At 36.3% G+C, this 72,089-nt stretch overlaps 1 non-coding gene across 1 annotated transcript; it reads right to left on the bottom strand.

The window, feature by feature from the left end:
* Positions 1–34,833: 34,833 nt before the first annotated feature.
* Positions 34,834–34,940, bottom strand: LOC129692927 (U6 spliceosomal RNA). Its single transcript, XR_008722789.1, has one exon. It is a non-coding gene; the product is annotated as a U6 spliceosomal RNA (small nuclear RNA).
* Positions 34,941–72,089: the final 37,149 nt, after the last annotated feature.

Raw genomic sequence — 72,089 nt, 5'->3', positions numbered from 1 at the left:
AAAGCTTTAACCTAGCAATTTGTATTTCCTAAGGCTGTAAACAAAAATTTCCAAACATATAAACCTAACACCTAGAATAGAAAACTTGACTTTTATAAAATTTAATAGTCATTTGAAGCTGGGATAAATCCTGTGCTAGAAGTTGCCCTTGGGTTTTGCTGGACCAGTGAGCACTAATGAATTTCGACCCCTCAGGCAATCTACATCCCAGTGTATCTTTGGTGTTTCCTAGTTACAAAAAAAGGCTATCTTACTTATAACTTTGGCCCACACCGATCATAATTATATCAAAAGAAATTGACATTAATCACAAAATTTTAAATATGCCTAGTATAAACTTTCAATATAGAATGTTAAAATTTATAAATCATTTGAACCCTTTAAAATATGTCCAGCACTTAGAATAACTCACCTGTTTACTAATTTAGTTTAAAAACTGCGGAATTTATGTTTACATAGCTCCGTGAAGATAGCCCGTATAAATAAATTTCATATTTAAATATACATTATTTGGGAAAACATATCTTCACAATACTCAATCTTTTATCATTATTTCCCTTTTGGTTTGTTCATCTTTAGGATCACATATAATTATACTTTTTTTTTTTCTCTTTCATCCAAATCTTCCCCTTTAACATCAGATCCTCTTTTCAGTTTAATTCATGGACTTTTTTTATGAATTGTTATTGTATATATAATACTAAATAGAATACTAAATATAACCTGTTGAGTCCACATAATGTTACTTATACGTACTGAAACTTTTATTTTAACGTTTAATAAAGTTGTCCTATTTTTAGATAATACTATACGTTTAGGTCAAGTTTTATTAATTTCCATATCAAATTAGATGTGTCACAGGAGAAAGATCCACATGGTTTTACAGAGGACGGAGGATTCAACATCAACTGAAGGTGGCACCGTCTTTCAGGCTGGGGTCCAGGACTGAGTTTAAAGGATAAAACAGAAATGTCAGATGAACATCAAGACATTCTCCTCCTAATCATACCCAACAGGGTTGAAGCTTCTCTTGCCGCTGTGATTTTCTTTCTATGATGGGCTGCATTCCACTGTGAAAGAAAATTAGTCCTTTCTCTTCTAGATTGACTTTTGTCAGGTGGCACATCATAGAGATAAACATGTTAGATAGATAGATTCTACATTTATTTTTTTCTTTTGGTGATGGCATCTCACTGTATAGCTGTGGCTGGAGGAACTTACTCTGGGGATCAGCTGTTCTCAAAAATGACATTTGTCCCTGACTCTGCTTTTTGAGTTCTGAAGTTAACATTTTGTACCATCAAAATCAGCAGAAAGGGGAGGGAGGGTGGGATCGGGAGGGGAGGAGGGAGGGGCTTATGGGGGGATACAAAATGAATAAAGTGTAATTAATAAAAAATTAAAAAAATCAGCCTTGATTCTAAAATTTTGTTCTTTACTTTAAAGACATTTTTCAAAAAATCTGAAATCATATAACCTGTGATAACATTCAGAATATTTGCTTATAATTTTATATTCATTCTTACTTTTTTAGTTAGCCCTATGTCTGTATACACACACACACACACACACACACAGACATATATATATATACACACACACACACACATATATATATATATATATATAGAGAGAGAGAGAGAGAGTGTGTACATGGTTTGTATGTGCTTCACATGTTCTGATTAGTTATTTTGTTATGTTCATACAAAAATGTATGCACTATGTACTTAAAATAGACATTATTCTCAACTGAAGCAGAAAATTCTATTAAGGTACAACTGTCTTAATTACAACTCTGTATAAATTTAATCTTAGTCTTTTCAGGGTGTCATAGCAAAACAGACTGGATGGATCCAAAAAACAAAAGCGTATTTCAGGGCATTCCAGAAGCTATGAGTCTAACATCATGGTGCTGTATTTTTAACCCTCATTTCTCAGAGGTCAGTAAATGCTACAAAGAAAATAAAAGTTAAACAGGCACCATAAAACATTACTATTTTAAGCTATTCATTATATGATGGCACAATTCATTATATTGACCTCTTTAAATATATCCTACAAGTAGGAAGGTGCCATTGACACTTTCCAAGATATATGAAGTAAATGAGGTGTTATGAAGGGCCTTATGCCCTAATTCTAATATCCTTTCCTCTTAAGAATGTATGTATTTCAGGGAACTGGAAAAGGCTCATAACTTGCCAGGATAAAAACCAAACCCATTTTAGAAGCAAACTGGGTTGCTGCTCATGCCAGGAAAACACCATTTCATACTATTGCCTTTCAGCTATTTGATACTTAGAAAAGAGAAAACAGTGTTAATATAAGTAGAAATAAATGTACCATAAATAAGGAAATTCTCATTGGAGATCTAAAAATCTGCATAATTCAGGGTACTGAAATATGAGTGATTAATATATGAACTTAATTATTAAGATTACAAAAGAGTAAGCAAGGTCTAAAAGTTAGAATAAATATTCTACTAGGGTTTAAAAATATGAGTTATTTCAATAAAAGGAACTGCGAAAAATAACATTTCAAAAAATTCATCGAAATCTAAGCCCTATGTTTACCGAAACAAATAAAGATGATCTTGTATATATTAACATTAGTTCTAACATTCATTCAAGAGTACATACTTGACATGACATGGAAGAAGCAACTGATATTCAATATTTTCAGGATTTTCTCAACATTTACTGAGATTTTTTTAATATTCATGATATTGCATTTTAAGGTAATTTCTATTCTTTTGTATATCACATACATAAATATATCAGGGAACTGAGTGTTACATAGTCTGTTTATAAGGGAAGACTCCATAGAGTTAATGACATCTCAAATTCAAGGGTAGTAAAGAGTTTTGACATCAAGTTTATCAAAGAATAGTCTGGCAATAAATAATTTTTTGTTCTTTTGTTGCTACTTTATATTGAACTTCAAAGTCAATTGTAAAAGTATATTTTATTCTGCAGATGTAATTGCCGTCTTGGAGGCTTACTGGTTAATAACCTCACCCTTTCTTGTTTTTCTGAACTCTTGCTGGCTTTCTCAGTCAGCAGTTTTGGTTTAAAGTACATCTTCAAGTTGACTGATTAAAAATGGCTCCTCTCAGCTTCTGACTGAATTTCTCTGTTTGGCTTTTTAATAACTCTAGCAATCTATTTTAATTTTCTGGCTCCTTCTCATTCCCTGGCTTGTTCTGTCTTCACCTATGTCTATCTTGCTCTCTGTGCAACCTATCTATGGAAAACTGTCCCAGTATTTGGCTCTGTTGGTTTCCTTGTGGAGCTCCTGTCCCTGCCATGTCTTTCTATCCTCCCTTCTTCTATAAGATTCCCTGCACTCTGTGGTTGTTGAATCAACTAAGGACTTGCATGGAGAGGACCTAGACCCCTGCTTAGAAATAGCCCATGGGCAGCTCAGTCTCTATGTAGGTTCCCCATTAAGGGAATAGGGCAGTCACATTAACTCAGCTGCCTGCTCTTTGATTCCCTCCTCTGGCAAGTGGCCTTATTTGGTCACAGAGAAAGAAGATGCAGCCAGTCTTGAAGGAAGCAGATAGGCAGGGGTCAGATAGTAGGGGAGAAGGACCTCCCTCTCAGTGGACTAGAGGAGGGACATGGGGGGACAGAGGGAGAGAGGGTTGGACCAAGAGAAGATGGGGGATTGGGCTACAGCCAAGATAAAGTGTAAATAATAATAATAATAATAATTTAATTAAAAATAAACAAGAAAAGAAAACTGTCCCAGAAAACACTGCTTCCAAATTCCAGGAACTAAACTGCCACCAATTGAACTGCCAAGAACTCAACTCCACCTTCCTGCCTTGACTCCAAAGTCATTAACTCTAAAGTACCTAACTCTTAACTTCTGTCCCTCCCTGCACTTTTTTTTAACTTTTTTTAAAATTTTTTATTAATTACACTTTATTCATTTTGTATCCCCCATAAGCCCCTCCCTCCTCCCCTCCTGATCCCACCCTCCCTCCTATTTCTGCATGCATGCCCCTCCCCAAGTCCACTGATAGGGGAGGTTCTCTTCTCCTTTCTGATCTTAGTCTATCAGTTTTCATCAAGAGGGACTACCTCTGACATAATGTGATTGGCCTGCTCTTTGATCACCTCCCCCTGAGGGGGGAGCAACATTACCAGGCCACAGAAGAGGACAATGCAGCCTGCACTCTGTTAAAAAATTTGCTGGCAAATGGTGGGATCTAGACAAGATCATTCTGAGTGAAGTATCCCAGAAGAAGAAAGACAAACTTGGTATATTCTCACTTATATAGACCTACAGGATATGATAAACATAATGAAATCTACACATGTAAAGAAGATAATCAAGTAAGTGGACATGGGTGAAGATGATCAATCCACATTTAGAAAGACAAATGGGATGTGCATTGAATGTATGACAGGAGTCTACCGCAAAAGGCATCTGAAAGACTCTACCTAGCAGTGTTTCAAAGCAGACACTAAGACTCATAAGCAAACCATGGCAGAGTGCAGGGAATCATATGAAAGAAGGGGAGTTAGTATGATATGGAAAGGATAGGAGCTCTACAAGTACCAAATATATCCGGACACAGGGCCTTTTCTGAGACTGACACTCAACCAAGGACCATCTATGATATAACCTAGAACTTCTGCTCGGATGTGGCCTGTGGTAGCTCAGTAACCAAGTAGTTTTCCAAAGTAAAGGGAACAAGGACTATTTCTAACAGGATCTCAAGGGCAGGCTCTTTGTCCTCCCCCCTCCCAGGGGAGGAGCAGTCCTGTTAGGCCACAGAGGAGAACTTTGCAGCCAGCCTTGAAGATACCTGATAAAACAGGGTCTAATGAAAGGAGAGGAGGTCCTCCCCTATCAGTGGACTTGGAAAGGGGCAGGGAGGAGACCAAGGAGGGAGTTGGGGAGGGGGAGAGAATGAGGGAGCGGGATACAGCTGGGACACAGAGTTAACAAATTGTAACTAAAAATAAAAATAAAAATAAAAATAAAAATAAAATAAAAAATGTCTTTCTCCCTGTGCTCTTCTCCTGAGCGTTGGTTATATAATATTCTGTTAAATATTTCTCTGATTCATCACTTTATCTGTCCTTCAATTACATATCATTGTTTAGGATTAAAGGTGAGTGCTAAGAGTGTGTCTATATTCCAGCCATAGGCATTAAAGGTGTGCATTCCATCCAGAAGAATTAAAAGTGCATGATGTGTCTGCATCCAGGTGGATCAAACAGACCTAGACCTTTGGCTGTGATCCTTTGCCAGAACAGCTATGTTCCTGGAGCCTAGGTTACCTCATTGAGAATATATTCCCATTCTCATATTTTCTTCTGAATTACTACTATGAAATATACCTCAGTTTCCAGGTATTGAGTAACCAATAACACTTTTGAACTGATGTATTGTCCTCGACGTCTTCAGTTCTTTCAAAGATTTTCTGTAATTTCATGTTTTAAAAGCTGAATGATATCCCTTTGTGTATATATTTAATTTTCATTATCTAATCAACAGTTAATTGACATGTAGGTTGTTATGCTCTGGCTACTGTGAATATAGTAGGAATGAATATAAATGATCATAAATCTCTAAGGTAAGTTATCTAGTCTTTTGGATATAAACCAAAGTGTACTATTGCTGGATCACTTGGTATATCTATGTCTAATATGTTGAGGTGGACTCATGGAACTTTTAAAATGGCTGCTCCAGTTTTTGCTCCCAACAGCAAAGAAGAACAAAGGTCCTTGTGAGACACACATCTAGGCATTTTCTGACATTTTGTTGTTCTGTTCTTTTTAATTTCAGCCTTTATTATTGAAATAAAATAAAATGGCAGAGCAGTTTTAATTTGTTTTTATTTTTTTTCCTGGTGTCTAAAGATGTTGAATATTTTTAAAATGTTAAGTAAGTGTGAATTTTTTCTTTATTAATTACACTTTATTCCCTTTGTATCCCCCCCCCTGTAGTTCCCTCCCTCCTCCTGTCCCAATCCCTCCCTTCCTCCACCCTCTGCATGCATGCCCCTCCCCAAGTCCACTGATAGGGGAGGTCTTCTTTTCCTTCCTTCTGATTTTAGTCAATTAGGTCTCATCAGGAGTGGCTGCATTGTCTTCTTCTGTGGCCTGGTAATGCTGCTTTCCCCTCATTGGGAGGTAATAAAAGAGCAGGCCAATAAGTTCATGTCAGAGACAGTCCCTGTTCCTATTACAATGGAACCCACTTGGACACTGAACTGCCATGGGCTACATCTGTGCAGGGGTCTTAGGTTATCTCCATGCATAGTCCTTGGTTGGAGTATCAGTTTCAGGAAAGACCACTGTGCACAGATTTTGTGGTTCTGTTACTCTCTTTATGGAGTTCCTGTCCTCTCCAGATCTCACTGCTTCCCACTTCTTTCTTAAGATTCCCTGCTGAAACAGCCCAGATGCCCCTCAACTGAAGAATGGATGCAGAAACTGTAGTACATCTATACAATGGAGTATTACTCAGCAATGAAAAATAAGGAAATCATGAAATTTGCAGGTAAATGGTGGGACCTGGAAAGGATCATTCTGAGTGAGTTGTTCCAGAAGCAAAAAGACATACATGGTATATACTCACTAATATATACATACAACATAGAATAAACCCACTAAAATCTGTACATCTAAACAAAGTAAACAAAAGAGAGGACCCTAACTAAAATGTTCAATCCCCATCCTGAAAGGCCAAGAAGATGGACATCAGAAGAAGAAGAAAACAGGAAACAACCTAGGAACCTGCTACAGAGGGCCTCTGAAAGCCAGAAGAAAACAGGAAACAACCTCAGAACCTGCCACAGAGGGCATCTGAAAGCCTCTGCAATGCAGACTGTCAAAGCAGATGCTGAGCCTGATGGCCAACTGATGGGCAGAGTGAATGGAATTTTATGTTAGAAGTGGGAAATAGTAAGAGCTGGAGAGGGCAGGAACTCCACAAGGAGAGCAAAAGAACAAGAAAATTTGAACACAGGGAACCTCCCAGAAACTCACACTCCAACCAAGGACTATCCATGGAGATAATCTAGAACCCTGACAATGCATCCACTTCTGATGAGAACTGATAGACTAAGATCAGAAAGAAGGAGAGGAGGACCTCCCCTATCAGTGGACTTGAGGAGGGGCATGCATGCTGAAACGGGGGGAGGGTGGAACCTAGAGGGGAGGAGGGAGGGTCTTATGGGGGAATACAAAATGAATAAAGTGTAATTAATAATAATAAAAAAAAGAAAAAAAAAGATTCCCTGCACTCTGTCCAAAGGTTGCCCATAAGTCTCAGCATCTGCATTTATAGTCTGCAGGGCAGAGCCATTCTGAGGTCCTCTGTGTCAGGCTCCTGACTTGTTCCCTCTTTTCTCCTTCTTCTGATGTTCAGCCTCTTTGCCTTTCTGGATAGGAATTGAGCATTTTAGCAAGAGTCCCCCCTCTTCATTAGTTTCTTTAGGTGTACAGATTTTAGTAGATTATCCTATATTATATGTCTATATGAGTGAGTATATACTGTGTGTCTTTCTGCTTCTGGGATAGCTCACTCACGATGTATTTTTCAGATTCCACCATTTACCTGAAAATTTCATGGTTTTCTTGTTTTTTATTGCTGAGTAATATTCCATTGTGTAGAGGTACCACAATTTCTGTATCCATTCCTCCACTGAGGGGCATCTGGGCTGTTTCCAGCTTCTGGCTATTACAAATAAGGCTGCTACAAACATGGTTGAACAAATGTCCTTATTATGTACTTGAGCCTCTTTTGGGTATATACCTAGGAGTGGTATAGCTGGATCATGAGGAAGTAACTGTGATTTTTATTTTTAATTTTTAATAATATTATTTCATTATTTTCTCCATTTGCTCTTTCAAATTCAGAGCCAATATTCTTAATTGTTTTTATGTATATTTCTAAATATAACCTGCTTAGTCTGTATGTTAGTTGGATATACGTTTTCAGGGCTGACCATTTTGTGTTGGATATGTTCTTATCACGGGCAAACTGGTTCTTCCACTATCAGCACTGCCTAGTTTCTTGTAGTTGTTGGTATAGAGTTGTAGCCTTCTAGGCTTTCCCATGTAGCTTAACATGTCTACTAGTGTCATCTCTGTTCACCTAATACTTAAACACTCATGTTTGTAAGGTGTCATGGGTATAGGTTCTGACATTAAAAGGAGATACAATTTAATAGAAAATTCCCTAATAGTCTGGTTCTTACAGTATTTATTTCCCATTTTATGAACTTTCTCTAAGCCTTAGGTATGGGATTGTTGTTGTTGTAATGTGGAAATACTTGACAATTTCAAGAATTCATATCTATCACTAAACATATGATAAAATTTTTGCTAGAAAATCCTATTTCAGCTTGTAGCTTCAGAACCTTTTGTCTGTTTCTTTCTGTGTCTTTATTTCTGTCTGTCTGTCTGGCTCTCTCCCCCTCCCCTTCTCTTTCTCTTTCTCTCACACACATACATACATATACATATGCATAGTGGCTGTAAACATAATGTAAATCAGTTCTTGAGAATATTTTGCATCTTTCTTAAATGAGCAAACTGAATACTATTTTTTGCTTCTTCAGAGACATTTCCTAACAGAAATGACACCAGTTACTGAATTCTTTACACAGATAATATTAACACACAAAAAAATGATTGTCTTTGTATAAGCTGCTTTAAGAGTCATTAGGGTTTGCCATAGAAATGATGGATGGAACTCTGAGGTTAGGATACCAATTTGCTAGACTCTGAAGACTCTCCTAATAAGTCAGACCTGGGCTAGGATTTCATCGTGGGAACTGAGAAAAGATGAGCAGGAAAAACAGTAATTTAACACACATCTGACTAATTTTGTTTATGACTCAGCTATATGTATCTCTGCTGCACATGTTCTTTTCTCATTAATTTTTATTCTCATGGTATAAAAGCAAGATAAATTTTTAAATCAATATGATTGCTCGCTATTTTTTATTTACTTCTGTATATGCTTCTATAGCCAAATATTTTTTTAAATATAAAAATTAGTAGAAATAGAAAAATTTTAAAAATGTTGCATTAAATAGTCGATTGGTTTGCACATAGTCTATTTCCTCAAGTCTATCAATCAGAAAATCATTAATTTTTCTATATTCAGATATTTAACAAATAAAACTAAACATTAACAATTAAAAATTGACATTCTTTCAATGGTATGTTTAATTTTTAAAAATATATTATAGTATATACTTAAGTAAAATGAAATATGTTACTTTTATAGGTTTCAATGTGCTTGTAGTGAGTTAAAGATTTTACAATTCATGAAGAAGCCCTGAGTTAAAAAAAAATCTCAGAAGCACAAAACTAACTCAGAGTTATTACAATTGACAAAGAAATTTGTATTATCTTATAGAACATTATCTTTTTACAGGGATTCTGCTTCTTAAGAGTTTTTTTTTATTGTTACTCTAGTGGATTCTGCATCTCAGCTCTCTAGAGGCAGGCACATAATGATCAGTGTTGAAGGTCATCTGGGACATCAGAGTACATATTGAGCCTAGTCCGGGCTACATGAGACACTGCCTCAAAAATGAGTCTACTCTTGAGAATACCCTACTGATATTCTTGTACAGAAATGTTCTTTAATACTTATTAAATTTCTTAATCTGATGTATTATAATGTACTGAGAAACCACATACAGTATGATATAGTCAGTGTTGTAAGAAACGATAGAGGGTAGTATTCCCTTAAATCATAATTACTGTGAGAAACATAATGTTACACTATTGTGAAATCTAATCTTTTAGAAATTTAAATTCCATGAGATTAATGTCAGATGTAGAATTGATTTTTTGTACTTTCACAATGCTTTGTTCAATTTTAAAAGAAAATACAGGGTTAAACTATCACAGTGCTTCAAACGGTAACCCATGCAGTTTACATAACTAATTCAATATAACATGAACTGACTTTCATTATATTGATATTCCTTTTTATTATAAATAATAAAGCAGAAATTTTATACCCTTTTATTACTATTGACATTAAAGCTTAATAAAGACACAATAAGTCATACACCTAAACAGATATTCATGTTTTTAAAACAGTATTGCATAGTTATTGTAATGGACAGCCTGTTTTAACTGGCTTTTGCATCCCACTTCATTTATTTTTCATAATACAAATATATGAACAAAACTGATATTCACATGCAGTTTTTAAAACACAAGCCATAGGATATAAGATAGATTTAACACAAATTCTCCTATGACATTTTTATCAAAATAGAATTGTTATTTATTGAATAATAAAATTGAATATAGTTACAAACTGCTGAAAGATCTTTATTATTCTTGGCTCAAAATACAGGTGACACATTTGCATACAAGAAAAAAATTCTAAGGAAGAGGCTAAAGAGATCGCTTAGCAGTTAAAAGTACTTGCTAGTTCTTCCCAAAGAACCAAGGTCAATCCTAACAACCAAATACAGTGGCAGACAAACACTGATAACTCAAAGGGAGCAAATGACAATTTCTAGTCTTTACACATGTGTGAAGTTCTTATTAATGCAAATATATACCAAAAATAGAATTTATCTTTAAAAACTAAATGAAAAAGAAATTTAAAATGTTTGTCAAGGCACATATCTAAACATAGTAAGGGCAATATACAACAAGCTTATAGCCAATATCAAAATAAATGGAGAGAAAATTAAAGCAATCCCACTGAAATCAGAGACAAGGCAAGGCTGCCAACTCTCTCCATATCTCTTCAACATAGTTCTGGCAGTGCTTGCTAGAGCAATAAGACAGTTGAAGGAGATCAACGGGATACAAATTGGAAAGGAAGAAGTCAAAGTATCACTATTTGCTGATGATATGATAGTATACATGAGTGACCCCAAAAGTCTACCAGGGAACTCCTACAGTTGATAAACACCTTCAGCAAAGTGACCGGATACAAAATTAACTCAAAAAAATTAGTAGCCCTCCTGTATAGAAAAGACAAAAGGGCTGAGAAAGAAATTAAGGAAACAACACCCTTTACAATAGCCACAAATGACATAAAGTACCTTGGAGCAACCCTAACAAGCAAGTCAAAGACTTGTATGAAAAAATTTCAAGTCTCTGAAGAAAGAATTAGAAGAAGATATGAGAAGATGGAAAGATCTCCCATGCTCATGGCTTGGCAGGATTAACATAGTAAAAATGGCCATCTTACCAAAAGCAATCTACAGATTCAATGCAATTCCAATCAAATTACCAACACAATTCTTTACAGACCTGGAAAGAAAAATTCTCAACTTCATATGGAATAACAAGAAACCCAGAATTGCTAAAACAATCCTCTACAATAAAAGATCTTCTGGAGGTATCTCCATCCCCGATCTTAAGTTGTACTATAGAGCAATAGTTTTAAAAACTGCATGGTACTGGCATAGAAACAGAATGGTGGATCAATGGAACTGAACAGAAGACTCAGAAATATACCCACAAACTTATAGACACCTGATCTTTGACAAAGATGCCAAAACCATACAATTGGAAAAATATAGCATCTTCAATAAGTGGTGCTGGTCTAACTGGATGTCTACATGTAGAAAAATGCAAATAGATCCATACTTATCACCCTGCACAAAACTAAAGTCCAAGTGGATCAAAGACCTCAACATAAAACCAGACACATTAAATCGGTTAGAAGAAAAGGTGGGGTAAACAGATGTTTTGAAAGTGCAAAAAATTAATAATTTAGAAGTATTAAAAATAATAAATTTAAATATTTTGGAATTAATTGATTTTTTCCTATAGCAATTGTTTTAAGTTTGATATATCTAATCCTGATATAGCCTAAAATTTAAATTTCTGATTTTTAATAAGGAATACTGCATGGAAAAGAATAGATATGCACGTATGTAAGATATTTCACATATTTGCATATATATGACTGTACTTTTTATATAACAGAATAAAGTAAAACTTGTGACAGAGAAAGCTATTCTTCACTTATTAAAGACTTTGAAAATATTAGGGGAAACTTCATTAAGTAAAATAAGAGCATCTATCTCTTTTCTCTAATGTTGTCTTCTTATACTTCAGTAGTCTTGACCTGCAAAGGGGAATACTGGTTGAGAGGAACAAAGGGTGGGACTGTTAGGGCACAAGGGAGGGGCCACAGCCAGGGTACAAAGTGAATAAATTATAATAAATAATAAATATGTTAATTAATTAATCCATAAAACCATATGGAAACAGACAGAAGAAGGAAAGAAAAAGCAGAGGACGATAGAAGAAAGGATGGAAGGAAAAAGCAAGGGAGGAAAGAAGAAAGGAAAAAAGCAAACAAGAAAGGTAGAAAAGAAGGAAAGAAAGGAAGGGAGAAAAAGAAGTTGGGAGGGAAGGCAGGCATTCCCTGCAAATAATCAAAGTATAAAATTACCTTTAAATGCATTCAAACTATTTCAAAGCAGACACTAAGACTCATAACCAAACCTTGGCAGAGTGGAGGGAATCATATGAAAGAAGGGGAGTTAGTATGATATGGAAAGGATAGGAGCTCTACAAGTACCAAATATATCTGGGCACAGGGTCTTTTCTGAGACTGACATTCAACCAAGGACCATCTATGCATATAACATAGAACTTCTGCTCGGATGTGGCCCGTGGTAGCTCAGTAACCAAGTAGTTTTCCAAAGTAAGGGGAACAAGGACTATTTCTAACAGGATCTCAAAGGCAGGCTCTTTGACCTCCCCCCCCCCGCCCCAGGGGAGGAGCAGTCCTGTTAGGCCACAGAGGAGGACTTTGCAGCTAGCCTTGAAGATACCTGATAAAACAGGGTCAAATGAAAGGGGAGGAGGTCCTCCCCTTTCAGTGGACTTGGTAAGGGGCAGGGAGGAGACAAGGGAGGGAGTTGGGGAGGGGGAGGGAATGAGGGAGCGGGATACAGCTGGGACACAGTTAACAAATTGTAACTAAAAAGAAAAATAAAAATTAAAAAAAAATTATGATTATCATTAGCTGATTCAGTATGAATCAAACGATTACATTGATTATACTAAAATTTTGCTTTGAATCTGATTAGTATCATAGATTCATTTTTTACTTTGCTTTGTTGATTACAGTAGACACTTTTGTTTTAGTCAAAATTTACATAGGGTATTGAAGAAGCTGCTGAGACTCATAGCCAAACTTTGGGCAGAGTATAGGGGATCTTATCAAAGAAAGGGGAGATGAAAGACCTGGAGGGGACAGGAGCTCCACAAATATAGCAACAGAACCAAAAATCTGGGCAGGAGGGTCTTTTCTGAGACTGATACTCTAACCAAGGTCCATGCATGGAGATGACCTAGAATGCCTGCACATAGTAGCCCATAGCAGCTCAGTGTCCAAGTGGGTTCCCTAGTAAAGGGAACAGGGTCTGTCTCTGACATGAACTCAGCATCTAGCACTTTCATCACCTCTCGCTGAGGGGGGAGAAGTCTTACCAGACCACAGAGGAAGACAATGCAGCCAGTCCTGATGACAGATGATAGGCTAGAGTCATATGGAAGGGGAGCAGGACCCCTCCTATCAGTGGACTTGGGGAGGGGTATGGAAGGAAAAGAAGTAGGGTGGGGTTGGCAGGGGAAGAGTGAGGGGGCTACAGCTGGTATAAAAATGAATAAATAGTAATTATAAAAAATAAATTTATTAGAAATCATACATAATATTTCTAAATGGATAGCTTTTAAAGCTTACCAAAGTTCATAGTTCATTTTTGATTGTGCTTAGAAGCAAATATAATACTTGAAATTATTAACTTGAATAATGTTTTTTACCACAAGAAATTCTCAAAATATTCTTGGAGATATTCTTTAAAAGGCTGATTAAGTAAAAATAAGGTGTTATATATTCAATGTGTAATAATACATGTATCAAAAAATCATTTTTAATTAAATTTTTTTAATATTAGTTGCAGTTTATTTACTTTGTATTCCAGCCGTAGCCCCCTCCCTCATTTGTTCCCAATCCCACCTCCCCTTCCTCATCTCCTCCTTGCCCCTTTCCAAGTCCACTGATAGGGGAGGTCCTCCTCCCCTTTCATCTGACCCTAGCTTATCAGGTATCTTCAGGACAGGCCTCAATGTCCTCCTCTGTGGCCTAGCAAGGCTGCTTCTCCCTTGGTTGGCGGGGGAGGTCAAAGAGCCCGCCATTGAGTTCATGTCAAAAATAGTCCCTGTTCCCCTTACTAGGGAACCCACTTGGATACTGAGCTACCATGGTCTACATCTGAGCAGAGGTATATCATAGTAAACCAAATTTATTTATGTACTTATTATATACTAAAATTTAACATAAAATAATTATATAAAATTAAAATTAAGTCTCCTATATTTATATGTTTACCCCATTTCAAGGGATGAAAAACCTGTTGAGACTAAAAATACCTTTATTTTATTGACTGTGCCATGACTTTTTGTGTCCATGTAACCATGGAATCTGTGATGCCTACCTAAGTCCTCAGTTTGAATGCTTCTCTCATACTTTCATTGTATGATTGCCTCAAGGAAACTAAACCCTTGTCAGGTCATTTGAAAACCTTCAGGGATGGTCTGAATTGAAGCAATCAAAACCCAGTCTGTATAGAATTTGTAGAGTAAGTCACAACACAGAATGAAACACTGAAGCTTAAACTCCATAGGAGCTACTCAGACAGAATTAAGAATCATGACTGAAACTGAAATTTGTGGTCAGAGAAGACAGTTAAATTGGTTATCCTAACAAACCAAACTTTTCGTTAATAGGGTTTATATTTGTTACCAGCACAATATGTTTAATTAATTAATTGGGAATTTCATATAATGTTCTCCAATCATATTTGCTGCTGATTTCTATCAAGTCCACAATCCCACCTCTCTATGCCCTCCTGCAAACAAACACATAAACAAAACAAAGCAAACCCCCAAACAAGCAAAAACACCAAGTCCAATGGGTAACACTACCCATACACTCATTAGAGCATGGTTAAACTCCCAACATCAGTCTGCTGAATGAAAACTGAGTCTTTCCCCACCTCAGCCTCAGCAGAAGCCATCAGTTGTGAAAAGCCTTTAAAGCACAGGATTTTGTTCAATATTTTTTCTGAACAGCATACACTGGAACCCAAAACTGATTCATGATTTGGCTTGAATAACAAGGCATTATCTAATTAACTGCGTTGAATGTTCGTTATTTGGCTCACCTTTTTTTTTCTCTTTCATCTTCTTGTCAGAAATGCAAGAACGTTTTTGTTTAAATTTTGTTAGTTTTATGAGTTTCCTGCAATGTGTTTTGATCAAATTCATCCTCTCCCCTACTAGTCCCAGATAGACCTCCCACTGTGTTACCACCAGCTTTCTATCTTTTCTCCTGGCTATTAGTGCCAACTCTTTTGCCTCACTATTCTTGAATGTGTAGTCTATTATTGGAGCATGGTCAAATTAAACAGTGTCCAAATCTGTGAGAAAACTGTGTCTTCCTCTTGCAATAGGTAACAATTTCCAATAGTTTCATGGCTAAGGATAGGATTATGTGGTATGTTTGTTCCCTATATGTATGTACATTCTGCTTTCTCTTATATCCTAAACCTTATTCAGGTCTAGGTCTTTCTCCAATCATCATGTACTGCAAACAGGAGAATGCCAAATTAGTAGTGCTCTGTAGGTATGAGAATAAATCTTTAGGAATTGGCTTAATATGTCATATAGTAGATTCTTTCCTAGGGCTCATGAATTATCTAGCCCTATGTTCTTGGCCTTCTAATGGTGTAAGGTATGATAAAATTCTTTAAATCAAATAAAAAAATAGTTCCAAGATGTTTATGCCACTATTTGATTAGTGGGCCTGTCTTTTATGGCCAGTACTTATTATATTTCAAGAGTACATACATGGGTAATATTGATGATTACTCTTCTCGTCTAGTAGCATTCATCACACATGCTAACACAGAAAAATCTTATCAAGAGAGATGAGCCTATCAGCTCCATAACAACTTGATTTTGCCAATTTCTAGGACGGATATATGTGGTGTTTTCATCAAGAAGGTCTGGATTGTATCAAATAGCATGGGTAAAAGCCTGTACTCTGATGTTCTGTAGGAACTCGATGACCAATGACTCCAAAAGAAGTCACAAATTCCTGGCAACTGCCTTTTTCTTTGTTATCCTCTGATGTCAAAGAGGAACATTGTTCCTTTGTTTCAGAAGAAGTTCATTTCAGAAGGGTACAATGTTTCCAAATGTCTTTTTTAAAAAATATTTATCCTTCCTAGTATCTCCTCTGCCTTTTCCCTCTGCTCTTCCAACCAAATTTTGCCCTTTCTATTACTTTATTAAATTTTATGCACTTTTTTATATTACTCAAAATCAGTTTTTATTAAGTTAGATTTTTTTTATAATTACCTGATATAATAGCCTCTCTGTAATAATTAACTTCCTGATATTCACAGATGATTTTTTCAAGTGTTTCTTATTGAGTAGGATCTAGCAACACTATGAATGGTATAATTCTCTGCATGGCTGCTTGAACCTTAGAAGGACATATTCTACACAAATATGGAGACTTTTCGCTAGCCTGGCTCTTTTATTTCCATTTCTATATTTTAGTGCTATTAACTTTAAGACTCTACCAATTTAAAATATTTAATGAAAAGATGACTTTTCAACTCTGATGCTATGTTGCCTTCATGTATGACAGATAAACATTATGTAACCCCAAACTAAACAAATAATAATATTAAGAATTAAAGAGGGCAAATTCATAGTAAAATTGATATAGTCCTTTAACTTTTTTTTAATGGTATACGTATTTAGTATCTTACATATTTTTTTTAATTTCAGAAGTTAAAATATTCTAACCTGTTAAGTTCCTATTTGCCTCTTGCATTTAATAGTACTTTAGAGTTTTTAATTTAATTTTATTTAGACATTTATTAATCACAATTGTTCACTTTGTGTCCCCTCTGCAGCTCACTCCCTGGTCTCCTCCCAGTCCCTCACACCATCCCTCTTCTCCCTCTATGTCCTTTCTATAGTCCCCTGATACAGGAGGACCTCCTCTCCTTCTATCTGACCCTAGCTTATCAGGTTTCAACAAAGCTGGCTGCATCATCTTCCTCTGTGGCCTGGCAAGGCTCCACCACCACAGGGGGAGGTAATCAGAGGGCCTGCCACTGAGTGAATGTCAGGAACAGCCCCTCTTCCCCTTTCTGGGGAATCCACTTGGTAACTGAGCAGTTAGTGGGCTTCCTGTGAACATGGGGTCTAGATCATCTCCATGCATGGTCCTTAGCTGGATTATCAGTCTCTGCAGACCCCTGTGGGACCAGGTATTTTGGCTCTCTTGGTTTTCTTGTGGAGTTCCCGTCCCCTCTAGGTCTTTCTATCTTCCTCTTCTTCTATAAGGATTCTGGGACTCTGTCCAAAGTTTGGTTATGAGTCTCAGTATCTACTTTAATACCATGGTGGGTACAGTATTTCAGAGGTACTCTGTGGAAGGCTCTTGTCCTGTTCCTTGCCTTCTCCTACTTCTGATATTTATCCTGTTTGCCCTTCTGAATGAGGATTAAGCATCTTTTTTAGGGCCCTCCCTGTTGTTTATCTTCTTTTTTAAATTTTTTTATATTAATTACAGTTTATTTACTTTGTGTCCCAGCTGTAGCCCCTCCATTCCCTCCCAATTCCACCCTCCCTCCCTAGTCTCCTTCTAGCCCCTCTCTAGGTCCATTGATAGGGGAGGACAGGAGCTCCACAAGGACCAAATATATCTTGGCACAGGGGTCTTGTCTGAGACTGATTCTCCAACCAAGGACCATTCATGGATATAACCTAGAACTCCTGTTCAGACATAGCCCATGGCAGCTCAGTATCCAAGTGGGTTACCCTAGTAAGGGGAACAGGGACTGTCTCTGACATGAACTCAGTGACTAGCTCTTTGGCCACCCCAACCCCCAGAGGAGGAACAACCTAGCTAGGCCACAGAGGAGGACATGGCAGCCAGTCCTGGTGAGACCTGTTTATCTTCTTTAGAGCTATAGATTTCAGTATGTTTATCCTATATCATATGGCTAATATCTACTTATAAGTGAGTATATATCATTTGTGTCTTTCAGCTTCTGGGTTACCTCACTCAGGATGATATTTTCTAGTTCCCACCACTTGCCTGCAAATTTCATGATATCCTTGTTTTTAATTTCTGTGTAGTATTCCATTGTGTAAATGTACCACACATTCTGCATCAATTCCTCCATTGAGGGACATCTCAGTAAACTATGTTAGTATCATTTCAGGGAAAGAATAATCACTGTCTTTTAATTTTTTTCCTCATTATCATTATTATTACCACTATTATTTATTACAATTTATTTATTTTGTATCTCAACTGTGTTCTCCTCACTCATCTCCTCCTGTTCCCACCCTCCCTCCCTCTTCTCCCCCTATGTCCCTCTCCTAGTCCACTGATAGGGGAGGTCCTCCTTCTCTACTATCTAACCCTAGTAGGAAAGGATCCTTAAACAGTGGACCTCTGAAAGACTCCATCTACCCTTCAGGGTAGTGAAGCAGATTCTGAGATTCATAGTCAAACTTTGGGCAGAGTGCAGGGAATCCTATGAAAGAAGGGTGGGGTGGAATAGGAAGACCTGGAGGAGAGATGAGCTTCACAAGGAGATCAACAGAGCCAAAATACCTGGGCCCAAGGAGGGCCTGCAGAGACTGCTGAATCAGTCAAGGAGAAGGCCTAGACCCCTCTGCTCATATGTAGCCCATTTGCAGCTCAGTTTCCATGTGGTTTCCTTGTTGGGGAGCTGGGGCAGTCACTGATATGACCTGAGTTGCCTGCTTTTTGATCACTTTTGCCAAATGAAGTGGCTTTATTAGGCCAAAAAGAAAGAGGATACTTTTTTTTTTTTTTTTTTTTAATTCACTGTACTGTTTTTCCATTTGTGTGGAAACCTAGGTACTACTCAATTGTGTGGAATTTCTTCAAGAGCCAATAGGACATTATTGAAGTCTGCCTTAGTCAAAATGTATCTATAAGAGAGTGTCTTCTGCTAATCATTTAACATGTTCCCAAACTCACAGAAACCATGCTTTTATGGAACTGGAGTCAACAGCTTTGCGTATGTCACAGAGTTCAATGGACCACTCCAATTCTTTTCATATGAAACACAGAGTGCTCCTGCATATTTATGGGCCTTAATGCATTTCTTATTTTCTTTCCATTCCTTTGGCCTGTGATTTTTTTTTTTTAATATATGAAAAGAACAGCATGACCCCGACTTTAAAACTGAAAAATTCACTAATCTATGCTTATTCATGTAATATCACCCATGCTGGTGAAAAATTCAAATGAGCTTCCAACATATTCCATTTTAAATGGACTTCATTTACTTTTTTTTCAATGGTTTCCTCCAGTGCAGTTCTCGGCCTGCATTATTCATATGCAGCCACGTGAATTGCTTTGAGTTCAAGCAGCAGAGATATAAATCATAGGGCTATTTTCTCTGGAGGACTTCTGGCTTAAGCTCTGCAACTTGTTGTAAATTGAAAACTATCTTCAATTAAGGTGATTTGCTTGCTTCAAAAGTTAGCTATCTTGTCATTCCAGAGAGAAAGACTTTCGCTGCATTCCAGAGTGATGGATAACTAGAAACAATGTGGTTGTTGTTGTTGTTTTAACTCAATTCTCAATCTATGCTTAAATTTACCCTTTCCCTGTGCCCTTATTTGTGTCTAGATCACAAATGCCCGTATCCATAGACATGCAAATACATAATTTCACAAATTGTTATCCAATTTTATTTTTGAATCATTCCATTGTTGACAAAATGGAAGAACATTGTGTTCCTTATGCTCAAGGTGTTTCATTTAAGTAGGTAAGAAAAGAAAGAAGCATGAATTAATGGAAATGCAGTATACTAGATATAAGATTTAGTACAGATATCCCTGGAAAAGCAGAATTTTAGGATCACTATCCCTGAATGTGGAATAGGAAACTTCATGGCTTCATTTAATAATACAATCTCATCAGTTGACACCCCCTCAAATTCTTTGTAAAGAACATTTTATGCCCCCTTCTATATCATGAAGTTAGTCCTTAGAGAGGAGGATTTTAAGCCAATTACAGCCCAAGGACCACTTCTCTGTTTGCAGTGCATGGTTTCTTTAGCAATACGAATATTTCTTCTACCACTCATTGGAAAACAATAGCAATAGCATCCGTATCAGTATCGATATCGGTATTGGTATTGGCATCAGCAGGAATAGCTGCAGCAGCATTAGCAACAGCTGTAGCCTCTTGAACGATCCTGACCAATAACTCAAAGGAAGAGTTTTCATGCCTGATGTTGGGGTTTTCTTAGAAGGCCTTTGGTTCTTGAAGGGAACATTGTCAAGCAAGATGGAAATTTTTCATTTATTCTATAATTGTATAATTATACAGCAAATTAAGTTTGTTGTGGGCAATTTAAAGTAGATAATAATGCAATTCATGATTTTTTTTTTTTAGGAATCCTTACTACTGTTTTAGTTTTCTTTCTTTTTCCTTTATTTAACTCCCTCCTTTTCCTGAAATATAGAATCGTCTATTTTTTCCTTCTCCCCGCCCCGAGATCTTGTTTATCCTGCTATTTCATCTCTGTTGCGCCCCTAATAACTCACTTTAGAAATGATCCTTTTTTTTGCCTTGTTTGCAAGTTTATAGAAGGATATATACTCACATCTGAAGATTTCTAAGTAGGAGACATATATGATGGAGAACCTGCAGCATGTTTCATACATCTACTTGCAAATTTCATAATTTTATTTTTTCAGCATTCCATGATCTACTGGTATACATGTACCACACTCTCATGACTGACGAAAAATTAGCTTTTTCTAGTCTGTGAATAAAGCATCAGTAAACAGGATTGAGCAAGTATCTATGAAGTAGTCTGATGACTCTTTGGGCCATTATTTCAAGGTCCTGGGTCATATGATATATTTACGTCCATTCTTTTGAGAACTTGCCATGTTAATTTTCAGAGTAGATTGACCAGTTTGGAATATCACCAACAGCAATGAGTGTTCCCCTTTCCAAGCATCATTCTCAAAAAACTTCCAAAGGAAAAACATGTCAACAGTCTTACTCATCACATGCTGTGGTGGCTGTGAACCACAAAAAACAACTTTGCCACAATCACTGTAAGGACACAGTAGTGACACATACCAGACAGTCAATAACAGCTGTTTAATTGCTCACAAGGCCCCCTCAATAAGAGCAAAATCATGCTTGGTATTAGGTATCTTAACCAGATACCCAGGGCTAGTAAAGTTATGGAAATTGGAGGATAACCTACAACCATCACTTTAGTAAGAATATAAGAAATCCTTATATAAGAAATCCTTCACTTTATTCAAAATATTTGTCCTAATAATCCCTGATAAGTGTAGTCCATACTTCTCATCAAGCAAACCTTTTTTTTTGTAACAGTAAAACACACACACACACACACACACACACACGAATATATAAATACATACACACATGCACACATGAATCAAATGAGAAAGTTGTGGATCAGAATCTCAAAGGTACACCTACAGTATAATTCTTGAAGATAAGTCTCAGAGATTATAATGTAAAACAAGCCAGAATGACTTTGAGAGCCAGAGGATTGGGAAGTATGTTGTGATATTGTCTCCTACTGATGTCAGAAGGTGCAACCATAAAGTCTCATCTATGTGACTACCTAAACGGGAGCTTAACAAGAACAATAGGCCTTCTAATGTAGTCAGGAGAAAACCTGGGAAGCCTAAACTATGCACACACATACACAAAACAAGTTCAAGCAACAAAGGAGTGCTCAGAGATGGCAAAATAATCTTCCTCAAGGAGGAGCACACCAATCAGTTATCAAATATCAAGGGGTAATTTCTAAAATATAAAAACAATTTATACAGACATATATGTGTGTCTGTATGTAATATGTGTGTATGTCTGTCTGCATGCATATAATAATAATTAATGAGAAAAGAGGACATAAATTTGAAAGAGAATAAAGTGGGCATAGTAAATGGAAGGGTTTGGAGGGAAGAAAGCTAATAGGGAAATGATGTAGTTATAATTTCAGAAATAAATAATAAAATAATCTAGGTGGAATCAAATAGTGTTTACTTATTTAAGAACATGTTTGCTTTCCTTCCTTCTGATTCTAGTCTATTAGGTCTCACCAGGATTGACATTTCATCCTCTGTGGCCTGGTAAGGCTGCTCCCCCCTCAGGGGGAGGTGATCAAAGAGCAGGCCAATCAGTTCATGTCAGAGACAGTCCCTGTTCCCATTACTATGGAACCCATTTGGACACTGAACTGCCATGGGCTACATCTGTGCAGGGGTTCTAGGTTATCTCCATGCAGTGGATTTGTGGAAGAGCTTAGGTGGAGAAGGGGAATGGAGGGAGGGTGGGGAATGCATGGGTATACAAAGTGAATAAAGTGTAATTAATAAAATTTTTTTAAAAAGTATAAAATAAAAAAAATAACTGCAACTTACACCTGAAATTTACAATTAAAGGTCTTCTGGATCTATCTCCATCCCTGATCTCAAGCTGTACTATAGAGCAACAGTTATAAAAACTGCAAGGTACTGGCATAGAAACAGAATAGTGGATCAATGGAAAAACAGAACACCCAGAAATAAACCCACACACTTAATGACACCTGATTTTTGACAAAGATGCCAAAACCATACAATGGAAAAAATATAGCATCTTCAACAAATGGTGCTGGTCAAACTGGATGTCTACATGTAGAAAAATGAAAATAGATCCATACTTATCACCCTGCACAAAACTGAAGTCCAAGTGGATCAAAGACCTCAACATAAAACCAGACACATTAAATCGGCTAGAAAAAAAGTGGGGAATACCCTAGAACTCATTGGTACAGGAGAAAACTTCCTGAACAGAACACCAACAGCACAGGCTCTAAGAGCAACAATCAATAAATGGGACCTCATGAAACTGAAAAGCTTCTGTAAAGCAAAGGACACTGTCATCAAAACAAAGCGACTACCTACAGATTGGGAAAGAATCTTCACCAACCCTTTATCTGACAGAGGACTTATATCTAGTATATATAAAGAACTAAACAAGCTGAAAAGCAGCAAACCAAGTAATCCACTTAAAAAATGGGGAACAGAGCTAAACAGAATTCTCAATAGAGGAATATTGAATGGCAGAGAAGCACTTAAAGAAATGCTCAACCTCATTAGCCATTAGGGAAATGCAAATCAAAACAACCCTGAGATTTCATCTTACACCCATCAGAATGGTCAAGATGAAAAACTCAAGTGACAACACATGCTGGAGAGGTTGTGGAGAAAGGGGAACCCTTCATTGCTGGTGGGAATGTAAACTTGTACAACCACTCTGGAAATCAATCTGGCACTTTCTCAGACAACTAGGAATAGCCCTTCCTCAAGATCAAGCTATACCAGTCCTAGGCATATATCCAAAAGAGGCCCAAGTACACAAAAAGGACATTTGCTCAACCATGTTTGTAGCAGCTTTATTTGTAATAGCTAGAAGCTGGAAACAACCCAGATGCCCCTCAACTGAAGAATGGATGCAGAAATTGCGGTACATCTATACAATGGAATATTACTCAGCAGTGAAAAATAAGGAAATCATGAAATTTGCAGGTAAATGGTGGGATCTGGAAAGGATCATCCTGAGTGAGTTGTCCCAGAAGTAAATAGACACACGGTATATACTCACTCATACAGACATACAACATAGGACAAACCCACTAAATTCTGTGCATCTAAAGAAACTACGCAAGAGAGAGGATCCTAACTAAAATGTTCAATCCCCACCTGAAAGGCAAAGAGGATGGACATCAGAAGAAGAAGAAAACAGGAAACAACCTAGGAACCTGCTACAGAGGGCCTCTGAAAGCCAGAAGAAGAAAACAGGAAACAAACTAGGAATGTACCACAGAAGGCCTCTGAAATCCTCTGCCCTGCAGACTGTCAAATCAGATGCTGAGCCTGATGGCCAACTGATGGGCAGAGTGAATGGTATTTTATGTAAGAAGTGGGAAATAGTAAGAGTGGAGAGGACAGGAACTCCACAAGGAGAGCAACAGAACAAGAAAATTTGAACACAGGGAACCTCCCAGAGACTCATACTCCCACCAAGGACTATTCATGGAGATAACCTAGAACCCCTGCACAGATGTAGCCCATGGCAGGTCAGTGTCCAAGTGGGTTACATAGTAATGGGAAGAGGGACTGCCTCTGACATAATCTGATTGGCCTGCTCTTTGATCACCTCCCCCTGAGGGGGAGCAGCCTTACCAGGCCACAGAAGAGGACAATGCTGCCACTTTTGATGAGAACTGATAGACTAAGATCAGAAGGAAAGGAGAACCTCCCCTATCAGTGGACTTGGGGAGGGGCATGCATGCAGAAACGGGAGAGAGGGTGGGATCAGGAGGGGAGGAGGGAGGGGTTTATGGGGGTATACAGAATGAATAAAGTGTAATTAATAAAAAATAAAAATAAAAACAAAACAAAAAAGTATAAAATAAAAAAAAAGAACTGTAACTTACACCTGAAATTTACAATTAAGGGTGATTTTTAAAGACAAATAAGAAGAAGAAGAAGAAGAAGAAGAAGAAGAAGAAGAAGAAGAAGAAAAAGAAAAAAAAAGGATTACCATGTACCAACCATAACTATGCCTGGAGAGGACCTAGACCCCCTGCTCAGATGTTGCCCATGGGCAGCTCAGTCTCCATGTGGGTACCCGAGTAAGAGGAGCAGGGGCTGTGTCTGTCATGAACTCAGTTGTCTGCTCTTTGATCACTTGCTCCTGATGATGCAACCTTGCCAGGACACAGAGGAAGAGGATTTGGGCAGTCCTCATGAGACTTGATAAGCTATGGGCAGATGGCAGAGGAAGAGAACTCCCCCTTTCAGTGGACTAGGGGAAGGGGATGGGGAGAAGAAGAATAGAGGGTGGGATTGAGGGGAATTGAAGGAGAGGGCTTCAGTCAGAATATGTAATGAATAAATTGTAAAAGATAAAAAAAAGAAAAAATTGCCATAAAAAAGAACATATTTGCCTACACACACACACACGAATGGGTGTAACAACAAATAATAAATACAAGAAACCGCAAACTTAAATGGGAATGAGTATATAGGTTGGTTTATAGGACAGAAAGGAAAGGTGAAAATGATGCAATAATATCATAATATAACAGATAACCATCTACCTGGTTACTCTAAAATGAAGCTTGTAATAGAATATTAACCACCCTCCATATTCTATATTTGCAGGTTTATATGCCATCTAGATTAGGAGAGATGGAAAGTTCTTGGACTTTATTCTCAAAGAATTGTGGTTGTCAACTGCCAAATACCTGCTATATCACTAGAAAGCAGTACAGTGATTCCTTTCATATCTGAAGGCTTGAAGAATGTACAGAGCTGAAACTGCTTCCTCATCTCATAATTAGGTTGGGTTTACTCAAGGAAAGCAAGCATGACTGAACACATCATTAATTGTTATGCACACATTACTATAAAGAAGATACTATTTATTATCAGCTGAAGCATGAACTGACAGTCTTAGGAGGCGGAGTTATTAATCCAAGGGAAGATACTAACTATATATTGTTAGTTTCAGACCTAACACTTTAACACTCTAATATGCATAGAGTGGTATATGATTCCTTATACATACTTGCCATTATAACTGTGGTCATAAACAATTTATTTCCCCCTTTGATTACTGTACTTGGGATTTCTAAATAAATTAGCCAATTACTGCAAAACTTCACAGGAAATCAGTATAATGGTTTCAAGCCTTGGGAAAATTGTTTTTACTGGGCCAGGGGATTAGGTACAACAGTTCAGAGCCATTGATGTTATTTTAGAGTATACAGGCTCAGTTATAAGTACACAGAAGTTTAAGTAGAACTGTACACAATTCCAGTTCAAAGAGATAAGGAACCTTCTTTTCCACATACACAGGCACAAGGCGTACATATAACGGAATGTATACACATGAATTAAACTGCCATATATTAAATAAAAATAAGCAACTCATCCCTACCCATGATTTCATTGGTTATAAATATTGTCAAGGATTCCAGTGCCAGGCATGTGTTTCCTCTTGTTGAGTGAGTCTCAAGTTTAGTTAGAGAGCTGTTGGTTACTGCCAAGGGATGTGTGCTCTACCCCATCCTTAGCGTTGATATGGCATGAGGTCATTGAGGTGACACACAGGGATCCTAGCATCATAGGACTGTAGGTTGCTTTCCTCTTGATAGGTCTCAGAGAGAGAGGAGGCTTTCAGGCCAGTTCCAGCTCAGTGTCCCTGTGGTCCTACATTTGAAATTTGTGGTGTCTTTAAAAACAGGTAGTTTTGAATTTCTTCTTGAAGGCACTTAGTGCTATGAACTTTCCTCTTAGTACAGCTTTCATCGTGTCCCATAAGTTTGGGTATGTTGTATCTTCATTTTCACTGAATTCTAGGAAGGCTTTTATTTCTGTCTTTATTTCTTCTCTGACCCAGCTGTCATTAGGTAGTGAGTTGCTCAGTTTCTATGTGTGTGTAGGCCTTTTACTATTTTTGTTGTTGTTGAGGTCGAGCTTTAGTCCATGGTGATCAGATAGGATACAAGGATTATTTCAATCTTCTTGTATCTGTTGAGGGTTGCTTTCTGACCAACTAGATGGTCTATTTGGAGAAGGTTCCATGAGGTGCTGAGAAGAAGGTAAATTCTTTTGTGTTTGGGTGAAAGGTTCTGTAGATGTCTGTTAGGTCCATTTTATTCATGACCTCTGTTAGAGACATTGTTTCTTTTTTTAATTTCTGTTTTGTTGACCTGTCCTTTGTTGAGGGTAGAGTGTTGAAGTCTCCCACTATTAAGGTGTGGGGATCCATGTGTGGTTTAAGTTTTATTAATGTTTCTTTTACAAACGTGGCTACCCTTGTATTTGGGGCACAGATGTTCAGGATTGTGATGTCTTCTTGGTTGAATTTTCCCTTGGTGAGGCTGAAGTGTCCTTCCCTATGTCTTTTTATTAATTTTGGTTGAAAGTCTATTTTATTAGGTATTAGAATGGCTACTCCTGTTTGCTTCTTGGGTCCATTTGCTTGGAAAACTGTCTTCCAGCCCTTTACAATATCTTTGAATAGCACTTCCTTAAGATCCAGCTATAACACTCCTAGGCATATATCCAAAGGATGCTCAAGTACACAATAAGGACATCTGCTCAACCATGTTTGTAGCAGCTTTATTTGCAATAGCCAGAAGGTGGAAACAGCCCAGATAACCCTCAGTTGAGGATGGATATAGAAATTGTGGTACACAATGGAATATTACTCAGCGATAAAAAATAAGGAATTCATGAAATTTGAAGGTAAATGGTGGAAACTGGAAAAGGTCATCCTGAGTGAGGTATCTGAGAAGCAGAAAGACTCACAGGGTATACATTCACTGATAAGTGGATGAACATTAGACATATAATATAGGATAAACATACTAAAATCTGTACACCTAAGGAAGCTAATCAAGAATGAGCACTCTGGCTAAGCTGCCCAATCCCCATTCAGAAAGGCAAAGAAGATGGACATCAGAAGAGGGAGAAAACAAGGAACAGGAGAGGAGCCTATCACAGAGGGCCTCTGAAAGGCTCTACCTTGCAGGGTATCAAGGCAGATACTGAGACTCATAGCCAAACTTTGGGCAGAGTGCAGGGAATCTTATGAAAGAAGTGGGAGATAGTAAAACCTGGAGAGGACAAGAGCTCCACAAGGAGAGCAACAGATCCAAAAAGTTTGGGGACAGGGGTCTTTTCTGAGACTGATACTCCAGCCAAGAACCATTCATGGAGATGGTCTGGAACCCCTGCACAGATGTAGCACATGGCAGTTCAGTGTTCAAGTGGGTTCCATAGTAACAGGGACAGGGGCTGTCTCTGACATGAACTGATTGGTCTGCTCTTTGATCACCTCCCCCTGAGTGGGGAGCAGGCTTACCAGGCTACAGAGGAAGACAATACAGCTACTCCTGCTGAGAACTGATAGACTAGGATCACAGGGAAGGGGAGGAGGACCTCCCTTTTCAGTGGACTGGGGAAGAGGGAGAAAGGGTAGGATTGGGAAGGGAGGAGGGAGGGAGCTGCAGGGGATTACAAAGTGAATAAAGTGTAATTTAAAAAAGTTACTATGCAAAAAACAAAACAAACAAAAACAAAAACAGGTAGTTAAGGGCTGGAGAAATGACTAAGAGGTTAAGAGCACTGGTTGTACTTCCAAAGGTCCTGAGTTTAATTCCCAGCAACCACACTGTGGTTCATAACCATCTAAAATGAGATCAGGTACCCTGTTCTGGCCTAGAGTAATAAACAAACAAACAAACAATCAAATGAATAAATTTTTAAAATAGATAAAAATTTAAAAATAAATACTTAAGTTACACCTCTATGGGATAACCAAGGACAGTAACCATTAAGTGTAATATATATATATATATATATATATATATATATATATATATATATTTATACAAATACATATATACATATGTTCATTTGTGAGTATGTGTTTGCATTTAAATATATCAGAATTAATATGTAATCACCATCAAATAAATGAATGAAATCATTTTAGGTGTCTTGTAGTCAAGTGAGCTAGTAAATTGAAAATGTATTATGAAAAAAATAATGTCAATTTTATAAATTAAAAATTTGAAGCATTATTTCAAATACAGCAATTAAATAGTCAATATATATTAACTATGTACACTATTATACAGTACTTTGAACAACACATAACCACTATTTGTTCTTTTTCAAAGTTTTTCCAAATTAATTGTCCCATTCTCCAAAAATGGTTGCAGAAGTGAGGATGAAGACATGATTTGATCAGGTGATACCTATCAAAAGTATGTATTACCATCCAACAGTTTTCACATAATATTACCGAAATATGCATTAATAGCTAAGTATTCAATCTGCTGATGAAATGTAAAGCTGAATGCTGATAGCCTAAGAGCTCATTGCTATTACATTGATGTGCATGTCTATTTGGGCAGAGGCATATGATAGCATTAAGTAAAATTATTGAGGTTAAGAAACTGTGACATTTCTGAGCGATAAACATACCAGTTGTTCTTTCAGTGTTAGACCTTCAACACTAAAAACACAGATACTAGTAACTTTATGAACTCTCTAGGGTAATTATAGGAATATATTACATACATACACATATATACGCTCAAAACAAAAACTAACAGATTAGGCTATTAATTTTTAGCCGAGTAAGGAAGTATATATGAGAGAATTTGAACACAGAGAAAGAAAAAATGTTATTATAATTTATAATCTTAAAAAATAATATATGACATTTCAGTTTTTATTTTCAAGTAATAAGCACTAAACTAGTTTCATATATATACTAACATATTGTGGAAATTGGTGTCTATATTTTATTTAATTTTTCAAATAATTTAAAATTTTTGTAAGGAGTTATGCAAAACGTATGTACATAAGTTAATAGGAACACAATATATCCGTTTATATTTTTATATTTTTCTATACCACTGGCTTGTGAAGCTGTTTTAGTTTTAGTTTTGTCTTGTTTATACTTAATTTAAGCATGTACTTTATAAGTGTACTACAAACTTTAGGCATCTGTCTTTAAATTTTAACTTTTATAATAGTCATTATTAGAATAACTGACAGGATTCAATTGTTTGAAAAGGAAAAATATCTCCTCTTTACTGTATATGTGGTTAGATAAACAGTCAGGCAGACAGACAGATACATAGATAGACCGAGACAGTCTTAAATTTTATTATTTATTTTACTAAGCTACAAATATGAAATGTAAAATTTTGATGCTTTTGTCCCTTTCTATTTAGTTTTGAAAATACTTATAATAGTCATTTAAATATATAATAGGCAAGAACTTTAATAATTACAAATTATATTGTATAATTCTCTGCTTGCATCTAAACAAAACTTGAGAAAGAAAATCAGTCTAACAATCAAACAAAAGTTATTACTCAAAGAGGGAATCACAGAAAAATATTTCAAGTTTTAATATAAGTGAAATATTTGTAAAATAAAAACAAGAAAGCAAGGGACCAAAGGCTTTTTACTGTAGACCCTTTCTAGGCAGCAGTAAATTTGTTCTCAAAGTTTATCTTGCAATTGAATTTTAATTACTTTTAGACAACAACAGAAACAACAATAAAATTTTTAATTTTCAAAATTTGATATACTATCTTAAAAGGATTGGCTGGCTAATGCACAAAAGCATTCTTTATAATACACTCTGGTTCTTTGCCCTGTTTAGTGTTTGATTACAATACTTTTTAACTTTGCCATTAGCAAGCCATCTGTAACCCCTATATAATATTACTGATAACATCGTAACCCAAATTCGATGTTAATAGTCAGGATTCCAATGGTTCAAAATTTAGTTTAGAATCAACCTTCTGATCCAACCCTTGTATGAAAGCACACTTATGAATTAACAAGCTGAGCACATTCAGTCACACTAGTCATCTTAATGTCAAAAGGAGAGTCTGCAAGAAGTTATTATCAATGACATATGCCTCACAAAAAGAATAATTCTATTACTAATAAAATCTCACTTAAAATTAGCAAAAGAGGAGGTAATAAAATTAGAATATGAAGATTTTATCAGTTAATTAATACATTTATTGTTTATTCGCTCATCTAAATCTACATTTTTATTTGGCTGTTTTAGAGGTTCAGATAAATGGAAAGTAAGAGTTTCTACTCTAGGTTTTATGGCCTCTACAGGCATGGGTCTATATTTGTGGTAGCAGTCATGATTCTTTCCCATTGGCTGAACCTTACTTCCAATCAGACTTTCGCATGTTAGCCTCCAAGGTAAAACGCCCGTTATTGAACATTGGGGATATAGTTTCTGAGCCAGTCATTTTAGTTCATAGGCTTCACAGCTAGGAAGGATTTAAAATTTCTTCTCTCCCTTTGCAGTTTGCCCAGCACTATCTGGTATTTTGAGACTGTATAGTAGGACATTGAGACCCACCAGTAGTGTAAATAATGACACAGAGGACTTTTAATATTATAAAGCTTATCCCTTTAACTCTGGCATTCCCCGAGCCAGATAATCTACTTTATCCCAACTAATCCTGCTGTATGTCTTGCCATGGGTCTAGATCTAATTCTCTTCCACTCTGGTCCATCTCTTTTACCTCTATGTCTGATGTCCAGTCTCCAGCACCGTCTTTCTTCTTCCAGAATCACGCTCCGCCTCTCTCTCTTTTGGGAGTTCTGCCCTCCTCTTCCATCCCAGAACATGGTAAGTGACGAAGGACGAATATTTAGAAAATATGACGGTGATAGGCCATAGAAATACATATCATACCTGACTAGTACTCAGGTCTCTGCGGTTCAGCAATCAATGATTAGAAATGCAGGAACACACCTTCATACTATGAACTCAACAAGGATGAGTCCTTAACGAGGACACTTCAAGATCAGTTCCAGCTGGGTTTTTTCAAGTGCTGTTTCCAATGTCTGCGGAGTATAACAGCAGTAGTGTCTTAATTCAATTTCTGGAATATAAACAAGGGCAACGGTAGTGTGTCCCGTCGTTCTGAGAGACCATTTTATCCCTTGAAAGACAAGACAAAAGGCTCTTTTCATAGCTTGCACAGTATTTTGTTTTTTGTTTCTTTGTTTGTTTTTATTTTTGTTTTTCTTTCTGGGTGATATGAGGCTTTTGGGGAAAAGCACTATTTTTCCATGTGTAAGCTCATAAAAAACGTTTCCTTGCATAATTTTTTAAACATCCTTAATGTTATTTATTTCTTTTCTCCTTTTTCCGTATATTACCTTTCTCTCTGTGCCCAATTTAAGTCTCTCTACATATTTCCGACAATCACTTTCCTGACAAGTTTTCTGCTAATCCCTTTCTAGAACACCTCCTCTTCCTTTTCCTCCTTCTCCATTCCCTTTCAACTTACCCCGGCTTTTTGGATTAACTTATTTTATATTCTCAAATCTAATGTTTCTCAGCTAGGACTTATAAACAACACATGCAGCTTTTGTCTTCCTGGGTCTTGATTATCTCATTCCATGCAATATTTCCCAGTTCCTTCCATTTACCTACAGCTTTCATCACTTCAGCTTTCTTTATAAATGAGCAACAGTGCATGCGTATGTACCATATATCCATTTTCCATTCATCAGGTGAAAGATGTAAAAAATTTTTTGCATTTATTAGTTCTTTTGAATAGATGTTATTTCACTGCCATTTACCCAAACTTAGGAGATGTCATATGTGATCTGTATTTGAACCTCAGTCCACTTTTCTAATGTATGAGCTGTAGAATCTCTTTCAATCTGCTCTCACTTTAGTTTCCTTGTATGTATATAAGATGGGAATAGTAAACCAAAAGCAGAGTTTCTGTTAGGCTATCATATAGAGTCAGTAAGATACTTCAGCTTTATTGTCTAGAAGTAATATGCAATCACTGTTTATTAGTATTAAGGCTTTATTGTTGTGAAAATCCGCTAACTTCACAGAGTTCATAATCTAATTGGAGGCAGAGGAATAGAACAACACTTTTAGATGGAAAAGGTCCCAATGAGAACAAAGGAAAAGTGAAAATTGAATACAAAACAAAAATGAATGAATCCACAGTGTATCCTCATTATCCATTCATTCTCTGAATCACTGTAGATAGAAGTTGAGATGATAAACAAAATTTGCTACAGCATGAATGTAATCACTATGAAACTAGCAGTTTATAAAATTATTTAGTATTTAAATGCTTCCTTCTCTCTCTGCAGCCACTTAACATTACAGAGTATCTCAATTCTTTTCCTCCAGCTCTTTATTGATCTCTATAAACTCACTGTACTGTTCTGCAAACATTAATCAATGTAATGCAAATACAAAGCAAATTAATTAAAGAGTAAAAGTGCTTATCTTGCAAGAATCAGGGTCTCATTATGTCAATACAGTTATGTTTTTTGGAGTATTCCAGTCACACACAATGCCATTATCAGATGAAAAAGGCATAATAGTCAATAACTGAAGAAGGGAATATGATAATCATCTTATTTAGTTTTAAAAAATTAAAGCAAATGTTCAAAAAATTAAGTATCTAAGGTAACCCATAGTGAAACATAGTGTGCTGTTTATCAACTACAGCATGAAATTATTATCAGATGCTGTTTTAAAACTCAAATGGTTAAAGAAATGTTTCAATAAAATTGTAAAATGTCTGAAAAATCCCATGCAAAGAATACATAGTTTACAATTAAATTAAAAGCAATTAGCAATGTTTTAATTTGAAAAATATTTGATTACATCATAGACAAGTATATTTTACTTGCAACATTTCTAACCCCTTTATCCCGACTCCAGCTCCTCCTTATGCCCCCAAACCCTCTTGAACTCATCGTCTCTTCTTATAAATTAATACATGACTTACTAAGACCAATTAGTATTGGCCACATGTCTTAGGTGAAAATTATGATTATATGTTAAAATTAAAATTTTTACCAGAAGAATGAATTTGAGAATTTAAGTAAAATGTGTTACAGCCTTGATAATATTTTTCAGCAACATGTGAGGAAGGATAAAATGGTGGAAAGGATATTAAGAAGACAAGGGAGGAAATGGAACCCTTCACTCAGAAGTCTGTCTGGAGCTTCTGGCTACCTGAGAATCTATACCTCAAGCACAGGTGCAATTTTCTGTGAAAGTTGCCAGTCTGATATCCCAGTTAGATTTCTATTGTCATGATAAAGAACATGGTCAAAAGCGTGTTGGGGAGGAAATGGCCTACTTCAGCATGAAGTTTATAATCCCCTCACTGAGTTAAATATTGGTCTCTGGGCCCAGGTTTTCCGGCTCTGTTGGTCTCCGTTTGGAGTTCCTGACCCCTCCAAGTCTTTCTATCTCCATTTACATAATGGAATACTACTCAACAATTAAAAACAAAGAAATCATGAATTTTTCTGTTGTTTTTAATTTATTTTATTGATTTTGTTGTTGTTGTTGTTTTTGTTGTTGAAGTCCAGCTTTAGTCCATGGTGGTCTTACATACAGGGGCAATGCTGAAATTTTCCTGTATCTGTTAAGACTTGCTTTGTGACCAGTTATGTGGTCAGTTTTTAAGAAAGTGTTGTGAGGTGCTAAGAAGAAGGTATATATTTTGCGTTTGGTTTAAATGTTCTGTAGATAACTGTTAGGCACCTTAGATTCACTAGGTCTGATAGCTCCAATGTTTCTCTTTTCAGCTTTTGTGTGGATGACTTATACACTGATGAGAGTGGGGTTTTGAAATCTTCTATTAATGTGTGGGGTTTGATGTATTATTTAAGCTTCAGGTATGTTTGTTTCTGAGGTATAGATATTCAGAATTCAGAGGTCACCTTGGTGTATTTTTCCTCTGGTGAGTATGAAGTGTCTTTCCCCATGTCTTTAGATTAATTTTGGTTGGAAGGTTATTTTGCTAAATATTGGAATGGCTAAACTAGCTTGCTTCTTGGACCCATTTGCTTGGAAAATATTTTTCCAACTCTTTGTTCTGAGATAACCTCTATCTTTGATTTTTAGGTGTGTTTCTTATATCAAAGTAGAGGGATGAGTCCTGGTTTTAAATTAGTTCTCTTAGCCTCTGTCTTTTAATTGGAGAATTGAGTCCATTGATATTGAGGGATCTTAATGACCAGCGGTTGCTAATAATTTTTATTTTGTTTCCATTGGTGGTGGTGGTAGTTGTGTTTGTGTGTGTGTATGTGTGTGTATGTTTGTGTGTGTATTTTCCTTCTCAATGATACAGAAGACTTCAAAAATTTGAGTGTTCTCTTTGCACAGGTGCCATGCTAATCTGCTCTATATTTTTCCAATGTTAGCATGTGGGCTGCTGAAGTGAGCATGCTTTTTATTTTCAATTGTAAAAATTGTAACAATTAAAATAATTGTAACAATTGAAAATAAAGAACACATTGTCCTTCTCATATATATTTGTATGACAGATTACATTAATAAACATCTGATATGAATCCATCCCGTTTTGGCTAAGATATATTAGGGTATTAGTCATTTAATGTTCTGTTCAATTAGCTCAGATTAAGTTTAGGATATCTGAGTTAGGTTAATAAGTAAAATCAGTCTTATTTTTCTTCTGTTTTGGGAAATCACAGATTTTTCTCACATGATAAAATTTTATGTCTTATGAAATACTATCACTTCAATTATAATAATTTATTTTTCTTATTGTTGGATAAGCTGAACTGGTATGTTATGTTACAGAGTTTTTCATCATTATATGAATTTTCTCATTGCAGAATTACTATTTTCATTAGCTTGGAAATCAATAAAGTGAATTTCAGCTTTCCTAAAAAGTAACATATTTGGTGTATATTTCTAAATTCATATTCAAATAATTTAGAAAGATTTGTTCATAAATTACAGTTATTTTGTATAACATAAAATCACTTGGTAAAAATAATTTTTATTATTAGATAACATTTAATATATGTAGCATTTCCATATACATTTGTATGCCCTATAGCATTCATTTACCTATACATTTATATCTTACTTATTGATATAAGATAAACATAAGGAAGCACTATTCCTAATTGTTTGAGAAAGTGCCAGATTGCTTTCCAGAGTGGTTGTACAAGTTTACATTCCCACCAGCAGTAGAGGAGAGTTCCCCTTTCTCCACAACCTCTCCAGCATGTGTTGTCCCTTGAGCTATTCATCTTAGCCATTCTGATGGGTGTAAGGTGAAATCTCAGGGTCGTTTTGATTTGCATCTCCCTGATGGCTAATGAGGTTGAGCATTTCTACAATTGTTTCTCTTTCTCTGCCATTCAATATTCCTCTATTGAGAATTCCCTGTTTAACTCTGTACCCATTTTTTAATTGAATTGTTTTATTTGTTGAGGATTCTTCTTATATACAAGAAATTAACAACAAGGAGAACAACAGAGCCAAAATACCTGGGCTAAGAGGGCCTGCTGAGACTTATACTCCAGCTAAGGATCATGCACGGAGAGAAACTAGACCCCCTGTTCAAAGGAAGCCCATTTGCTGCTCAATTTCCAAGTGGGTTTACTAGTAAAGGAACAGGAGCTGTCCATGCCATAAACTCAGTGGCTGACTCTTTGATTACCTCCCCCTGGGAAGTGCTGCTTTATCAGGCCACAGAGGAAGATGATGCAGCCACCCTTGATGAAACAAATACGCTAGGGTCAGATAGAAGGGGAGGAGGTCTTCTCCTTTCAGTGGACCAGGAAAGGGGCATATGGAGAGAGAGGGAGGAAAGGTAGGACTGGGAGGAGATGAGGCAGAGGACTGCAGCAGGGATACCAGGTGAATAAATTGTAAGAAATAAACATATAAATTAAATTAAACTAAAAAAGAATTTAATTACAAAATCATTTCATGCTTTTACTTTTATTGCATTAACTATTTTTACTATAAAGTATTCATAGGCAATTAAAATGTCTTTTCAGGATACTAGACTTTTTCATTTTAATCTATGTGCATGTGTCTCTCTCTCTTTTTTTTCTCTCTCTCTCCCCTCTCTCTGCCCCTTCTCTTTCTTTCTCTCTGCCTCTGTTTGTGTGTCTTTGTGTGTGTGTAAGTATGCAGGTATGGATACCCAGAGAGGTTGAAAGATGTTAGATCCCATGATACTAAAATTACAGGCCATTTTGAGTCACAAATAAGGAAGAATGCCTGGTATATCAGTTCAGTGTTCTTGTATATGTCAGAGAACTGATGCTCTGAGACACAATTTTACTATAATAAGATTCCATGCCTGTTTAATCAATTTATGCACCTGGCTTTATATTAAGAGTTGCAGAAGTGGTGATTTAGCCCTAATTTATCCCTGAAAAAGCTAAATGGAAACCCCATAGGTCCTACTATCACTTGATATTACAGCCTTATATTAAAAATAATAAAATAATTGTATTTTCATGGGGTAAAATTTTGTATCTCCATGAAATCATATCTCCTGAGGAGCTACCAGCATGATGACCTTTGGGAGGTGATTAGTCCCATGAGGCCATAATCTTCAATAAATGTGCAAGTTTCTTTACCAAATAGACACAAAAGAACTTATTGGCTGTTTCTAGCAAGTAGGACTCACAGAAAAAAAAAATAGTCAACCAGAAAATAGGCCTGAAGAGTATCAGCAAACTGTTATTACTGTCATGCTCTATTTAATTTTCTTTGTTTGATGTGTTCTTTATATTAATTCTTACGTTTTCAAAGTTAGAGTGGCTTCAGAAAGGAAACGCTACAAATACATGATTTAATCTGTTATATTCTAAGAGAACTCAGAGTTTCTTCAGTAGGCTGTGTAAATTTGAGAACAGCACTCTAAGAATAATAGAAGAATAAGAATAATAAAGATCAACACAATACAATATTAATGAATTATATACATTATATATATGTATATATATACATATATATGTATATTATATATACAATATATATACATTAATGAATATAATGTATCAAGTGCTATGTATTTTTTAAGAATGTTAAATCAACCAATTTATTTAAACACATCTGTATTCCCAAGGTATAAAGGTCATTATCTGGAGACAATCATTATAAATATCATTCTTCAATTAAACAATTTGTGAAGACAATAGTAAAATATTGATGAAGATAAAATAATTATTTTTTTAATTTCATGATCTATAATAAATATCTATATTCATAATTATTTGCTTTTAATTTGAGACTAATTTGATGATTATTATTCATATATCTTTAAGATACTGTCTTGAATGGGGCCATATGAGAGGTTCTTAGCAGAATCAACTGGTTTTGCCATTTGCATTCTTACTAGGACTCTTTGCTCTGTGTTCCTTAGTCAATGTGTGCCCTAAGTCACCCATAGCATTATTTTGTGGGGAAAGTACAACATGAAGTGGCTGTTTACTTAATTGTGCCTGAGCTAAGACACTTAAAGTGTAGAAAACTTGTATTAAAAATTAGACATTTTCAAAGAACACAACTGCATTGCATAAAGAAGGTGTATTACTCTTGTAATTTAAAATAGAATAAGAGAAAAAATTGTTTCAAAGTATAAACATACCACATAATAAACACTAACCAAAATATTTTACTTGAGTATAAGTATTTCATGAAGCCCAAATAAGTATGATATGAATAAGAAAAGTGTACACTTGGTACATATTTTGATAATATTTTTTATTCATATCAAAGATAATTTTTAAAATGCTTCTGATTATAGGTACACTTTAAAATTTCCTCAAGAAGTGATGAGTTTGCTGGAAAGGGAAAGATATTTGTAGCCAAATCTGATATCCTGAGTTGTTTCTCTGGAACATATATGGCTGAAGGAGAAAACCTATTTTCCCATGTTGTCCTCTCACATTGGCTTCATGGGTAGTGTGATTACTCCACCACTGTCCCACAGACACACAGAAGAAAGTGAGATTTCAGTTCAGTGTCACTGGTCTCTTTTAGAACTCAGGTGAAGTGTTCAGTTCCAGCTAATAAGAAACTACATTTTTAAAATTCTTCTCTCATTCTTTACATCCCTACTGTTTTTCCCCCTCCTTCCACATTCCCACCCTGCCTTTCCCCCAGATCCACTCTAAACTGCATTCTTATTTAAAACATAACCCATGAATGGCCAAGATTTCACCATGTCACTTTGTGGTATACTTGAATAGAAATTCTGTAGTTTTTAGAAGGAAGTGAGTAACTGTGATCATCTTATAATCCACAGATTCAAACACAGAGAACGGAGTACTCAAGTGGCAAGGCAGGGAGAGGGGGAGTACATGATATTCCTGGGAAGGGGAAATAGACTGGAGAACATGGGTAGACAGGGGTAGGTGGGGATGGGAGCCGGAGGGTTCAGGTGTGGGGAGGGTAAAGGAAGAGTATATTGGGAGAGAAAAAGGGAATTGGTGAACATTTCAGAGACTGTCTAGAACCTAGTGCAATGGAAACTATCAGGAATCAATGAAGGTGGCCTTAGCTAGACTTCTAGCAATGGGAGTTAAGTGGTTTGAAAAGGTCATCTCCTGGAACTAGGCAAGATATCCAGTGGTTAGATTGGGACAGCAATCCAGCCACAAAACCTTAGTCTACAATTTATCCTGTCTGCCAGATACACTGGGATAAAGGTGGTACAGAAATAGTAGGAGGTGTCAGCCAATGATTGGTTCATCTTGAGACCCATGCCAACAGAGGGAACCCACCCATAATACTGTGTGGGTATCCAGGAACCAGAGGTGGGATAGCAAAGAGACCTAGGATTGAACCAAACAAGGCCAACAAAAAAAAAAACAAAAAACAAACAAACAAAAAAAAAACAAGCAAACTAAAGAAGGAAAGAAAAAAGAGGAAGGAAGGAAGGAAGGAAGGAAGGAAGGAAGGAAGGAAGGAAGGAAAGATGAAATAATTTCTAATGATATTCCACTATATGAATAGACTGGAGCCTAACGTAGCTGTCTTCATAGAGATGGACAAAATCAACTAACCTGGGATCATGGGGGCTCAGAGACTGAACAATCAAGGAATGTTCATGGATCTGACCTAGTCCCTCTGCACATATGCTATGTTTCTGTAACTTGGTGTTCTTGTGGGACTCAAAATAATAGGAGCCACAGCTACCTCTGACACTTTTTTAAATTAATTATTTTTGTTATTAATTAAAATGTATACACTTTGTATCCCAGTTGTAGACCCTGCCCTCATCCCTCCCAACTCCACTCTTCCTCTCTCTTCTCCCTTGCTCCTGCCCCAGTCCACTAATAGAAGCCGTTCTCCTCCCCTTCCATCTGACTCTAGCCTATCAGGTCTCATCAGGAATGGCTACATGGTCTTCCTCCCCTTCCATCTGACACCAGGCTATCAGGTATCATCAGGAATGGTTGCATTGTCTTCCTCTTTGACAAGGTTACTCCCCCCTTAGGGGGAGGTGATCAAAGGGCAGGCCACTGAGTTCATGTCAGAGACAGACCCTGTTCCCCTTACTAGAGAACCCACATGGAGACTGAGCTGCCATAGGCTACATCAGTGCAAGGGCTCAGGTTATCGCCATACATGTCCTTGATTGGAGTATCAGTCTTAGAAAAGACCACAGGGCACAGATTTATTTATTTATCTATTTATTTATTTATTTTTATTTTATTTTTTTATCAGTTACATTTTATTAACTCTGTATCCCAGCCGTGTCCCAATCCCTCATACCCTCCCAATCCCACCCTCCCTCCCTCATCTCCACCGTGCCCCTTTCTAAGTCCACTGATGGGGGGGACCTCCTCCCCATTCATCCAATCCTGTTTTATCAGGTATCTTCGGGACTGGCTGCAAAGCCCTCCTCTGTGGCCTAACAGGACTGCTCCTCCCTTGGGGGGTGGGGAGGTCACAGAGCCAGTCATTGAGTTCCTGTTAGAAATAGTCCTTGTTCCCCTCACTGTGGGAAAACAATTGGTTACTGAGCTACCACAGGCTACATCTGAGCAGAGGTTCTCGGTTATATCCATACATGGTCCTTGGTTGAATGTCAGTATCTGAAAAGACCCTGTGCCCAGGTATATTTGGTCATTGTGATGGTCCCCATCATACTAACTCCCCTTCTTTCATATGATTCCCTGTACTCTGCCGAAGGTTTGGTCATGAGTCTTTGTATCTGCTTTGAAAACACTGCTAGGTAGAGTCTTTCAGATGCGCTCAGTAGACTCCTGTCATACGTTCAATGTACATCCCATCTGTCTTTCTAAACGAGGTTTGATCATCTTACCCCATGTCTGCTCTCTTGATTATCTTTTTTAGGTGTATAGATTTCATTATGTTTGTCATATCTTATAGGTCTATGTAAGTGAGTATATACCGTGTTTGTCTTTCTCCTTCTGGGATATTTCACTCAGAATGATCTTTTCTAGATCCCACCATTTGCCTGCAAATTTCATAATTTCCTCCTTTTTGATTGCTGAGTAGTATTCCATTGTGTAAAAATATCACAATTTCTGTACCCATTCCTCCATTGATGGACATCTGGGTTGTTTCTAGGTTCTGGCTATTACAAATAAAAGCTGCTATAAACATGGTTGAGCAAGTATCCCTTTTGTGTACTTGAGCAAAGTTTGGGTATATACCTAGCAGTGGTATAGCTGTGTCTTGAGGAAGCACTATTCCTATTTGTTTTAGAAAGTGCCAGATAGATTTCCAGAGTGGTTGTACCAGTTTACATTTCAACCAGCAGTGGAGAAGGGTTCCCCTTTCTCCACAACCTCTCCAGCATGTGTTGTCACTTGAGTTTTTCATCTAGGCCATTCTGATGGGTGTAAGGTGAAATCTCAGGGTCGTTTTGATTTGCATTTCCCCAATGGCTAATGAGGATGAGCATTTCTTTAAGTGTTTCTCTGCCATTCAATATTCCTCTGTCGAGAATTCTCTGTTTAGCTCTGTTACCCATTTTTTAAGTGGATTACTTGGTTTGCTGCTTTTCAGCTTCTTTAGTTCTTTGTATATACTCGATATTAGTCCTCTGTCAGATAAAGGGTTAGTGAAGATTCTTTCCAATCTGTAGGCAGTCATTTGGTTTTGATGACAGCTTCTTGCTTTACAGAAGCTTTTCAGTTTCATGAGGTCCCATTTATTGATTGTTGCTCTTAGAGCCTGTGCTGTTGGTGTTCTGTTCAGGAAGTTGTCTCCTGTGCCAATGAGTTCTAGGCTGTTCCCCACTTTTTCTTCTAACAGATTGAGAGTATCTGGCTTTATTTTCATTTTTTTTTTAAGGCTCTCCTTGTGGCGCTCCCATCCCCTCCAAGTCTTTCATCTCTGCCTTCATCATAAGATTCTCTGGGTTCTTCCCAAAGTTTGGCTATGAGTCTCAGCATCTGCTTTTATATCGTGCTGTATAGAGTCTTTCAGAGGCCCTCTGTGGTAGGTTCCTGTCCTTTTCCCTGTTTTCTCCTTCTTCCATTGTCTGTCCATTTGCCTTTCTGAGTGAGGATTGGTCATCTTTCCCAGGTAGGTTCCTGTCCTTTTCCCTGTTTTCTCCTTCTTCCAATGTCTGTCCATTTGCCTTTCTGAGTGAGGATTGGTCATCTTTCCCAGGATTGGTCATCTTCCTCCCAGAAGGAGGTTTACATTAGACCTCCTTCTTGCTTAGCTTCCTTAGGTGTACAGATTTTAGTATGTTTATCCTATATTGTATGTCTAATATCCACTTACAAGTGAATATATACCATATGTGTCTTTCTGCTTCTGGGATACTTCACTCAGGATGATCTTTTCTAGTTCAGACCATTTGCCTGTAAGTTTCATGATTTTCTTTCTTTGACTTCTTTTTGGAACCCATTTCAGCTTCTTGTTTGTCTAGTCCAGCCTTAATAAGAAGGGTGCTGTCTAGTATTATTGTATCTTTATATTCTATGTTATGTTGATATTCCTTGGAGGCTTGTTCTTTTCTGAAGAGAAAGGAGGAGGAGTGGATGTGGAGGTTGGGGGATAGACTGGGAGAGAAAGGAAGAGGGATAATTAATTTAAAAGAAAAGACCTATTTAGTAATTAAAATAGTTCCTTGATAATTTTGCATATGGATATACAACTTTCTGGTTACTTTCTCTGTCCTCTTACCACCCTTAACAGTTTCATCTGCTCACCACCAGTCTCTTCACAGATTCTCTACATTTTGTTTTCTTTTAAGACCATTTAGTTTAGTTGGGGCCAGATTCATGACCACAGCTAATGGGGGTTAAAACTGATATAGCACTATATTGCCAAGGACTTAAAGTTTCATGGTCCTTTCATTGTCTTTTTGTTCCTACATTCTATCAGCCTCTTTACCTTCAATATTCCCTGGACCTTAAGAAGGGTGGTATATATTTCTTGTTTAGAGCTGACTAGTCAATATTCACTTATTCTTTTTTCCTTTTTTTTTTTTTTTCATTTTGTATGATGGTTATAAAACCATTGCTCCTCCTCTTTCAGTACCTCTACCTCTTCCTTCCCCCTCCCTTTCCTATTCTTCTGAAAAGGGCAGCCTTTTCAATCTGATCCTTCCAATCTGATCCTCACTTCACATCAGGACTGAGTAATCCTCTTCCCTTGTGTCCTAGCAAGGCAGTCCCTCCAAGGTCAAGTGATCAAAAAGCTGACAGGAGAGTCCCTGTCAGATGTAGTCCCACTTCCCTTACTAGGGACCCACATGAAGCCTGAGCTGTCTATTGACTACATCTTTGTAGGGGGCCTATGTACAGTACATGCATGGTCTCTAGTTGATGCTTCAGATACGCCGGCCCCTCGGGGCACTGGTTAGTTGGCTTTATGTTTCTTCTTGTGGAGCTCCTGCCACCTTTATATCCTTTTCTCTTTCCTCCTACATTTCTGCAAGGCTTCCTACTCATGGCCCAATGTTTGGCTTTGAGGCTCAGCATGTGTTTCGAGGTGCTTCTGGGTAGAGCCTCTCAGAGGACAATTCTGATAAGCTCCTGTCTGCAAGCTTAGAAGAGTATCATTAATAATGACAGTGGTTAGCATACCCCCAAAGGTTTGGTCTCCAGTTGGGTCTGGCATTGGGTGAGCATTACCTCAATCTCTGCTCTATCTTTATACCTGAATATCTTGTGGGATATCTCAGAAGTTGAAGAGACTTTTTAAATTCATGAGAAAAAGCAATAAAAAATGAAATAATATATGAAAGTATTAAATAATATTTTAAATTATAAGTAACTAAAATCACTAATTATCAAAATAATAATCAGACACTGCATTTCTACGCATCACTTTTTATTTCCCAGCTTAAATCTCTCTTATCAAGAATGCAGTGTGTGTTTTATAAATAACGCAAGACAAATAGTTCAAAATTACTTTAAACTTAGAAGAAATACGTAGATAAACTGTATAAGAACATTTTATATTTAATTACTAAAATATAAAAAAATTACTAAAATTGTAAATTGTTTACTTTATCGATAACATTAATTCCTAAATCAATGATACTTTATTATATATCACACCTTTTCCAAAGAACCTAAGCAGAACTTGTGTTTATGTACCTAATGGAAGATATAAACAAAGAAAATTTGAGGTAGTTTAAAAATAATTTCATATGTAACTAAACCACAACTAAAATGTTTTCAAATTACTTTTGGTAATTTATAAGAACATTCATAACTAGACACTATAAAATAATTTGTCACAGCTGGTATTGATTAACCTACTCAATAAGTGTGCTCAGAATGGGCCTTTACAATATATTTTAGAGAAGGGATAATTCCACTTGAAATTTAAATAATTGCAGACCATAAAAAAGACAGCTAGCTTAGAACTATAGCTCAAACATATAAAAAAGGTATGAAGAGGTCTTCCTTTTCATCTTTCTGATCCTAGTCTAACAGGTCTCATCAGGAGTGGCTGCATTGTCTTCCTCTGTGGTCTGGAAAGACTGCTACCCCTCAGGGGGAGGTGATCAAAGAGCAGGCCAATCAGTTTGTGGAGAAGGCAGAGAGAGGGTGGAATTGGGAGGGGAGAAGAGAAGGAGCTACAGGGGGATACAAAGTGAATAAACTGTAATAATAAAAATAAAAATACAAAATACAAAAAAGTTATGAAGAAAAAATTGAAAGATAATTACACTTGTGAGTAGAACTCTAAAAAACAATTGAGAGAATATAGATTATACACAAAATTATTACAAAGAATGAAAACATCAATTTACTGTTTTATACAATGACATGAAATTTTATTGAAGAAAAATTATATAAGCCAATTTTATTTTTATTTATTTTATTTTATTAATTACACTTTATTCACTTTGTATCTCCCCATAAGCCCCTCCCCTGTCCCCTCCCTTTTCTACTCTCCCTCCCCCTTCTTCTCTCATGCCTTTCCCCAAGTCCATTGATAGGAGAGGACCTCCTATCCTTCCTTCTGATCTTAATCTATCAGATCACATCAGGAGTGGCTGCATTGTCATCTTCTGTGGCCTGGTAAGGCTGCTCCCCACTCAGGGGGAGGTGATCAAAGAGCAGGCCAATCAGATTATGTCAGAGGCAGTCCCTCTTCCCATTACTATGTAACCCACTTGGATACTGAACTGTCATGGGCTACATCTGTGCAGGGGTTCTAGGTTATCTCCATGTCTGGTACTTGTTTGGAGTATGAGTCTCTGGGAAGACCCCTGTGTTCAAATTTTCTGTTTTTGTTGCTCTCCTTGAGGGGTTCCTGTCCTCGCCAGATCTTACTATTTTCCACTTCTTATATAACATTCCCTGCACTCTGCCCAACAGTTGGCCATAAGTTTCAGCATCTGTTTTGATAGTCTGCAGGGCAGAACCTTTCATAGGTCCTCTGTGGCACCTTCCTAGGTTGTTTCCTGCTTTCCTCTTCTTCTGATGTCCATCCTCTTTGCCTTTTGGGATGGGATTGAGTGTTTTAGTCAAGGTCCTCTCTCTTGATTAGTTTCTTTAGATGTACAGATTTTAGTAGGTTTATCCTATGTTATATATCTATATGAGTGAGTATATACCGTGTGTGTCTTTCTGCTTCTGGGAAAGCTCACTCAGGATGATCCTTTCCAGGTCCCACCATTTACCTGCAAATTTCATGATTTCCTTATTTTTCATTGCTGAGTAATATTCCATTGTGTAGATATGCCACAACTTCTGCATCCATTCTTCAGTTGAGGGGCATCTGGGCTGTTTCCAGCTTCTGGCTATTACAAATAAAACTGCTACAAACATGGTTGAGCAAATGTCCTTATTGTTTACTTGAGCCTCTTGGATATATGCCTAGGAGTGGTATGACTGGATCTTGAGGAAGTGTTATTCCTAGTTGTCTGAGAAAGTGCCAGATTGATTTCCAAAGTGGTTGTACAAGTTTATTCCCACCAGCAGTGGAGAAGGGTTCCCTTTTCTCAACAACCTCTCCAAAACTTTTTGGTAGTTGCCGTCAATAAGAAATCATCATCAGTAACATCAAGTGAGGCTCATCACATACTTAGCATTATCAAACTGAAGAAAATATTTGTCGATGTTCACGTTTGTATGATTTTTGTTTTTAGATAATTTTTTTCTTTCTCTTCAGTTACATTCAGAATCTAATGTATTTGAGAAGTCTTAGAAGCAAAAGTGAAGAAAGCTATCTAAAACACATATCACACTTTACTGAGATGGCTTATCAATGAGTAAATTACATAGAACCTGTAGATCACTGATAAATAACCTGTGTGTTATACTGTATTTAGTGGATTCCAATATACTTTTGGAGTTGTATATATCCAAATATAAACATAATTGCTTCTATCTCCAAATACTTTAAAGATTTTATTTCATGAATTTACAAAAGTTTCTTTCCAGAAGGTAGGTGTATCACTCAGTATTTTTCTTCATTTTCTTTTCCTGCAAATACTTTTTTCCAAACCACTCAGTTGCACTTACTGATAATCATAGACATGGTGCTTATCAGTGGACATCCTCTGTATCACCCCCATAATGGAAAGAAACTGTGAAAGATTCAAGGAAAGTTCTTCCACGAAACACAACTGAACTCTATCACAGATATATGAAAATTAAACTCTCAGGATAAGAAACATGAAGTTGCTCCTGATGTTACTATATGTTCAACGAGGTTGATTGGTGTCTTCTGTTTAGTAGTGTTGATGATTCCACTCTTGCAGAAACACACCTTCTTCCCACTTTCAAGTGCCATTGAATGAGCATCCCATTATAGGATTTAGGAAGCACAGACATGGCGTTCACAACTTCTCTCTTGTAGAAGGGAAGGTGAGAAGATAGGGTGTGAAAACCTGTCTTTTCTAACAAATGAATTTTAATTTTCTTGTTATGCTTACAGTGTTGTTGGATCAAGTTCCTTTTTAAATAAGAATTTAAAGTGCATAAATTCTCAAATAAATTTATATTTAGAATGTGCAATGGTATGAGTAATTTGGCTATTCTTCCAATGAATTTAAATTCAATAAATTTAAACACAATAAATTTAAAATTAGTTATCCACTGAGCTCTGGCCGGGCTGCACCCCCCAGGGGGAAGTGATCAAAGAGCCTGCCACTGAGTTCATGACATAGAGAGTCCCTGTTCTCCTTACAAGGGACCCCACTAGGAGACTGAGTCTATGGGCTACATCTGAGCTAGGGTTTTAGGTCTTCTCCTTGCTTTGTTCTTGGTTGTGGTATCATTCTCCTCAGGGACCCCAAGAGTTTCTGTGACTCTATTATTCCCTTTTTGGAGTTCCTGTCCCCTCCAGGTTTTTCTATTTCCCTTTTCTTTCACAAGATTCCCTGCACTCTGCCCAAAGTTTGGCTATGAGTCTCAGCCTATGCTTTGATACCTCGATCATTAGAGTCTTTCAGAGGCCACTGTGGTAGGCTCCTATTGTGTTCCCTGCCTTCTCCTGATAAGACCTGATAGGCTAGGGTCAAATAGAAGGGAAGAGGAACTCTCCTATTAGTGGACTAGCAAAGGGGCATATGAGGAGAAGAGGGAGGGGACACAGCCAGGATACAAATTGAATAAGTTGTAATAAATGATAATAATAAAAAAGTATTCATATCACCTGATATCAACACTATTGCTTCTCTAATCTCTCAAACATAAACATAATCGCTTCTATCTCCAAATACTTTAAAGATTTTAAATATCTGTACCCTTAGATATTATGTAAAATTTGATGAGGAACCAAACTTCATATTCAGAAGTAAATTAAAATATATTACTAAGTGAAATAAAACAATGGTGTCCTGTGAGGCAGAAATTTAACTTTTTATTGTCTTACCCCCAAGAAAAAAGCAGCTTCTATGATAGGAAGTATAAAATGTAGAGATTTATCTTATCCTTTGAACTCTACAATGCTCAGAATAACTCCCCAAATAAACTGTTTGGTTCATTTGAAGAAAACTCTGAATAATTTACTTTATAATTTTTCAAACTTTAGGGAGTATTTACATTGTTGGGAGTCATACTACTAATATTTTAGTTCAGTTTGCTTATTATGACTACTGTCATATGTTCTTATATAAAATCAGGCTATATTTAACATTTTATTGTTCATATTTGAACAGTTTCTTCTTTGATGTCATAACAAAATATAAGGGATGAGTGATTTGAAAAGACAGTAGACTGTTTTGTAACATGAGTGCTATTTCAGACCTCCAGAAAGAAAACTGGGAAGACCATGACTTGGAAACTGTCTAGGGTCCCATAGACAGTTGAACATCACTCTCTTTTATATAGGATGGCCTGTCTCAAAAAATAAATAAATAAAAATAAGACAAAAAAATCCATTTCAGCAAAAGGAAATAATAAAGAATAGTTATTGGGCTTAATTTTGGAGTCTCTAATCATAGTGGCACCAGCATGAACTAGGTATGGTGAAACCTTAGGCTCTATTAAAACATGATGGGAAACATCAAGACACATCAATGACAAAGGAGAGAAGGTTCTCAATAGTGGAAGAAACAATTATGTCATTAAGTTCTATAAAACATCAGTGGTATTTAAATGTTTTATTCGTGTCAGAATGCAGAGCAACTAGCTAAGACCTCCCGAGAGCCTACGTTCTACAACAGAGAATAAGAAAGAGCAGGGTAAGGCCAGGTTTCTTCCTTTCGCAAGATTTCATTCCATGGTTGTAGCTTCGATCCTTTCTGGGGTCCTCCAGCGACCTTCTCTCACACAAGAGAAGGCTCTTGGCTCAGTGGTGCATACATATAATGCCAGCACTCAGGGAGGCAGAAGCAGGCAGATGTTTGTGAATTTGAGTCCAGCCTGCTATACCCAGCAAATCCAAGAGCCAAAGCTACATAGAGAATCCTTGTCTGAAAGAAAAAAAAAAAAAAAGCAAAAACCAAACCAAAACAAAAATTTGGGTTACTGTGTTACTGCCCTGTTGAACAAAGCTTAATACACCCGAACCATCAGCTTGAAAACCATATTTATGCCACAACAGCATTCATTAGAAATAATCTTGTTAAAGTCTCTATTCAGCTAGCTTGTTGTACAAGCTAAGTATCTTTTATAAATTAACTGCTGCTTTCCTTTGGATGGTAGTTATTTCAATTCAATGACTTTAAGCAAAGTAGAAAGTAAGCAATATCCATTCTCTTCTCAAACAAATAGTATATTTACAAACCTTTTATCTAGATGTCAATGCTGCTGGCACCTAGTTTAAAACTAATTCTACACCTTTTATGCAAATGTCACTAAAGAGATATTTTACTGAGCAAAGGTGCTTGCTACCACGAATGATGGGTAATCTGAACTGGATTCTGGGAATCACATGATGGAAGGAGAAAAGGTAACTTGTGCAAATTGTTCCCTGACCACAAGTCCTCATTGGCATATATGTGCCCCCACACAAACAGAATAAATGAGTAAATACATGAAGATAAAAATTCTAGAATCTCATTTGATACTCTGGTGGGTAGAGTCTTTCAGAGGTCCTCTGTGGAAGGCTCCTGTCCTGTTCCTTGTCTTCTCCTATTTCAAATCCAATGCCTATCCTGTTTGCCCTTCTGAATGAGGATTAAGCATCTTCCCTAGGGTCCTCTTTAGTGTTTAGCTTCTTTTGGGCTATAGATTTTAGTATGTTTATCTATATTATATAGTTAATATCCACTTACAAGTGATTATACACTATATGTGTCTTTCTGCTTCTGGGTTACCTCACTCAGGATGATCATTTCTAGTTTCCACCATTTGCCTGCAAATTTCATGAGTGCCAGAATCCTTATGGAAGAATAGGGAGACAGAAAGACCTGGAGGGGACAGGAACTCCACAAGGAGGACAGTAAAACCAAAATACCCGGATGTAAGGAGTGGGAGCTGCAGGGAACAACACTCCAACCAAGGACCATGCATGGAGAGGATCTAGAACCCTTAAATGGAAGCCCATTTGTTGCTCAGTTTCTAAGTGGTTCCCTAGTAAGGGGTACAGGGACTGTCTCTGAAGTGAACTCAATGGCTGGCTCTTTGATCACCTCCTAGTGTGTGGGATGAGGGGTGTAGCCTTCTTAGGCCACAGAGGAAGATGATGCAATCAGCACTGATGAGACCTGACAAGCTCCAGTCAGATAGACAGGGAGGAGGACCTCCCCTATCAGGGAACTAGAGAAAGGGCATAGGGCTAGAAGAGGAAGGGTGGGTAGAAATTGGAGGAAACAAGGGAGGAGGTTAGAGTGGGGATACAAATTGATTAAAGTGTAAGAGAAAAGTATATAAAAAAAAGTTAAATTTAAAAAAAAAGAGATTCCACTCTTAAAAAAATCTTGAGTCTTTAAAATGTTAGTCTCTTATTTTAGAGTGGTAAATGAGTAGGAGGGGAAGGAATCCACAATGATATTTTTTATCCATCTTGAAAGGGAGAATCATACAGAAGTGTATATTTCTGTAGAGAATTACAATGAAAATGGGATGGTTATAAGACAATTCGAGACTGGCTACATTTCAATGACTTTTTATAACAAAGAAACACATCGCTTAATTTGTTCTCTGCTTATCAACTCACTGGTATGGCTGCTGGAAACACTGCCTTAGAGGCATTTAGACATTGCTTAGCAGAAGAGAATGTCTGACATATTGACTGCTCCAAGTCTGTATTGTTTTGTGATTGTCTTTTGTTTCCTGATTCTTTACCACAATTATAAAAATTTTCACAGAAGCTAGAAGTAAATATTTTTCTCTTTTCATCTGTAATGGTCTTACATTTCCATTGTTCAATTTCTAAGGCCATTTTGTTTGCTTTCTTGGGCCCTTCATAATGAGAACTTTGGATGGCTTGAAAAATTGAAGGGTGACTATTAGAAAAGAGATTCTAATGAAATTCATGTACGGAAGTGTATCTCAGCCTTTTCTTACGGATTTCTATTTTTATAATAATAATAATAATTTTATTTTATTATTTATGTTCTTAATTTTTTTAGCCTTTTACAAATTTATTATTATTTAATACAATTTATTGATTTTTGTGTCCTGTCTATAGCCACATCCCTCATCTCCTTCAGGTCCCACCTCCCTCTTTATCCAGCCACCCATTTTCTTTCCCTAGTCCACTGATAGAGGAGGTCCTCCTCCCCTACTATCTGACTCTAGTCTGTCAGGTATCACCAGGATTGTCTGGATTCTCTTTATGTCTTCATGGGGCAGGGGTGATCAAAGAACAGGCAAGGGAGTTCATGCCAGAGATAGCCCTTGCTCCTCTTACTAGGGAACCCACATGGAGATTGAGCTGCCCATGGCTACATCTGAGCAGGGAGTCTCTCTATCTCTCAAAAAGTCAAGTGGGAAAGCATGAATTTTAGTACAATGATGTTGATCCAAAAAGCTATGTCTCACTGTGTGTGGGCCTTTATATAAGTCCTCTCCTCAAAGTCCACCCATGGATGTTCTTAGCTAGCCAAAGTCACACCCCTTGCACATGAAGGTACACAGCAAAATATCACTTGCAAACCATCCTGAGCAAAACATCACATGCCAAGCTTTCAGCAAAGCATCACATGCAAAATTCAGTCTTCAAGAAGATCAGAAATTTCCACTTCAGTCTCCAGCTTGTCACAGAGAAGTCTCTGCCCAAGGTTTCATTTCTCTCTGCAAGTCCTACACCCCTCCTCTCCAGGTCTGATGCTGACACTCATTTCTCTCAATGCTCTCACTCTTACCCAGTCCCCTCTCCTCAAAAATATCTACTGTCTACTCTGTTTATCCTTCTGAATGAGAATTAAGCATACCCACTAGGGTACTCCTTGTTATTTAACTTCTTTAGATCTGTGGATTTTAATATATTTATCCTATAGCATATGGCTAATATCCACTTTTAAGTGAATATATACCATGCGTGTCTTTTTGGTTCTTGGTTAACTCAGTCAGAATGATCTTTTCTAGTTCCATACTTTTGCCTGAAAATTTCAACTTGTTTTCAATAGTTGAGTAGTATTCCATTGTATAAATGTATAATAATTTCTGCTTCCACTCTCCAACTAAGAGACATCGAGGTTGTTTCCAGATTCTGGCTATTATGAACAAAGCTGCTTTGAACATTGTTGAGCAAATATCATTGGGGATACACTTTAGTTCCTTTTTAAATTTTATTTATTTTTTATTTATTACAATTTATTCACTTGTATCCTAGCCATAGCCCCCTCCCTTGTCCGCTTCCAACTCAACCCTCCCTCCATCTTCTCCTCCCTTTCCTCTCCTCCACTCCAATGATAGGGGGGGTCCTCCTCCTCTTCCATATGACCCTCGCCTATCAGGTCTCATCAGAACTGGCTGCATAGTCTTCCTCTATGGCCTGCTCCTCCCTCAAGGAGGGATGTTCCAGGCACTGAATTCATGTCAGAGACAGACCCTGTTCCCCGTACTAGGGAACCCACTTGGAGACTGAGCTGCCATGGGCTACATGCAGGGGTTCTAGGTTATCTCCATGCATGGTTCTTGGTTGGAGAATCAGTCTCAGAAAAGACTCCTGTTCCCAATTTAGTTTGTTTGATCAAAGCTGTCATTTGAGTTGTATTACTAGTTGATTATTTTTATTATTTTCAAGACAATTATTTAAAGGCATCTCTTAAAATTATAGTTATCAAGTCTTAAGTTTATGTTCTTCTGAAAGTTTCTGAGTTACCTCACAGAGTTATGTCAAATATTAGGACTAAAAATTCATTAATACAATTTAACATAGAAAAATTAATTATTTGTCATATCTTACCAAGTTTAATATCTCCTTTTAAAAAGACAAGTATGCTTCATTAAAAATAACAAAAGTGGAGAGATAGATTATACATCCATTAATTCACTATTTAAAACTGGATTCATTATTAATTATGATTATTAAAAGGCCATGCTTAAATATTTTAAGGTTTCCTAGATGTAAAATTATTTTAAACTTTAGTCACAATACATAACAAAAATTGATACTGGTCAATGATACATGATTATCATGGGATTTTCATCACAATTCTTCAGTGTATAAGAGAAGTGGAGAATAGGAGCTACAGGATTGAAATGAAACATTTGAAACTAATCCAAGAACACATAAAAGATATCATTCATCATGACCAAGTAGGCTTCATCCCAGGCATGCACGGATGGTTCAATATACAGAAATCCACCAATGTAATCCACCATATAAACAAACTGAAGGAGAAAAACCACATGATCAACTTCTTAGATGCCAAAAAAGCATTTGAAAAAGTTCAACATCCATTCATATTTAAAGACTTGGAGAGATCAGGAAAAAAAGGCACTTACCTGAACATAGTAAAGGCAATATACAGCAAGCTTATAGCTGACATCAAAGTCAGTGGAGAGAAACTTAAATCAATCTCACTGAAATCAAGGAAAAGGCAAGGCTGCCCACTCTCTCCATAGCTATTCAACATTTCATTTGAAGTCCTAACTAGAGCAATAAGACAAGTAAAAGAGATCAAGGGGATAAAAATCAGAAAGGAAGAGGTCAAAGTATCACTATTCGCAGATGATATGATAGTATAGCTGAATGACCCAAAAAATTCAACCAGAGAACTTCTTCAGCTGATAAACACCTTCAGGAAAGTGGCTGGATACAAAATTAACTCAAAAAATTCAGAAGCCTTCCTGTAGACCCAAGAAAAAAGAGCTGAAATAGAAATCAGGGAAACAACATCCTTCAAAATAAGCACTAATAACATAAAATACATTGGGGTGACTTTAACCAAGCAGGTGAAAAACCTGTTTGAAAAAAAAAATCAAGTCTTTGAAGAAAGAAATTGAGAAAGATATCAGAAAATGGAAAGATCTCCCGGGCTCATGGATACGTAGGATTAACATAGTGAAAATGGCCATCCTGCCAAAAGCAATCTACAGATTCAATGCAATTCCCATCAAAATACCAACTCAATTCCTTACAGACCTTGAAAGAAAAAATTTCAACTTCATATGGAAAGAAACAAATAAACCGAATTTCCAAAATGATACTGTACAACAACAGATCACCTGAAGGTATCGCTATCCCTGATCTCAAGGCATATGGCAGAGCAATAGTAATAAAAACGATATGGTATTGGCATAGAAGCAAAAAGGTCGTTCAATGGAACTGAATAGAAGACCTAGAAATAAACCCACACATCTATGAATACTTGATTTTTTTACAAAGAAGCCAAAACCATTCATTGGAAAAAAGACAGAGTCTTCAACAAATGGTGCTGGTCCAACTGGATATCTATCTGCAGAAGAATGAAAATAGATCCATACTTATCAGCCTGCACAAAACTAAACTCCAACTGGATCAAAGACCTCAACATAAAACCAGATACTCTAAATCGGTTAGAAGAAAAAGTGGGGAAGAGCCTGGAACTCATTGGCACAGGAGACAACTTCCTGAGGAAAACACCAACAGCACAGGCTCTAAGAGAAACAATTGATAAATGGGACCTCATGACAGTGAAAAGCTTCTGTAAAGGAAAAGCCATAGTCATCAGAACAAAATGACTGCCTACAGACTGGGAAAAGATCTTCACCAACCCTATATCTTACAGAGGGCTGATATCCAGAATATATAAAGAACTACAGAAGTTAAAAAGCAATAAACCAAGTAATCCAATTAAAAAATGGGATAGGGAGCTAAACAGAGAATTCTCTGTAGAGGAATATTGAATGGCAGAGAAACCCTTAAAGAGATGCTCAACATCCTTAGCTATCAGAGAGATGCAAATGAAAACAACCTTGAGATTTCACCTTACACCCATCAGAATGGCAAAGATTAAAAACTCAAGTGACAACACATGCTGGAGAAGTTGTGGAGAATTGGGAACCCTCCTCCATTGCTGGTGGGAATATAAACTGGTACAACCACTTTTGAAATCAATCTGGAGATTTCTCAGACAATTAGGAAAAGTGCTTCCTCAAAATCCAGCTATACCACTTTTAGGCATATATCCAAAAGATGCTCAAGTACACAACATGGACATTTGTTCAACCATGTTTGTAGCAGTTTTATTTGTAATAGCCAGAACCTAGAAACAATCCAGATGTCCATCAATGGAAGAATGGATACAGAAATTGTGGTACTTTTACACAATGGAATACTACTCAGCAATTAAAAACAAGGAAATCATGAAATTTGCAGGCAAATGGTGGGATCTAGAAAAGATCATCCTGAGTGAGGTATCCCAGGAGCAGAAAGACACACACAGTATATACTAACTTATATAGACCTATAAGATAGGATAAACATACTAAAATATGTGCACCTAAAGAAGATAAACAAGTAAGAGGACCCGGAGTAAGATGATCAATCCTCACTTAGAAAGACAAATGGGATGGACATGGGCAGTAGGAGAAAACAAGTAACAGGACTGAAGCCTACCACAGAGGACTTCTGAAAGACTCTACCTAGCAGTGTATCAAAGCAGATGCTGAGACTTATAACCAAACCTTGGGCAGAGAGCAGGGAATCATATGAAAGAAGGGGGACTTAGGATGACCTAGAAAGGACAGGAGCTCCACAAGGAACAAATATATCAGGGCATGGGCGTCCTGTATGAGACTGTTTCTCCAACCAAGGACCATGTATGGAGATAACCTAGAACCCCTGCTCAGATGTAGCCCATGATAACTCAGTATCCAAGTGGGTACCCTAGTAAGGGGAACAGGAACTATTTCTGACATGAACTCAATGCCTGGCTCCTTTATCTCCCCCCCCCCCTCCTCAGAGGGAGGAACAGTCTTGCTAGGCCACAGAGGAGGACATGGCAGCCAGTCCTGAAGATACCTGATAAGCTAGGGTCAGATGGAAGGGGAGGAGGTCTTGCCCTATCAGTGAACTTGGAAAGGGGCAGGGAGGAGATGAGGGAGGAAGGGTGGGATTGGGAGGGAATGAAGAGGGAGGGGCTACGGCTAGGATACAAAGTAAATAACCTTTGAATAATATACAAAAATAAAAATTAAGAAAAAAAGAAACATTTGAAAGTTGAAACTGAGAGATATTCATAGTAACATGTCCTTGGATATTTCAATAATGAGAATATGATGATTCTGTGTCTGCATCATTCCTCTTTACATTCAATGCTTTTATTAGGAATAAATGAAAGCTTATTTCATGCTATACTTAGAATTTAAGGAACTGTCCTCTGGTCAGACACTGACATTCAAAATAATATCCTGATAAATTGAAGTGAAAGTCAAAAAGTCTTTGTCTATTATCGACATAACCTCTTCCATAACGCTTAATGGTTGTTATACTATTTTTCCTCAGGAGTTAAGAAACTATTCTTTTGTTACATGCTCTATCTTTGTTCTGAGCAAGTAGATAATCTTTGTCCAATGCAAGTGAAGTGAGTTGGTTATTCCATCCTCAAGAGCTAATGATTAGTTCCAGAGTTTTGTTTATAAATTTATATGGTAAAACAGGTAAAGGAAATGTGTGATATGAAGCAAATAATCTCATGTGCAATAATACATTAGGATTTTTCTTGGACCTTTTGCAGGAAAATCACAAAACCTATAAGATTATTTTATTGACCCATACATATCATGAGAAATTCCATTTCTAAAGATATAGTCATCCAGTGACTCCATGAAGCAGTCATTTAAGAAAAAGAAAGGTTAAACAATGAAAATGGGATTAAAACAATTTTTGTGGAACATTTAAAGCAAATAATAGGCTCATTTTCATCATTAATATTACAGTTGTTCTGATTCTAAAATATTTGTTATTTCATTATTTGTCGATGAATGAATAACAGTAGTTTCATTTAGTATTTTAAATCCTTCTTCAATACTTACCATTTATCTCGATCTGAAGTAGAGACTTGCATTATTAGAATTTAGGATGCAGAAACAGGACGGTACTAAATTCGAGACTGGTCTGACCTATTGGGCTACAAACAAGACCCTATCTCAAAACAGAGCAGAAATATAATTCCACTTTTTTAGTTTATAATTCAGTGCATCATGAATCAGAGATATTTCATTACCAAATGTTTAACATTCAGTTCCATGTCTTTTGGTAGCAAATACTGATAACAGTTTTCCAGAGTTCCCTTCAATTTTAAGCTCATTTCAATAAATCCAGCTCATTTCAAGTTCAGCATATTACAAACTATATGTATTTCTTGTCTTCTTAATGAATTCACTATATCTATTTAAAGACATGATCTATTTCTTCCATCTTACAGTGGTATTTTGCTACTTTTAATTGACATCTACTCTTAATTTTTTGAATAACCTAAATTTTTAGAATGATCTAAAAGTTTATTCTTATGGATATTCAGGTAGTATGGTGGTAATTCCAACACCAGACTTTGGTAAAATATTTTGCCTTTATATCATTGTTTAATTTCTCCAGCAACTTAAGTTTATGGGTTATAAATATTCATTAAATTTCTTCTTTCATATACTACTAACACAGTCTATAAAACATTTTATCATTTCAAACAATATATTTATGTCACAGAAAAGAAATGCCAAAAATACCCACTGAATAATAACTCCAGGTCTTGGCTCAGTACATGACACAGTGAGAAACCTACCATCTGTCCCATCCAGAACTCCGATGGACACTTTTCATACCATTGTGACTATGCTTGGAGATTTTGTGTATGCCTGAGCAGATGTAATGTAGTTCAAGTGGGATATGAAGGTCTCCGCCCACACCATGCTTTGAAAACATTGAACAAATTGTTTCGTACACCTTTATTTTTATTATATGTATTACACGAGATCAGATGTTTTTGCAATCTGTTAGTAAACTATTATCCACACCATCATTTATTTGAACATTTGATCCCAAGCTAATGGTGCTTTTTGGAAATTTCTGAGCTTTGGGTAGGCAGGGTCCACCGGAGGAAATGTATATTTTTGTTGTCTGATTTGAAGGTTATAATTTATGAAACTTGACACCACTGTTCTCTATTGATCAACTGCTAAGATGTGGACAGCCTGCATCAGAAGTATGTATGCCTTTCTCACAGTCATGGACTGCTCCATTTGAAAGTCTGACACAGAATAATTTATTCCCTCCTTTTTCTTATTCAAGTTTTGATCACAATGGTGAATAACGTTACATAGGATGTTTGTAAAATGTTCCACTTCTGGATTCTTGCTGATTATTTAAACTATTTTTATTTTGGGACCCTTTAGATCTCAGATTATTATGTAAGTGATACATAACATGTATCTCATTATAACAAGATATTTTTGACAGAATTAGCTCAATTAGCTATATAGCAATTTAAAACTTTTCAATGTTGCAGAAAAGTTAACCGGGTTTTGATCTAGAAAACAATAACCTGGAAAAGGATGAAGGTTTCAGTCATTTTTTCCATAATAAGCACTTGAACGTCTATGATTGTATTTCTCATTCCTATTGTGTGGTTACCTGTAGAGGAACTTCATTCTAGCGACATTGCTGGGGAAGCAGTGGATCACATGTGCTCCAGCTGGAATGCAGACATGCTCCGAATTACAGCATGACCTGGCTGTGGTACAGACTTGCCCTTAGTGCACACCTTTAATCCCAGACTATGAAGGTAAGATTAGTTTACAGAAGGAAACAACCATGTCTGAATGGTTGCACAGAATGAGTCCAACTGTCACTTATAGGAAAAAGGAAATGGAGGCTACTTAAGGCTGCTGCAGAGGGAGAGAGTAAAGTATTTTTTGTTGTTTGTTTAAACTGAAAGTTTCTTTCTTTCTTTTTTAAGGAATGGATATAACATTTAAATTTAATTAAATATAAGCACTATATCCATTAGCTTGGCTATCCCTTAAATTGATGAGCCACATGTATGTATTGACTATGATAGAGTCCACCAAAATCCACACTGGGACAGTTTTACTAACACAGGTTGTGGATAGAACGAACTAGACACAGGTGAGGACAGAACAAGCTACGGAACCAGTCTAGTTGGAGTGTGCCTTCTTCAGTCTCCATTGTCTCTGCTAACAGGAGTCTCTATTTGAGTCTGCCTCATGCCTTCCAAGGAGTATACCCTGTCATAGTTCCATGGCTTGTCACAGAGATATCCCTACACTTGGTTTCTCTTTTCTCTGCCGGCTTCCTGTTCCTTTGCCCTTGCTCTCCCCAGTTCTGATCTCTATCATCTTATCTCTTTGTGACCACTTTCCTACCTCTCTTCTCTCTTCAGACATTATTTCTGTCTATTCTCTCTCCCCTTCCAAGTGACATTATGAATCCACCCTTGAATTCTCCTTGTTACTTATCTTCTTTGGGACTGTGACTCATAGTACATTTATCCTGTTGTATATGGCTAAAATCCACTTATAAGTGAGTACATACCATGTGTGTGTCTTTTTGCTTCTGGGTTACTTCACTCAGGATGACTATTTTAGTTCCATTCATTCGACTGAAAATTTCACGATTTTCTCATTTTTTAATACTGAGTAGTTTTCTGTTGTGTAACTGTGGCACAACTTCTGTATCCATTCCTCCACTGAGGGACATCTAGGTTGTTTACAAATTCTGGCTATTAAGAATAAAGCTGCTATGAACATAGCTGAGGAAATGTCCTTATTGAATGAATGGTGGAATATTTTTTGGTATATGTTCAGGAGAGGTATAGCTGGGTCTTGGGATAAAGTTATTCCCAATTTTGTAAGAAAACTCCAGCTTGATTTCCAGACTTGCTGTACAAATTTATACCCCCACCAGCAATGGAGGAGTGTTCCCTTCCTCTAGAGTCTCACCAGCATGTGCTGAAGCTTGAGGTTTTGATCTTAGCCAATCTGACAGGTATAAGATGGAATCTCAGGGTTATTTTGATTTTCATTTCCCTTATGATTAAGGAATTTGAGCATTTCCTTAAGAATAAAACAAAGAACGAAAAAGAGCCAGTTAGATTGAAACATATTGCTAGAATTAATTTGAGGCCAGACAGAGCAATTCAGTTAGAAGCCAAAAGAAGGTGGTGTGAATCAAATCAGTTTGGAGAGGAGTTTAAGTCAGAACAGCTGAGTTGAACCAGGCAGTGAGAGTTCAGAAAAAGCTGATGTGCTTGGGAAGGACTCCCATTTTATCCTATCATCAAAGGTAATAAAAACAGTGACGTACTTGACTCTCTGTCTGTTTGTTTGTGTGTGTTTCTCTCTCTCTCTTTCCTTTTCTTCTTTGCCTCCAACAGACATATTGTTTTTATTTTTCAGAAATACATTCTTGGTGTGTAGCTTAGGCTGGCCTGGAACATGCAATTCTTCTTCTGGACTTTTTAAGATGAGATAGTGAACCAACTTGCTTGATAGGTTGTTCATCTTGAAGATCTAAAGAAAGGGTGTACATAATACCAACTCCATATTCATGTATTACAAAATGTCCTCTAAAACCTGCGTTCTAGATTATCTGAAGTACAATTACTTGGTGAAGAAATTAAAATAAGAAAACAGAACTGTTCTTGTTAAATTTATTCAGATTAACCACAAAATAGTTTCCTAATAATTCTCCTAGGATCCACATGAGTTGGAAAACACATATGCTAATAAACCTGATATTTTGGGTCACACCTTTAAATTTTACACATGGTTACTATGAAGTTTAAAGTTGATTAAATATATTCTTATATGTCTGCTGAGATCTAAGATAACGTACTTGTACAAATGTGTACAATTTATTTTCATGTAATGAATCTGAAGATAATTTCCATGAAAATTCTGACATGAAAATTCAATCTGCAAATACAGCTTGTTGGTGTTATATGTAAGACACCATTTTACTTAATCACACGCTCTTACTTTTAACAATCATGTCTGAAAATAATAATGTTGTGAAAATACAATGTTTACTACAGTATTTGTTGGTCTCATGTGTTTCGTAAGATATAACACAATTATTGTGACAAATTTTCAAGACTACTATTTTTCTCCATTCACATGTTAGTGTTGATTAAATAAAAGGCAAACCAGAAGCATAACTATTCTAAAGGCAAAATCAATAAAGACCAATAGGCTTGTTTCATTTAACAACATGGATTTCATGCACAGTGGACCCATTAATTCATTTCCTATAGAAAACATTCTGGTCTATTACATTTCAAAGCCTAGGAAATTAAGAACTGCTTTCTCTTTATGAGTAGAATGAATATAAAATGTTTATTATTTAATCAATGTTTTAATTGTACACATACATATATTTTTTCTAGTTTATTTTTTTAGTAAAAATATTTTTTCATACACTATTATACCTATCATGGTTTCTTTTGAACTACCTCCTCCAAGATCTTTGCTACCTTCCAACCTACCCCAATCTACACCTTTTTTCTCTTTCTCTTTAGAAAAACAAAAAGTTTTTCATGAATTTAAAAAATTTACTTCAGTTTCTAACATTCCTTTAAACTTCACATTCTATAAATATATATATATATACATATATATATGTATTATATATACTAATTTATCTATTACACCAAATCTAAATACAGCATATTGTTTAGAAAAACCTACAATTATCAGGATCTTCAAATAATGTTTAAGCTGACCTGTGTTTTTTATTATAACTTCTGGAAATTTTAAAATGATATTTCTCTAAACAAGCTACAACATTAATGAATTAATGAAAATTTATTTACATGAGAGGTTATAAATTATGTTCAGAAATAATGTGAACCCAACAGTTTATTTGCAGTCTCTGCACAAGGTCATTTATTTTTTTTAGTAACGAGGAAGAAAAGCCTGAGTATCTATGCTAGAAATCAAATGTTACCTTCCTGATTCCACAAGTGTCCTAATATTTCCTTAGCTGAATCACTTGATGTTCTTCTTTTGTTTTAATTTTTGAATCTTATAAAATTAACAATGCATTTGGCATAGATGTGTTTTTAAAATAATAAATTATAAAAATCAATTAGGGTTTTAATATACACAGAGTGTTAACTTTAGTTAAATATGAAATACAATCTTCTTTAATCTGAAATACCATGGAGAAGAAATGGGAGGTTAATAAAGCAGTTGTTGAGCTCATCCTTGAATCGTTCATGTATGGGCTTTGCACAGGCTCCAGTGCTGGGAAAGCCTTAGTGCCCAGTCCCTCTGCAGCACGAGGTATACAGGGCACACTCGACCCAAGCCCTGACTTTAATTCCTTTAATGTCAGCTATTCAGAAAGTTTAAGAGTAAGGTTTTCAATACCAGCAGCTGAGTAGCTAAACAAACAATACATGATTTCTATCAAGGCAATATCATAGCATCATCATTATGCCACAGCAAACCTACAACAGCTGTATGTGAGGAAAAGACATAAAACTCCCATCAGGATTAAATTACTGAGCTCTTTGCCATTAAACCTCCAGTCTTTAAACTACAGAATGTAGCAACCACAGAAGGTGTTCATCACAACACATATTCGTAAACCTCTGTTTTGCAGAAGTACTTCAGGAAGCATTACTGTTACATTTCAAAATGCCACAAGGATGTTGCTTTCAACTATGTCAATAAAATAACGAGTGCAAAAGTTGGTATTTTAAGTAAACTGAACTGAGAATAATGTGAATAAATTTTATTTTGTGAATTTTATGATTCTAAGTCAAGTTTAAGAGATTGTATTTAGCAGATTATTGCAGCTTTTAGTGCAGAAATGGTTCTCTGGCTAAATGGATAGGTATCTTATTTATAAATTTGTTTAACTCACATTTATTTTAAGGCCCCCAGGTGTACTTTCAATACACGACTAAATATGTTTTACCTGGATAACTACTAGAATCCTAAAGCAACGATCTGAAAACACAGAAATAATTAAATTGAAACCAGACAAGTGCTACAACAGATAAATCAATGCAGACATAGCACTTAACTCATGAGACAAATGGCTGTGCTCGACCGAGGCAAACAATACAGAAATCTAGTATAGTCACAGCAGGGAAACCCATTACCTTGCCAAGGAACTTCAGGTTCAGAACACAAGTTAAGAGGAAAAAAAAAAACCTTTTAAAAAAATCACATTCACAATAAAATTTGCTAGTTGAATATTTAGATGAATGAGATTCTAAAAAGAAAGAAAAATCTTTTCAATTGCAACCTAATGAAACTCTAGAAAACTCCTCATACATAGCTAGGTTTCTGTTTTATGTCGTATTTGTGCCATCAGGTCACCCTCTGCTGGATTTAATCTTGAACTAATTCAGGAAGAATGACAAACAGAAATTAGTCCATTTGATAGTAATTTTTAATCGTTTATATCTGAATAAGGAACGGTTTTTGTATGTTTCCAATAAACGCTTATCTTAAAAACAAATGTGGACATCAGTCTGGTATTTTAACAACAAACACAAAAATATTGCATTTCACATTTCCCTAAAATTGTTATTACATTTCTCAATTTACTTTCATTGTTTTATAGTATGTATTTAATGGTGAGAATCAGTTACTATTCCCAACTAGACCACTTATGGCATAGAATATGCACAAACTGAGCTGGTCCTCAGCTAGAAACTTCATCCCTGGTGCCCTCAAGTTGTTAGAACATGCTGTGCACATCACCAACCTCATTCAGCTATGAACGCACCCAACATTAAAAACAACCCGTGTGTAAGACATGACCACAGATATAAAGTAACACGGATGTTGGGGAAGTAATCAAGCACATTTTTCTTAGATTAAAAGTGAGTCCTTGAGTTGGAATCTATATCTGATATTGATAACGATGTCACTAGACGCCTGCCCCTAGATGGGTCATAGATCCAGAGGAAAGCCTACCACTTCTATTCCACTACATAAACAGGAATGAAGGAACTCCTAATGACGTAGTGTTGTGTAATCAAACCACAGAAGAGAAACTTCTTTTTGCAGAAGATATTAATCAGCGAAATGTAAACTGGGCAATGTATAGAGAATAAGAGGCTTTGGGTGATCAGCTCTGATGTTGATCTCTTTTTCCATGATAATTCTCCCCTCTAGGCACAGAGATCTATGTGGAAGAGGTGAAGGAAGATTTTAAGAGGTAGAGGTGATGGCTTCCAGACACAGCAGGGCTGGTGCATATATGAGCTTACATGAAGTACGATAACATGCACAAGACCTGCCCCGGTTCAAAACTCTAGGCCTGAGTGAGAGCAGGTGGGCACATCATCCACCCTTGCCTTATTTGTGAATAACAGCTGGTAGACAGAAAGTTCTCTCCAGAGACGAACACTAGTTATATTGACCGTACTACACAGCAGACACATGCTCAGAAGTTGGCCAACGCAAATTTTGCTCAAATATTTTCTCAGTAGCTATTTTACCTTAGTGTCTTTCTTTCCTTTTTTCCTCTTCCTCTTTTTTGAAAGAAAGAGAAAAAAATGGTGAATTTGGAGTGGGTGGGTGGTCCAGTAAGAGTTTTGAGTCTTGAAAGATTATGATGAAAATATATGATATGAAATTCTCAACAGATAAAAATCTGCAAAACATACACCCTTCAAATTTTCAGGGTAGAAAAATACAACCCTTAAATGAGTGGTGGACATAGAAGTACCCGTGGACTTTCAAATCTAAGTTTGACTTTTAAGAGATCACAAGTAGCCATTTCTTACAAGCATGTAATCCTTGCTTGTTTTTTTTTTTTGTTTGTTTTTTAATGTATTAACTGATGTGTATGCGTCTGTGTGAGTTTATTTGAATTGGTGTGTTTTCAAGAGGTACAGAGACCAGAAGACTGTGTCAGATGAGTTAAAGTGGTATTATGTGGGGGTGTGAGCTGCCATGTGGGTGTAGGGAACCAAAGAGAGGTCCTTTCAAGAGCAGCCAGTGCTTTCACTGCAGAACCTCTGCTGTCTCTATGATAAACCTTAACTCTTTTTTTATGTAAGATATTATTTTGTCTGTGGTGTTAGTAAAACACTTGTCAACATTCATGGGTTCAGGTTTTAGTTTTATGATATCAAATACTGCTTCATTCTACATTTTAAAAGGAAATAAATAATAGAAATCGAGTTTTTCCTTTTTATTTCTTATTTTTTAATGTCTGTGTTTGTGCTTTGTTTGTGTGTTTGTGCATGTACATGAGGGGGGTTGATAACCAGAATGCAGTATATTCATGTGTAAAATAAGTAAAAATATACTGACAATGCCAAAAACACACCTAGACACACTATAAAAAAATTTTAAAAAATGAGCTTGAAGATCATTGTTCCTTTTATTACAATAGAAAAAAATAAAAAAGTAAAAGCCGAAGATTGAGCTTCAACTTAAGAGAAATTATACCTTATACCACCATGGAAATCACTACATATAAGTTTGGAAGTAGTGTTATATTTAGTGCCATGATTATAATGTACTTATCTGTAGAAAAATTCATTCCTGAACCTTTATCCATAGTGTGACATATAGTTCTCTAAAAAACTCCATTCTTATACTGAAAATTCCACAGAACTTCCATAATTGTGGGAAAACTGAATGCTACAAGTCATGAATAAAACGTATTTTGGGTTATTGTTAGATCGTTGGTGTCCATTATCTGGGAAGCATGATTAGAATTTTGATATCTGGAGAAGGAAATTGAAAGGGGGAAAGAGCAAGAACTCTGAAAGTGGAAAACTTCAGCAGCTGGTCTATAAACAATTTCATCCAAGGGAAGGTTCAGTTACATCATGTAAGTACACATCTCCATTTGCAAAAAGTTCTTCCTCCACATTTCTTCTCATGTCTGGTGTATCAGGTACCTTTTAATTTCTGGCTCTGCGTGGATAATTGAAATGTAAACGAAATGTCCTTATACCAAATGATCTCTTTCTTATAACAAGAAAAGTACCTTCTGTCTACACCAAATTTATGTAACCAATCACTTACCGGGTCACTTAAGAAGTGAGTCATGGACCATTAAGTGTGCTATTCATGTCAGAGGTATCAAATTAGCATTTTTCTGTCCTAGGTAAGGTCCCCAAAATGGGAGACATGTTTTGTCTATCTCAGAAAAGACGTATTTAAACATATATTTGTCATTTGAACTGAAGAAAGCTGACAGATGTGCGTATGTCCCAAATGGTGCCTGAGAAGAAGCCAGCTGCAAGTGATTCTTTTCATTGCCCCCTACACCTGGTGAACACATATTCTAGATTGCTTGCACCTGAAAAAGCATGTCATTCCTGCATTCCACTAGACTTTAATAGTATAGAAAGGAAAAATTATCATCCTATTGATTCCAACAAAAGAGAAAAATCATTTGCTTTGAAATAGAATCATTATCTGGACATGTGAATATAATGTCCATTTGTGAACATTTCTAGAAAACACTATTAAAGACCTAGATTTTTCTACAGCTGAATTATACCACAAATAGGAGAAAACAATAGCTCTAAGCTCTATTTACCATTATCTTCTCTGGAAGTAAGAAGGAGTAGGAGCATGTCCCTATCCATTTGCTAGCAATAGCATTTCACAAATATTTAAACTAGTAAAAGAAATTACAAGAAAGATTAAAAACCAGCATCCTTCATGAACACAGATGTAGTTCTGTCATCTGATAATTAGCAAATAAAACCCAACAATGTGTAAATGACAACTCACTTAATTTATTCCAGGTGAGAAGAGCTAAGTTAACATTTAAATGTAATTGAATAATTTGAAAATAAACAGAAAACTGCAATGATTATACAGGATATTCAGGACAAACATTTGGAATAGTATAACAGCTACTCAAATAAAATTTATGCAATTAAAAACTTAGATCATTCTTGGTTCATTAAGGCATGCTCAGAAAAAATACAAGTGCTAGCATTACATTAATTAAGAATCTGAGAATCTTCATCACAAATCAGGGAAAGGCATTTCCTCACATCACTCATATCTAAGACCATACTGGAATTTGTAGTTGCTACAAGAAAAACGAAAAGATATGGAGATATGAAAACCAGAAAACAAGGTTGTTTGTCTAAAATTTTTACAAGAATTTCAATACAGAATTCAGAAATAAATAACAATTATTCCTAAAACTAAGTTAAAATAGCAAAATGGAAAGAGGAGAATTTTTCATAGAATTTAAAGATGCAAAAATGTCTCAGTTGTTAAGCACATACGTTCTGTATGCCGCTACCCAAACCATTCGTACATGTGCTTCCTTCAAGAATGTATTGGATTTAAAATGAAACTATTTTCAGTAAAAGAAAATAAAGAACAGAAACATTAGCTATACCCTCAGAAAAGTTTTCATCTTATGTGTGAAAAATAGAAAAAAAAATCAACATTTTTAGGGATGCAGTTATGAACTAGAAAGGGAACAGATTATTTTTAACACAATAAAAGGTAGAATTCTGATCAAAATATATTCACAGACTTGAAATAATGAAACCACTTACTTGCTACATTTCAGGTATAATAATGGTAAAATATATAAATAGTCAAATGCTGGAAGACTGAAGCAGAATTTCTGAAAGTGCCAAGCATTTTTCTTTACTTTTTTTTCATTTTGAAATATGAAAAGAAAACTGATCTAGTATCTATAAAATGCAGTTAAATAGAACTGAAATACTGTGAAATGTTCATGTAAAATGTGCATTTTCTCATTTTTAAATTAAAATTTTATTTTTAATATTAATTACAGCTTATTGACTGTGTATCCCAGCTGTAGCCCTCTCCCTCATTTTCTCCCACTCCCACCTTCCCTGCCTCATCTCCTCCCATTCCACTTTCCAAGTCCACTGATAGGGGAGGTCCTCCTCCCCTTCCATCTGATCCTAGCTTATCAGGAATGGCTGCATTGTCCTCCTCTGCGGCCTGGCAAGGCTGTTCCCCCCTCGAGAAGGGGGTGTCAAAAAGCCCATCACTGACAAAGAAGCCAAAACCATACAATGGAAAAAAGAAAGCATCTTCAACAAATTGTGCTGGTCTAACTGGATGTCTACATGCAGAAAATGCAAATAGGTACATATTTATCTCCCAGCATTTTCTCATTTTTTAAGCAAAATATAAATCAAGAATATTTTAACTCCAGGACACAACCAGTCTAAAATCAATAGATGTCTACATACCAGACATGGTTGTCATGACAAAGATCACAGTTCCTCTCTACAGGTATTAAATTCTGGTGCTTGGCCAACTTTTTTTTTTAATTTTTTTAACAGAAAAAAATATACATGATTCAAAACTAGAAATGAAAATAAGGAAGAGAATTATTTTTTGTCTCCCACATTGCTTTTGTTTTTTTCTGGTCTTACCAATTTTATTAAATTGATTTGCCTTTTTAATAAACAAAATAACAATTGTCAATTTAGGAAAATAACATCTATTAATGCACTTTCTTATATGTTTTAAAAAATTTTTTATAAGGATAAAAATTAAAATCCTATTTCTTTTATTCTTTAGATAAAATACTCTTTGTGATGTTAGCATCTTATCCGCTTTTCATAAAACTGTTATTTGAACTTTAGCAATAAATGGCAGTTCTATCTTGTTGCCATAGCTATATTAATGCTTCTGGCAGGTTACTTCTTTGTGACATATTCTGTCACTGGGTAAAATGTTCTTGTCTAAGAAAAAAAAAATATACCTGTCAGAAGCAGATGAGGGCTTAACATCATGACAGTCTCGTAGAAAGTCAACATTTGTTCTGTAGTTCAAGGCAAGATTGAAAACAAAACAAAATTTAAAAAAAAAGTCAATTTTCTAGAGTTATGTAAGGGACTGCGTAATGGAAGCAAAAACAAAGAAGAATACACTAAAAAGATTAATTGATTTTCTCATACCTTCCTGCTTTAGTTTGTTAGGGTCACCAGGGCACTTTCAACAAAGAAAATAAATTGTCTCACATTGTTGAAAGTACAAAGTCAAAAATATGTGAGCTAGATAGGCTTTTTCTAGGAGGCAGGCGAAGTTTGAATCAAGCTGTATCCACACTTATAGGCACATTTTAGTCATATAGTTCAGGATAAACATACAACAATTCACAGACCCAAGAAACAAAGAGGATATAAGTGTGGATATTTAAAAATCTCATTCAGACGGGGAAATGAATACACAGAGGAAGCCACTGAAGAAAGGGAACAAGGTAGGAGACAAAGCAATAAGATAGGAGGGTGGAGACCAGACTTGGTGAGAGCAGGACAGCAGGGCCTAGTGCTTTCAGAGAGAAGAGAAACTGTTGTCAGGGAAAGCTCTGTGACAAGCTGGACACCTAAGGCAGGGTAGATCCTGGGAGGGTATGGAGGCATCTAACCGAGACTCCAAGTAGAAGGGGTTATGAAGACTGAAGAGGACACCTTCTAAGAAGACAAGAATCCTAGTGGAGGGAACAAAACACCAACCCACCCACAAAACCTTTGACCCAAAATAAACTCTCAACTTCATTGCCTGCTCTTTGACCACCAACCCCTGGTGGAGTGACCATATTAGGCCACAGAAAAAGAGGACCCAGACAGTCCTGATGAGACATGATAGGCTAGGGTTAGATAGTAGGAGAGGAGGACCTCACCTATCAGTAGACTAGGGGAGGAGCATAAGTGGGGAAGAGGAGAAACGGTAGGACAGGAAGGAGATGAGTAAGAAGGCTACAGCCGGGATTCAAATTGAATAAATTATAATTGATAATAATAATGATGATGATAATGATAATGAAAAAAAATTATAAAGCAAAAAAAAATTATGTACAATGAAAAAAAATTGAATGATAACAGCCTGAAATCTCTCCAATAAAAATGATGTTGCTTAGGTCAGTTGCTATATTGGAGACTTAAAAATGTTTATTTTCTCTTCTTTCGTAAGGTTCTCTGTGCATGCTCTTCTCAAAGTTTGGCTATGAGTCTGAACATTTACTTCGATCCCTGATGGGTAGAGTCTTTCAGAGGCCTTCTGTGGTAGGCTTATGTCCTGTTCATGTTTTCTACCTCTTCCGATGTCCATCTAGTCTGCTTTCTAAATGAGGACTGAGCAACTTCCTTAGGGTCCTCCTTCTTGTTTAGCTTCTTTAGGTGTACAGATTTTAGTATGTTTATCCTATATGTCTAATATCCACATATAAGTGAGAATATACCATGTATGTCTTTCTGCTTCTGGGTCACCTCACTCAGGATGATCTTTTCTAGTTTCCCAAATTTGACTTCAAATTTTATGATTTCCTTGTTTTTAATTGCTGAGTAGTGTTCCATTGTGTAAATGTACCACAATTTCTGTATCCATTCCTATGCGGAGGGATATCTGGGTTGTTTCCAACTTCTGGTTATTACAAATAAAGCTGCTATGAACATGGATGAATAAATGACAGCAGCTCGACTAGGAGACCAACAGAAACAAAATATCTGGACCCAGGGGTCTTTGCAAAAACTGATACTCCAACTAAGGACCATGCATGGGGATGAGAAAAGGAGGATGGAATTCAGAGGGAATGAGGGAAAGGGCTTCAGCTGTGATACAAATTGAATAAACTGTAATAAAAATATTAATTTTCTGTATTTATTGTTTTCTTGAAAGAAAACCTTCTTTGATCATATTAGTGATATTTTGTTGTGTTGAAATAGTTTCTAAGGAAAAAATAAAATAAAATTTGTTCATTTTTAAAGTAAAAAAATCTTCTGACAGGATGTGCAGGGGCAAATATAGAGCAGAGACTAAAGGACTGTCCAGTCAATGCCTAGTCAGTGTCTTACAATTTTATATTTAACACATTAATCTGGAGTTTCTGTATCTTATATCTTTTTTGTGTTTGCAGTTTAGGCCATTTTATCTGAATTTGAGAGTAGTTTGAGAGCCAATGTGAAATATGCAAACTACCCTTATTTTAAAGTAATTGTAAGAGCAAGATAATTTCAATTGGTTTTGTGAATTCTTTTTAATAGAATCATCTTATTAATTTTTGTAGAAATATACTTCTACTTCTGAGAGAAACATAAAATTAGAATGGCTAGGTTTCTTTTTTTTATTATTTGACTAGCTGAAACTGAGGTTATCTGAATAAAATAATGGATTTAGGGTATTGAAGCAATACAGAATTCCTTTCCCATGAGAAGCAAACCCAATGAAAAACATTTAAGAGCATTCATCATTAGGGAAATGTAAATCAACACCATAATTGCATACTGCGTCACACCCACCAGAATTGCTTCAATCAAGAAGATAGGCAAGTGCTGGAAAAATGTAGAAAATCAGAATCCTCATCGCTGATGTTAAGGATGCAAAATAATAGTCACTTGAAAACTATGGTCTGAGTGTTACCATATAACACAGAAATTCCATCCCTTTTTTTCACCTAGAAATAAATACATGACTTCCAAAACAGAAATTAATTGCAAATGAAAATGGTAGTGTTATCTTAGTTGGGGTTTCTATTGCAGTAAATAAATAATGTGACCAAGATCAACTTGGGTAGCAAAGGTTCTGTTTCTGTTTACAATTTGTTTTTCAGCATTTATGTATATCAGTACAGGAATTCCAGGCAGGACACTGGATATAGTAGCAAAGGGAGAGGTCATGGAGGAGTGATACTTACTCTATTTCTTCTTATGCCTTTTTACGCTTCCCTTCTTATAGCATCCAGGATCACCAGCCCAAGTATGGCACCTTCATGTGAAGTAGGCCCACCCACATCAGTCTTCAATCTAGAAAGAGAGGATTACAATTAACTATGAGAAAGAGAAACCCTCCACCATTGCTGGCAGAAAAATAAATTTAACTGTGAATTTTGAAAGACATTGATTTTGGTAATTTTACTTTGGGAATGAAATAAACATTTTATTTATTTTATTTTTTAAATATTATTTTATATTAATTACTGTTTAATGGGGTGTCTATAAATATTAAGTTCTGCATTGCCTAGGTATATCTCAAGATTTTGTGTCTATATATTTTTTTTGAGTGTGGACAAAAAGCCTGCTTGAACTTCCACATAAATGATTTTAATCAGTTACTGTCCCTCATCCTTCTATGCAAACCCCTGATGTTGTAAGAGAAGGAGGGTAAATTGGAACAGACATTGATTAAAATAGATAAGAGTGGGAGCCAGAGGGTTAATTAATAAATTAATTAATAAATCAAAATATTTTCAAATTTTGAAATAACATATCATTTGAAAAAAAAGGTTAAATTGTATTTTCAAATTTTACAAAAAAGTGTGTTGTGATTTAAGAGTAACAGAAGAAATTTTGCATTTATAAGATTCATTAACTAATT

Source organism: Psammomys obesus, unplaced genomic scaffold (genome assembly GCF_907164565.1).
Source record: "Psammomys obesus unplaced genomic scaffold, mPsaObe1.curated_primary_1811, whole genome shotgun sequence".
Lineage (NCBI taxonomy): Eukaryota > Metazoa > Chordata > Mammalia > Rodentia > Muridae > Psammomys > Psammomys obesus.
This window is presented reverse-complemented; position numbering and strand designations above follow the sequence as displayed.